This window comes from Platalea leucorodia, assembly GCF_965183815.1.
Source record: "Platalea leucorodia genome assembly, chromosome: 1".
Lineage (NCBI taxonomy): Eukaryota > Metazoa > Chordata > Aves > Pelecaniformes > Threskiornithidae > Platalea > Platalea leucorodia.
Window position 1 is genome coordinate 15,864,895 of NC_138823.1, and position 72,089 is coordinate 15,936,983.

Sequence of the window (72,089 nt, forward strand, 5' to 3'; positions counted from 1 at the left end):
TGGACTTGGCAGTGCTAGGTTAACGGTTGGACTTGATGATCTTAAAGGTCTTTTCCAATCTAAACAATCCTATGATTCTATGATTCTGGTTACATTTAATTTACCAGGATGGCTGTAAGCTCTATATGCCCACTCTTATTTTGGGTTCTGCACAAGGGAGTTCTTAAAGCTAAGTGTTGTGGTGTTTACTTGTAGTTGCATGAGTCTTGGACTTAATTGCCAAGCACATGAGTATCAGTGAAAGCTTGACGCCCTTGACGATGTGTCTGGACCTTGGATTTTAGATTACACAGGTCTTAAGTACCTAAGGAGCAAAACAGTTACTTAGCACTTGCAGAAATAAATACAACATCATAGCATTTGTTGAAAAAGGGCTGATGAAGATTTAGCAAACATCAATGTTGTGTGCCTTGGTACTTTCTAAAGTTGCACTTGGCATCATGCTTACACCTTGAAAACCTGTCTTTGATTCCCAGTAGGGTCAGATTTGGAATGGGTTTTGGTATCTAAAAAGACATCAGGTCCACCCTGAGGGCATTCCCAGGATCCCCCAGCTCAGGCACTGGGCAACCTGCAGTCTCCACCAGTCAGACCATTTGTCAGCCATGGTATGGCCCAGCCAGTGTTTCCAGGGAGCGGCAGCAAAGCCCAGGGGACTGGCCATGCTCCCCACAGCCAGAGCATCGATGGCCTGAGCACCACTGAGGAGAAAAGAAGACACAGATTACCAAAACAAGCAGCAACTGACATCTTTCCAAGGTGTGCTATGTGTGGCAGAGAGACACCGCTCCTATTTCTGTCTCTGATCGAGCCACGTGGACGGTCTTTTTTGCGTCCTTCCAGCAGCAGGTTTGGGCACAGGCTCCTCAGTTGGGGAGGGGGGTGCTGATCTCCAGCCCCCAGCAGTGCTCCCCTTGCCTGACCTGCCCTATCTGCCACCCTTCAGCTTTTTAATCACAGGCACTCTGCTTGCCCCAGACAAGCCAGCTGTGACTGCGTGCCCCTTGTGCACATACAGTTACATGTTTTCCTTGCTTTCCTTACACCAGGATACTACAGTGCACAATATAATGGGATAATGTGCTAAAATGAGATGCCAGGGCTGTCTCTTCAGAGGGCTAGGCTGCCAAACATTACACCCACTGGATGTTAAATGAAGGCGATGACTAAGTGTTCACACAGTGGCTTGCTTTTGCTGAAGAGTTTGGCAGACTGACGTAAATTGAAAGTCTGCTGCGGGCAGATTTCCTCCTACTATTTTTGATTTCATGCAAATAAGAATTGCAGGACGCCAGGCAATTTCTACCTGTGACTGACATATTTAGTGTTGACAGTTCCACACTGTTTTTATATCTAAAAGCGTGGATTTAATAATACATGTGGGGCAGCTGCAGATCGCAATATCTCATCCCAGAGCCATCTCCAGTTCCCCTCCCTACTCCCAGCAGGCTGTATCCAGCCCTGCGGCACGGCTTGCTTTGACACACGCATGTCTATAAAGTGTTGCAGTCTGCTGCCGAGCTGCCAAAGAAAACACAATGGTGCAATATTTTCTGCTAACAAGCCTTCATCCTGTGTGTTTCACTCCCCGGTTCTGCTAGATAAAAGTTTCCCGTTAAAGGATTAAGGGGTAGCTTAGTCAAGCAAGCATTTCTTTTCTTCCAGCTGATCCAGGCAAGGAAGCATCTACTGCTCAAAAGCATTTAAGCTAATCTAAAGGAGTCTGGGAGGGAGGCTCAGCAAGGTGAAGGGCTGCTGGCAGAAGAGCAGGGGCATCAGCTTTCGGGGTGATGGGGAGGCCGTAGGAAGCAGCTGCACACGGGCGGCAGCAAGCCCCACGAGAGCAGAAACCAGGACATGTGTCTGAAGGGTCTGAAGCACCAGGTGCAAGTGTGGCTTCATCCCCTCAGCTCTGGGTCACGCGTCGGTGCCACAAAAAGTGCTGGGAAGGGACTGCAATAACGTCTTGGATATGAAGAGCCCCACCACCCGCGAGCAGCGTGGCTCCCTCCCGAGGCCAGGAGGCCATGCCTGGGGATGGGGGCTGGCTGCGCCTGCCTTTGGTAAAGCTCACTCTTGGGTAAGTAGCCTGCAAGGCTCTTTCCACTTGTCCCTGCCAGCCCAGAAACCTTCCTCCGTGTATTTTAGTACACTGCCCAGCCACGGTGAAATGTGATGGCTTCATAATCTCTTTTCCCCCACAACAACCAGACATGAAACCAAAATCGACACCAGAATAAAATGTTTCAAATCTCACAGCTACCTCATTCAGACCACGACTTTGCACCCCAGCAACTACCTGTTCGGAGGCACGCGGCCTCCCCTTGCAGGTATTCTGCAGTAGATGTCTGTCTTTCCCCGTCATGTTTTAAACAAGGCTTAGGCTGTGCCTACCTGCCTACAGGCGTTTGCAACAGGGAACACGCAACCTGGCCAGTGGCACAGTGTGGATTATAGCCCGACAGCTCAGGGCTCATTCTCCAGAGGCAACTGGCAATCCATACTTCTAGCATACAGCCTCAGTCTCCACCAGGCTCCCCATGGAGGACCTAGTGCATAATAATTTTTGGTATTTTTTTCCTTCCAAAGTGTTTAAATGATGTGCGACTTTTCCACAGTGGTGTTCTGGTATGGTGTGGTCTGTGGGTTGAGGAGGAGAAGGGAAGCTTTGTGGCTTTCTGGAATAATGGTAACTAATGCATGCTGAACAGATCCAAACCTGGGGGAATCTTGTCCATACTGCCTGTGGAAAACAGTCTCTGAATGAACTATCCTTAGACAGTAATTTAGTAGTTCACAGAGATCTGTGAGAAGCTAACTGGAAAGGGACCTGTGGGCCAGGATCCCTAGCAGAAGGTGGCATCCTGGGTACCTAACCTCCTACTCCGTAATTCGTACAGGCTCTTGGGATTTCTCATCCCTCCAGGAGTGTGGAAGCAGGTGCCAAACCAGGCTGAAGGTGTCACTTTTCATTGATGTACTTCAGAAATAGTCTTGGCATTAACCTCAAGGCTAGAACAATGTCCCATGATGCTGTATTCACATCAATATGCTCACAAGACTACCCTTTCCCATGAGCTATCCAGCTCCACTGGGAGAGAACAAGTAGAACAAAAGTGAGAAAACTCGTGAGTCAAGATAAAGACTGTTTAACAGGTGAGGGAAAGAGAAAAAAAACAAGTGGGACAAAGGAGATCACTCACCCTCTCCCAGAGGCAGAGCAGCCAAACAATGGCCACCTTGGAAGCCAAAACTCCACTGTCTTCTTTCTCTACCCCAGTTTTTATTCCTGAGCATGGCATTTGTTATACGATATGGAATATCCCTTTGGCCAGGGTCAACTGTGGCTCCCAGGTCCACTAGAAAGCTGAGTCTGCTTCATACAAACCCAGCCGTCTTCGAGCACTGAAGTTCAGCTAATCGATGCAGGATTTCAGTGATCAGCACTGGTGTGCAAAAGACAAGTGCAAACCAATTAATGGCCAAACCACCTATGCCTGGCAGCTGGCTAAAATGTCTTTTTCTGGTTTCATAGTTCATAGCATAGTTCTTACACGTTCGAGCTGTTCAACCTAAAACAGTGACTCAGGGCTATGATACTGGGGCCAAAGACCTCTGTAAGTGTTTGTGTTTACAGTCCAGCTTCTATTTACATTCTTCCCTTCAGCAGCTAACATCAAAGTGGGAAAGAGAAGTGGGTGGCCCGTCCCGAGGCTGGTACTAATTATGGCAATTAGGAAGCTTCATAAGAATATACCCAACATTCAAACAGAGCATTCAGTGTTTTGTAGCTTTACTAAGGAACTGTAAGTGTTAATTTAACTTAAAATGCTTGAACTGTCTTTTATCACAACTAACCAGTTTGTTTAGGACTTTATGGATTTCCAAGAGCTCATGAACAAAAAAAGCTGCAGTGGATCCATCATGCTCATTATTTCTTCTGCTCCACCAATTCTAAGTTTCTTCAAGAAATCAGAACATCATTTGAGCCCAACTGCATGCACCACACCAGTGAGAAAACACAGCTGCATCCTGCCACCGCCCCTCTGCCTGTTTGTGCGGAGTGTCTCCTTTATTGGCATTCAAAGCATTGACAGGAATCAGCCCACCTTGCCTCAGCTGTGCCCACTAGTTCATAAACTTCATTGTTTAGTATCTCTTCCAGTGCCTGCTGCTTATTTTCCATGCTCCTTGCATCCATGTATAGCCATTTCAGTACATTAATATTCTTCATCTTCTCTTGCTGAGCTACTCCAGCTTCAGTCTTATTTGTAGGCTGGCAGTACATGTCAGATTACTTGAGTTAGGTGAAAATTTCTCCTCTTTCCTTCACGCTGAGTTTTACAGCTGTCCAATAAACTTGCCTGGTTTTGAAATGGGGAGTTTGGTACCCTGTTTTGGCAGAGTAACATTAACCACGAATTGCTTACATCTAAAAATAATACATGATAATTTTGTTCTCTCTCAGAAGCTGGCACACTGCGTTCTCTAAAGGGAGATGAATGAATATGTGAAAACATTTTTGGAACAGTTGCTTGTCTATAACCAGTCGATATGAAATCAAGATAGAACTTATACTTTATCTCTCCATAAAGGTTTATTCAGCTACATTTCAAACATCATTCAGAGTGAACCCTCTGGAAGCCCAAGAAATAAGGATTTGGTCTTTCTAGAGCTTTCTATCCATAGGGAGACAACAGGTCTGAATATTCATCGCCTGGACAGCAAGCACAGATTGCCACTTTTGCTGAATTTCTTCTTGAAATCAGGGAATCGTGACCATCTTTCATTTTGCTTTCTAATTCTTGAGAAACTTCTGGGCATAGCAACACTTAGTGATTCCCTACAAGGAGTCCTACGTGTTAATTAAATCTCCTGAGACTCATCTCTTCCAGTCTGAGACAAGAGCCAGACATTTGCCAAATGACATCATTTCACCATGTGCAACTTCGCTAAGGTTCACCCTTGTCAGCCATGCGACAAAAATTGTGGTCATGCCCTGATCATTTCTCCTCAAGACTACTAGAGCCTCCTCTTCATTTTCATCTTTTTCCTTTGCAACCTATTTCAAATGCCTCAGTAAATCATCTGCCTCAACAGCGGCACCACTGAATTCTTCCATCATTTTCCTTTGGCCTCCTGCATTAAATTTCAGCTACTTGTGCTTCCCTTCAAGGCTCCCCAGAACACTGCTCTGACCTATAGCATCAACTGCAATTTTTCCTGCTCCTGTTTCCACTCAGGCAGTACATCACACCTCGGTGATGCCTTTATCATCTCCTCCATCCTCCATACCATCCTCAACAACTGAATGTTTCTTTTATGCAATTTAGAAAGGAATGCACCTCTGTTTTCATACATCCTTTCTCAAAGCACACCTTCCTCTGTTGATTGGTGCTCCGACAGCCCTCCCTGCTCCAGTACGACACTGCCAGTCAGACGAGGCCAAGCATTGCCAAAACTATGCAGGATATCACATTCTGGCCACTGATGAGCTCCAGGCTTGTATTTACAATTCATTGGTTAAAAACCCCCAGAGACAGCAGCATTCTTCGTGCCTTGCACAGTACCAACTACTTCTAGACATCAACAACTAACAAAACTAAGAGGTCTGCAAGTAAATCTTACTATCCTTCTTATTTTACAGATGGAGTGGTGTTACGCTTTTCAAATCGGAGACCCTTCCCAGGTACAAAAAACAGCCAGAGTGAAGATCAGGGTTTCCTGAGAACTCCTCCATCCTTAACTGGCCGGCTGAGGCTAAGCCCTGGACACTTTTGTTCTCCTGCCATAAAGTGTCTTCTCCTATTTGGTCCTAGCTGCCTTCTTCTGTATTTGGAGAAGTCCTAGAAGACAAGTGGCACTGCAGGCCCATCCTTCCAAGGAGTGGTGGAGGATCTCACCTGGCTATTGGAGTCCTGCCAGGCAAGAAGCTTCACAGATCTAGTGGCTTAGCCAAGAATGCTTATTGCCATCAGAAAAGGATGGTTTTTCCAGCTGTACAAAATGTGAATAATGGGAGCGTAGGTTTGTGATTTTATATGTGCAGCTGGTGGTTATACAGGTGTGTTTGTAGTTAGAAGAGCTACAGGACTCTGTTTCTTATGCACCATTTACAAGTGTGTGAAGCAAGCAAAAGGAAGAGGGTGTGTTGTATATTTTCTAGTATATTTTCTGGCAATTCTGCAAAGATCTGGTGAGAAGGTACTGCAGCCATGTCCCATGCCCAAGCCCGTAACGGCAAATTCATCGTCATCACAGAAGCAGCATTAGAGGACCAAATGCAATGCTAACGGATGTTCCAAAGACTGCAGGAAAAGCCCTGCTGCTGTTTGAGCTGTAACATAGATTTAAGGGCCAACACGTCTGAACCCTTGACCAGGGAAGCAGTTCACTGTAGCTGGAGACATAGTCTGATGGCAAAAATACACGGTGCACTTTGCTTCGGTGGGCCTCCTTACACAGTGCCGCCTCTCTCTTTATCCTTTGGCCTTTGCTGCTGTAGCGAGGGAGTACTTGCTTGGTCGTCATTGTGTAATATTTTTTACTCTTCCCTCTTCTGGATGCAGCTATTTGATTTGTACTCTGGAGCTGTATCTTCCCACAAGTATAAATTATGCACGTACTCTGTGTCATCTTTCAGTTTTCGTGAAATACATGTTTGCTTTCTCTCTCTGCAGTGAGGCTTCTGTGTGTGCAAAAAAAAAAGACTTGCATAAGAGCAAGCACCTTCCAGACATAACGTTGGCTCTTTTCAGGCCTGACTTATGCTGCTGCATCCCTCTTTGCCTCAAGCTGAGCCTGATGTGCTACCAAAGGTCAAAGACCTGAATCTGCGTCTTTCAAGAAAATGTTTTAATCACCAATGGGACGGGTGTTGCATCTCCTTGTGCAGTCTCTTGTGCGTTACTCAGAAAATGCCTACTAGCCCCAGCTCCCAAGAGTGAGAGGTGACGAAAGGGTCAGTACGGGAGTTTTGCCAACACTTAGATGCTATCTAGGGATCACAGCAGCTCAGTTACATCAAGGCTTAGCGAGCCTGTGATTTCCTGTAAGCAAAAAACTTCATTACAATAATATGGACATCTACAGCATGAGATGGGATTTGAACACAAGATTTGTAACAAGTATTAGTGTCACCTTAGTTGTTGGACACAGCACTCAAAGCAGCAATACAGCTCTTGGAGTACTCAGGTTCCAAGTGCCCAACACTTTAACAACAAAGTAATTGCAGATGCAAATGGCCAGAATTACCCATCTTCCATTACTGACTGTGTTAGGTACTGATGCAACACAACATCACAGTTACTGTATTTAACAAATTGGTCCCTTTACAGTTTTTCCAGTGAGATGTAGGTTAATGAACCAACTTTCTGTCATGGACCCAAGAGGCAGAAACTTCTCTGTAGCTATTAAAAAGGTTCTTGCTTAAAGGATTCATGTTTATAGAATAAAATGAAGATCAGAACATGCTCTCTAGTCAAGGAACTCTTCCTATCGCAGCTATCCTTTATAAATCATATACATGCTACCTCAGCTGTGCCCTTCTGGAAATTTTGAGGAAATTTATGGGCCTTAAAAGTCAATGTTCTTAGACACTGTTAGACTCAGAAGAGAGGCAAAATCCAGAACAGAGGAATCTTTCAATTAAATGCTTAAAATGTTCTGGTAACAAACTCCCCCACATTAAACTAGAAGGCAACTAACAGGGGCATTTCTGATGCTCTCAGATGCTTTCATGCTACACAAGCACGGATCGTCTCTAAAATGTACAAGATCCACCCTATAAAGGTCACTTTGTGCACTCTCTGTCTCTCTGAAAAAAATTTTTATAGCAATTACTTGGAAATCAAGTGCTACTGCATTTGCCATCAGCTTCAGTGGAACCAGGCTTTCATCCACTTGATATCAGCTTTAGGGTTTCTTTTCTGTTTTCCTGTTTCTGGCATGATCCAGTCCAGAGCCTAGCTGCAATCCGTCATCTGGTAGCAGATACTGCATGTATGTTAGGGGGGAGAAAAAGAAAACTAAAAAAAAACCCCGCCTGCCAAGTCCTGCAGCCTTAAACCTTTGGTGCAGTACAAGGTTTACAAGACGATTCAAAATCTGCATGTGTAGAAAATAAGGAAGATGGGCTGACTCTACACAGAAAATGGGTTTGGGACAGACAGAGATTGATGGCTTTGTGACAATGACAGTAAAGTTAATAGCTGATATAGGCAGACAACAGACTCCATTTTAAATTTAAAATTGAAGTGTGTGTTGCTGACAGCATCATACTGACCATTCATTGCTAGACCTAATTTCTCTCCGGTAATGACTCCAAGAAGCTGAATAGATAATGATGTGCACTGCAGAACATTTGGGAAATGGGATTAACTGCTTTGCATTTTTTTTTCTTGGTTTAAAAACAACTATTTAACGATTAGTAGAGGTGGCTATCCTTGAACACTCCTGAAGGGTAAAGATTAGTCACTCCTCTGGGAACATCTCTGTCACCTCTATTTCCTTTCCTCTTAGGAGACAGAAGGGGTGTAAATTGTGCTGGCAACAGACTGGGAAGTCTGACACTGTTAAAATACAAGACCTCGACAAAAACCCCGGAGATGATGTATCACCAGTCTCCTGGGCAGTTGCACTCCACGTTCACATTTGCACGCTGCAGATAATTCCTGCCTTTCAACAGCCTGAACCCAAACTTCAAATGCAAATGGTCTTGGAGCTGGAAATGGAAACCTGCATGCACTGAAAGGAGCCAGTTTTTCACATATTCTAATAAAAAGCTGACAAACAAAAATACGTGAAACAAAGGGAAAGCAAACCCTTCAGTCCTGGGGGAAGCAACTCTTTGCTCTCTATTTCTGTCATTCATCCCTCCTGTTTATCTACCCTGCTCTTCAGGGACAGAGATACCCATCGGTTTTGTACATCTCCACCCATACAGAGATCTTAATTGGCATACCAGCATAGGGTTGATCAAGAGACTTTCTTTTATTATGTGTTGCTTTTAAAAAGTACACAGACCATGATACAGGGGGCTTCTGAAATTTTACACACACAGCACGTGGAAGCAAGCGACTTCAGGAATGAATAGCTGTGCTTCAAACCTGAACGCAGCAAGCACACACGTGTGAGGGTGAATGTTGCTGGTCTTGTGCTACCAGTTTGGGCTCAGTCCTTGTAAGAAGCCCGTTTTGTTAGGTGCCATGCTAACATGTAGAAAATGGTAGCAGTACATTCCATAATCTGCTCGATAACTGTACTTCAGAGTATCAGCAGGCTGAAATTTCCACCTGTTTACCTTACTCCTGCCTGTGATGAGTTTGCACAACTGAAGGATTCACTGTTTCTCTGCTTGCTTTTTTGTTCGGCACGGAAACTAGCTGAATTGTTCGAGTCAAGTTCAAAAGCTCAAATCTGAAAGCCATCTACTCTTTGCATTAATTAATTCCAACTCCACTCTGGCTTTGTAAAGCTCATTTAAATTATAGTGGTCTCTGCAACTTCATGGAGCTGTAAAATAAATAAATCTAATTGTAATTGGCTTAACTACCGTGCATCTGCTTATTACTTTCAAAATGGTACAGTGGGGCTCATAGTTTTTATAAAATCTAAGCTACCAAATGATTATGATGAGAAACTGGGACTGTGGCAATAGTAATTAAACACATGTAAAAAAACATTTTCTTCTCTGTGAGAAAAGTGCAGTGCCTACGTTCTATTTCCTTACAGATTCTGTCTTCTGTGATCGCTGGAGGGCATTTTAGATGTGGTTGCTCAGACTATTCAAGACCTTTAAAAAAAGTTCTCGTTTCCTAGAAAGTAATTAAAACCTCCCACACCGAACAAAAATATATGTAACATATGCAAATGCTATAAAAGTAGCACGTGGTTTACATAACAATTTATAATGCTACTTGATATTTGAGGCAAAATACATGTTTTACACACTTAGATCACCCCTCTGTGTCTGTGTGGGAACAAACTTGCTCCCCCAGTGCAGACTGTGACACAAGCTCAGACTGCAAGGCACGCGAGCACTACAGTTGGTTTTAATATCAGCTGGGGAAGGGTGGATAGATAGCATCACGTTTCCCACTAGTAAAAGGCTTCCTAAGTCCTACGAGTCAACAGACAGTCATCAGGTATCAGCTACTACCTCAGCTTTGCAGCAAGATCGCAGAGCAGCTCTTCACTAGGAAGTGAACCAAAACTAAGGGTGGGAGGCTGGGGGTGTGGGGTGGGGAGGTAGGGAGGGAGAAACAAGGTCCTGCTTCATTTCCTTGTCTGCTCCCATTCCTCTAAGAGAAATTCCACAAAGGCATGTTAACCTGAAGAGGAATTTCAGCAGCAAATCATCACAAAGAAGCCACGAAAGCCTGTTTAATACTTGCAGGTGGCATCTAGTCCAGGTGCTCTCAGGAGCTCATCATCTGACAGACAGTCATCCGATAAACAGATGCTTTACAACTGTAAAACCTGAAGGTGGAAAAACCAGTAACGTCACTTTAGTCCACCTCTTGCTCTACCGATGCAAGATAAGATTTTTTTGCCTCTTCCCAATGCATTTGTCTAGTCTTTTTGTGCTTTTGTGCTTTCTGCATTTTAATATTTCAAAGTAACCCAAGAGACACCTTCTAAACTCCTAGGGAAATTAATATTTCCTATCTTAGCATGAAGAGGTTTCCACTACCCACCCCTCCTCGTTGGTGTTTGCCGAAAGTTCTTGCTTACCTTCTTTCACCGTTCTGTACTACAGCCACTCCAAATCACTCTAATTACCTTCCCTTTGCATCTACCCAAGAATTTCTACATTTGAGCCTCGTCTTTGCTTTCACATGTTATTTTAATGATTATTCATATGGTAGCACATCAGTATTCTTCTCTTTCACTGTGTTAGTAACATGCTGACCCCGAAACTAATGCAGTATTTCACACAGAATTACTGTATCAGAATTACTGGTGTGAGAGCAAGAGCTCTTACGCTTACACTCCCTACTATGCAATAGTTGGTCGTGCGCGCCAAAACTGCAGTGTTTTTTTTCCTCTTGCTGCAACCCAATTATCTCTTTAACGCAGGTTTAAAATGTGTTTTCCCAAATCCTCTTTCCTTGCCTCTATTTTATAGCCAGTTCATGCTCACCTAAGTTTTGACTGTTGACTTTATATTTTCCCCTTATTTTTTGAGAGTCTTCCCACTTCAACAATGTATTTCAGTAATGGACTGTCTTCATGACCCTCTTCCCCCCTCTCCAGGACTGTAAATACCACTAAAACCTCTACATGGCTATAAAAACAAGTGCATTGCTATCCATTGCTACTCGGACAACTTTAAAAATCACATATCTTTCTTCGTATTTAGGCAAATCTGAATTTATTTTTCAAGCAAAATTTCATGAGAAAGCACACGCAGACCTAGGAAAGGATTTTATCACAGATGTGTATGTAATTCATTCCTTTCAGCCACTCATTTTCAATTCTATTCCAGAGCATTACTCTCTAGCTTTATAGTAGGGGCTGTCAGCTGAGAGGGGAAAGTGAGAGCATGAGGGGCCAAAGCAGGCCTAGCACATCAGGCCTCCTATGGGATTTGGGCAGAAAAATCACAGTTTGTACAACCTCAGCAGTGATTATCAGATATCATCAGCTGCTGGGAACATGCACAGAAGCAGAACTCCAAGCAATCAGGTAGCTTGCAAGTTGAACACGAAGGCATACAACGATCCGAGACGCTCCCAGAGTTTCGTGCACACAAGAAAACGTGTCTCTGCTTATTTGCCTCAAATATGCCTATGGTCTTTACTGGACCTAGTCCAGCAAGAAGTGCTGTAAAGCTTGTATTCTGCTTCTGACTACATTCACATCGATACAAACACTTTGTTGTTTCCAGCTTTTAGTAGTGTTATTTGTTGCGTTGTTTTGTAACAGATGCCAGAATGTGTCCCTTATGCAACGTGAGTAAGAAAAATCCTTAAAATTTACACAGAAGTTAGATTTAACAAGACAAAAGTTTCACTATATGGAATTTATTTACTTCTTACATCACATTTTCTTAAATAAAAATTGGCATTGGTACATATTTTTTGTCACTTTCATTAATATCCTGCAATACATATTAGCCAGCTTGTTATTTTTACGTATAAAAATGGAGTAACCTTCCAACTCACCAAAAAACCTTCTCTTTTAAACCATGGATGCTCTACCATATCAGTCTTCATCACTATTAAATAAGGAGAGTGAGCAAACTACTCACTTTCTCCTCCAAATATTTTTTTCTGCACTGAAATTCCTTTATAACTCCCCATTCCCATTGTTAGCACGAAGTAATTAAACTAATCCATCCTCTGTAAACCTCAGTTGACTCACAGCGTCCTTGGGTGTCATTGCTTCTTTTTTTTTGACATTCTTTCTTAACTTCAGATCTTCAAATCTACAGCTTACTTTTCCACAGCAGTTGTCAGTCATCCTTCAGCCGTAGTCTTTTTGGCTTGTGCAGCCATCTTGCACACTGATGAAATCTTGGTTCCTATGAGACCAGAGTCCTTGTCCTACTCCGCATAAATACATTCTTTACAGTGATTAATTTAAGTAGCACTTGTGCACAAGTTCCAATTTCTCTGTCAGTAAGAAATACTATAATCAGAGCAGGTTTTTGTCTACAGGACAACAAAAACGGTCATGGTTTATTAGAGCACTCTGGATGTGGCCTTGCTGCCTCTATGGAAGACAAGAGGAAAGGTAAACTCCTTGCATCTTTCCTGAACGTGGCATAAATCTGCTCCGCACTCTTCTCTTTTTATGTAAGAAAAGCCTTGGACCTTTGCATACTGCCTAGCGGGCACCTTCTGTGTTGTGACACTGAACCAAAAATTCAATATCTGTTATATTGTCTGCAAAGGTGTTGGATTAACGGTTTCATTTTGAGAGTGTGTGTTAACTTGGGGTACTCCCACAAACATGCTACAAAGTATTCAGTATCCTAGCTCCGCTGCCCCAAGTCCTCTCTGGGCAAAACAGAGCCCTAAGAACCCCAACCCCCTCAAATATTTTTATATTCCAGAAATTGAACCATCCTAGGTTCTGGTATCTGCTCCTGGGACTGTCTGTATGTTTATCCAGCTTCTGCCTAATCAGAAATACAGAAATAGTCAATGATACATAAACAAAACATTGAAACATCTGCGTTGGTATTGCTTTGCTGGTATTTGTAAATACTTCACTTGGTGCCAATTCATTAACCAGCAGTTAAAGTTCAGTTAGCACTAACTTAAATATTAAATTTCAGCACATGTTGATGCCCAGTAATTCCTTTAAAAGTGTTTCACAGCTGAGGAATTGCCACTTTTTAAAAACTGTCATCTTCTTGGCCAAATCCTATACTTATTCATGGATGTGGTAGCATATGAATTATGTTCACTACCCTTACTTTCATCTGTGTAAGTCAAAGTGTATGGTTTTGGTCCAACACCTTGCAAAGTTCCTGTTTTGACAGTATTTACTGTGATAATTTACAATTCTGTCCATTTCTGCACTTTGCAATTTAGCTACTGCACTATCTCTTCTGGTAGTGGTTTAAAGTGTTTTCTCCTCTCTCCCAGATGAAAAATTGTAGTATAAACCTTGGCTACTGCTAGCAGCTGCACAGAGTAAGCTGAATATTGTATTGGCCAGACACCTACTTGCATATTGCATCTACTTGCAATACTTGCACTCTTTTTCACATTTTAGGTTACTTCTGCACAGTTTATACGCAATAAAAAAGTCAACAAACTTTAAAGACGTTTAGTAAGAATACATAGATGCTACGCAGGCAGTAAAGTCTAGACTAATCTCCATTTTCCATAATTTTCCAAAAATAGAACAAAATACTAAGTACTGAGACTTTTACACTCACAATTAAGATCTTGGTGCCATTTCAAAATCCACTTCAAATACTTCTACGCTGGATGCACGCTTATAGACACCCTAAACAGAAAGCTGCCACTACACCTTGCAAATACAAAAATGCGCCTGCATTTTAAACAAACAACAAAACAAAATCTCTACTTGCAGTCTTCATCTCCTTTTCAAAAGCTTTCTCTGTAAAATAGTTACGTCTCTCACAGCTGCAGAAATCAACCATTATTTCTGACCAACAAGTCTGCCACAGTGGTCAATCTAAATGGGAAACGAACAGCTCTGCTGCTAGCCTTGCCACCAGGTAAGCTATCCACTCCTCCACTTGTAATATGGGAGAAAAGAGAGCAACCTTATTTGTAAGGTGTTTTGACATCTACTCACATCCAGGTATCGTCATAGTTACCTATCACTTTCAACACTGGGTAAACTAATCAAAATGAACATTTTCTAGCTCTGTTTATTTGCAATTATAAGACTGGGCATCCATTCATCTGTTAAGATTTAAAGCCTTCAAAAGGAGAAATAAAAGACAACTATATTGTACCCAATTTCAGGGAAAAGTCATATATTGTCAACCAGGTGTGATCAGATCTATTACATGCCAGTGATTTTTACCTCAAGGAGTAGACAAATGGGTTGAAATTATTAAAAAACAAAATAAAAAAGACTGATAGAACAACAAACCAGTATAACATTTTTAAAACCATATATCTTAAATCAATAAGCATTCAGTATCAAAACCCCATATTGCAAAAAGGATATATTTTAAAAGGATGCCATTTAACCGGACTCTTCAAAAGGTTCTGAGCAAATCTTTCACACAAAACTATTAAGGAATCTGACCGCGCATGGAATGAGAGTTAAAAGTAATACACAAGAAGCAAATCATTAGGATGGTCGGTTTTCAACTTGACAAATATTAACAGTAGAGTGCCCTATGGATTTGTACTGAAACTGTGTTATTTTACATATTCCTTCATCTGGAAAAAGAGGCACGTAGTCCACTGGCAGCATCTGTGGATAACACAAATTATTAAGACTATTTTCAGGGCTAATGAAAATTGTGAGGAATACCAGAGGCAGAACAACCAAAGATGAAGGTTGATGATTAACTCAAAATAATGAGCTGCTCATATACTCCAAAGTTTACTAGGACTGGCAGTCATAGGAAAAAGATTAATGAAGCCTTTATTCAGTACATTCTGGTAAACAAAACCAAAGTATTCCAAGCATACATAATGCTACAGGAATACTACACCATACGATAGCCGGAGCAGTAACCAAGAAATTATAACTGATAGTTACAAAAGAAGTTAATGTTGAGGCTATATGTATGTAGTCTTCACTTAGAAAGACTTAATTATATCCATAAGGATATAGGGGTAATTTTATGTAGCTTTTGAATTTTGCTCCTGTTTATCTAATATAACATATATCCAGTGATAGGATATGGAACAACATGAACTTATATGGCATAGCAGCCTGTAGAATATGTTCCCACAATGGCGAAACATATTGCGTTGTAATATCTGATCGCTTACTTCGGTCCTGTGGCTTACCAGAGCGACTTTTCTGTATTGCAACTTTTCCTGTCTGTAGAGGTGGTTTGCACTGCAGAATGGCATGCAGACACATGTTTTTAAAACGATGTTAATTGTATTGTAAAAAAATCCCAAACCACTTCATTTATAAACGCCCCTGTTTGCATAGCAATGCAAATTATTACTGTATGTTACTTAGGCTGTATTATATTCAGCCTAAGTGAATCACCCAGGTAAAACCTGTAGGATGAATCTTTTATAAAAACAAAGCCAATACCATTTAAGTTATTACAAAACCCCAACATTTTAATCTTGAAGACTTTTCAAACATTACTGCAATATGGTTGTGGGAAAACATGTTACTTCTTAGAAAGAAATTAAGTATATCCAGACAAATTTGTGTCTTTTCGAATTACAAAGTTTGATTTTCCTTGTTCAGTTCCGCATTGCCAACATGGCATTTATGTCCCAAATAAGATTCCGTAACTGATCCATGATCTGCTTCAGCTGCTGATTCTTCTGTTTCAGTTTCTGTGGGAAGAATTTATTAGAAGTTTTTTTGTGATCAGTTCAAACAGCACACTCAGAAATTCAACAAAAGTTAGTGTTATGAAATGCTATATGGATCTTTTTCCGAGTTATCTGGGAGCAGTATTAGTGGCATAATACATCCTCTTTAAACCACACTCTAAAAATCCAAGAAAGCCTCAAAAGTTAAGGACCATCGCTAGAGGGGGAATGCTGTTTCTTTTCACAGCAGTCTTTTTATCAAAACACTTGAGGATTTATCAAAACTAGAAGCTTGTGGGGATCTGTCCTCTCTTTCCAAAGTCCAAAAGATAACACTTGAAATAGGAAGAAAAAAATCAGGGATCAGGTAAATTTATGTGAATATATGTTGTATAACTTGGGTGCACAGAAAAATGAGAGGTTAACAGTAGAAGTTTGAATAAAACACAAAGTACAGGTGAAGCCAATCAAGCTTTTCCAGCCCTTCTGCCTATGTAGGTCAACCCTGATGTGCTCAGGGGTCCTGTCTTGAAACGGATATTCCCAAGCATGCTGAATTCTTTAAAATTATGTATTTGTTTTTGTGAACTGCAGAAGCATTTGAAGGAACAGAAGAACAGCAAACTCACTTTTATTTGGGTGCATAACCAGAACTTAAAAATGATGTCTTTACAGAATAAAGATCAGTGCATTAAACCATTGAACAATCTCCCTAACCTTTCATGTTTCACAATAATACACATTTGTTTTCTGATTTGTTTATTGTCCTGCTCAAATCAAAGCTGTCAAGAAGTAAGTTACTGTGTATTATTAACAACAACCTATGTCCTTCATTTCATTCTGATTTGATAAGATGCCAGCCTTCACACATTAGAGATCAAACTACTGATTCATTAGGGAAGTCCAGAGTTCCAAGTAAAGTGAAAGCACAGGAAAGACGTGCTACCATCAAAAGAGGACAAACTATTCAACATGTTTCAGGTTTGACGTAACTTTGTTATTTGCAATACATTAAAAGGGTGACTCAGATCAGTAATACAACCAAAGTAACTGGAACAGTGATAAAAGGAAGCAACAAAACAAGCAATATCCTGAAAATCAGTCTCCTGAATCTTGATGTGGACAACACACCAAGATTTTTAAGTTGCCCAGCTGGTCAGCTGGGGAAGAAGTCCAGAGAAAAAAAAGGAAGTCTATTCACTTCAGACCTGTAAAAATGGTCTGAAGTAATATGGTAATTAGGCTAGATTACATGGGGAACATAGTACTTTGAGTAAGGGAAATATTCCTGAACACAGACTTTGGTGGACACATTCCCTGGAAGCAGAGACAACACTCAATTCCAGACTCCTGAGAAGGCTGCAAAACCAGATGTAGGTCAGTTCATGCACACCAACTTGGAATTTCTAATCAAGCATTTGACAGACTAAGAAGTATTTTAAAGATAACTATGTGCATTTATCTAATGCTTCTTTCTTTTCCATTTGCTAATCCAAGACTTCAAAATATACAGCAGAGATTCAGCTCCTAAAGACAAGAGAGCTGAGAAGCATGTAGTTACCACAGCATCCAAATGATAGAATTGCAAGTGTCTCCCTACAAAAGCTCATAATGTAAGATCTCGATGCTTGAGAAAGCACAAGAGGGATGAGATAAACAAGCATGTTCATACCTGTGGCATTTTTAAACATACTTCTGTTTGCCATCCTAAACATTCATTCTTAAGAAATCAATGAATGTTACATCAAAACTTAGTAGTTTAATGCAAGTTGTCACTCACTGATACTGAGGGCATGCCATTTCACGATTTTTCAAAGCTTTCATCAATAGAAATGAAGGCTGAACAGTCAGTGACGGTTATTCAAGTCACAGATAGAAAGAAGAACCATTAATCTCTGACGTGCATGTTGTGTTACCTCCCCATCCATGTCTAATTGTACTGTTAAATACTATCACGTAGGTATGCTTACATGAACTTTACGTAAGTTATGCCCAAAAGACTCATTCTGTAAGATTGTTTACATTTCTCATGCAAGTGTTATGAAACTGTAAATTGCTTGATCTGTACTTGATGCTAGACAAGGGAACCTTCAGACTGGATTTCATTTGTTTTCAAAGCATCTGTAAAGACACAAGTATACAACTGTTACTTTATCTGAAGATAATTTTAGAACCTTGTCTTTAGCGAAGAGCTATTTTCTTAGCTCTTCTAGTCCACTTTTTCTAGAGACAGAAAAAACATCTAAGATAAAGAACCATCTCTGAATTGCTAGGCTGAAAAAAAGAATAGAGAGAGGGGAAAAAATCCACTTCAGAGAGCATGATCTCCTAATTGCAATGCACATAGTGATCTTTGTTACCGATCTTTGACAGGCAGTGGTCCACACCACAAAGTACTCCATAATTAATATGTTCTGCACCACTGGCAGTGCTGGCCTCTGCTTAAGACCTTGCTGAGCCAGTATGAACATCTCAAGTCAGGTCTAAACTTGGAAAGATAGGTGAAATGGCCTTCTTGGGAAACCAGCAAGTTCTGTAAGCAGCTTCTGTAGCAATGACAATTTCTGTTTGAACAGATTGCTTCCAAGTTGTCTCCCACTCTTTCCTCTTTCTACTGAAATGACTTCGTTGAACTCTGGACTGCTTCTCAGGATTAACAGTTGTATGAAACAAGAAAAGGTACTTCATCCTACATATATGATACAGCTTCTGACTTTCTCTGTTTTAAGATAGTACAGGAAAATTACCTTATATGAGGCAGTTTATAACGAGTTTAAGAGATCTAAATTCACCTTACATCTGACAGGCATGTTTCTCTTAGTCCCTCTCTGTCAGAAAAGTGATCTGACTCAAAACCGATCCTAAGGGGTCTTCTTTGGCGATATTAATTTTCAACGTGATTAACTATCCATTTTGACTGACCCTGCAAGTACTATGGCCAGCATGATGGAGTTGGCAAGGACTGCACCTTCCAGTAACCAACGAGACCTTAGCAGGCTTAGGTCAGGTAGGACATTTATGAAAACATGTACAGAAGCACAAAACCCACCTAAATGAAACACAGTAGGAGAACGCACCTCCAGAAAATAGCTGTCTTTCGAGGAACGTGCCATAAAGAACTTGACATGTTTCATACAGATTTGGGTTCAGTAGGACACAGTAATTTCAACTTTTACCAAAATAAATTTTTGCCTTAAACTCATTTTTGGTTCACTTTCATTTCATTTGAAATCAGCGCTGTCTAGACCAATCCACAACTTTCTATCAGAGATGTATCAGAACTTTCCTTTGCACACTGTTCCTGTCTCTCTCCTATCTGAAGCTCACCTACCTTCCACATTTTGAAACCTAAACATCACTATGAGTCATTATTCTGCACTCAATCCATTTGTTAAAAGTCCCTTTTTCAAGGCAAAGATAATAGTGTAAACACTGTGGAACAGTAAGATTATATTCCAACTGATGCCTGTAAAAACATCAAAAGTACTTGCCTATGTTGTACAGACACTTCTGCTTAAGGAAAAAAAAAACCAAAACCCTTCTCTTTTTTTTTTTTTCCCCTCTTTCCTTCAGTTTTATAGTCAAAAGACTTACAATGTTATATGCACACAGTCGGAAAAAAAATATAGAAAAAATGCCTCAACACTTCGCTCAAACTCTGTTAAAGCTGCCAGGTGATGTTCTGACTTATGGCTGCTCAATTGATACCAAGGCCCACTTTCCACTATAATAAATTCACGTATCCATCTATTTATAATATTTTTTCAAATGGATAGAAAGTATCCATCACTAATACACTAACTGCTGTGCAATTAAACATTAACCCACTTATTGTTCAATAACTACAGCTTTTCCTGATGTCATTCACAGGCATAACTGTTCTATCCTTAATGGAAATGAGAGACTGGGTTTTCTGCCTCCCTCCTCACCTGATAGCTGAAAGGAAAACTGCTGCTTCTGCATGCACAACTCTTTGTTCCTGAAACAAGCAGAGGCACCAGTAACAGCCTGTGCTCCACTGCATGCTCAATACTTTTCACATATTGAACCAGACAGCAATTGCATGTATCTAGTGCGCTGTTGTTCAAAGAGGAATAAGTGTGTTCATTAAAATAGATGGATGTTTGCTTCATACCAATCATTTATCACTCAACAATGAAGTCTGAGGTCTTATTTACTGAGTACCCTCTAAGCTATGTAGCTTGTAATGGAATTATCTGTTCCCCAAGGTGTTTCTCTGCCACGCTGCTCAAGTGTTACATCCCCATTCTTAACATGAAAATCATAGAATCATAGAATCGTTTAGGTTGGAAAAGACCCTTAAGATCATCAAGTCCAACCGTTAACCTAGCACTGCCAAGTCCACCACCAAACCATGGCCCTAAGCACCACATCTACGCATCTTGTAAACAGCTCCAGGGATGGGGACTCAACCACTTCCCTGGGCAGCCTGTTCCAGTACCTGACTACCCTTTCGGTGAAGAAGTTTTTCCTAATACCCAACCTAAACCTCCCCTGGCACAGCTTGAGGCTGTTTCCTCTCGTCCTATCGCTTGTTACTTGGGAGAAGAGACCGACCCCCACCTCGCTACAACCTCCTTTCAGGTAGTTGTAGAGAGCGATAAGGTCTCCCCTCAGCCTCCTTTTCTCCACACTAAACAAGCCCAGCTCCCTCAGCCGCTCCCCATAAGACTTGTGCTCCAGACCCTTCACCAGCTTCGTTGCCCTTCTCTGGACACGCTCCAGCACCTCCATGTCCTTCTTGTAGTGAGGGGCCCAAAAACTGAACACAGGATTCGAGGTGCGGCCTCACCAGTGCTGAGGACAGGGGCGCTATCACCTCCCTGGTCCTGCTGGCCACACTATTCCTGATCCAAGCCAGGATGCCATTGGCCTTCTTTGCCACCTGGGCACACTGCTGGCTTATATTCAGCTGGCTGTCAACCAACAGCCCCAGGTCCTTTTCGGCCAGGCAGCTCTCCAGCCACTCCTCCCCAAGCCTGTAGCCTTGCATGGGGTTGTTGTGACTCAAGTGCAGGACCCGGCACTGAGCCTTGTTGAATCTCATGAAGTTGGCCCCGGCCCATCGGTCCAGCCTGTCCAGGTCCCTCTGCAGGGCCTTCCTACCCTCCAGCAGATTGACGCTTCCACCCAACTTGGTGTCATCTGCAAACTTACTGAGGGTGCACTCAATCCCCTCATCCAGATCATCAATGAAGATGTTGAACAGGACCGGCCCCAGTACTGAGCCCTGGGGAACACCACTCGTGACCGGCTGCCAACTGGATTTGGCTCCATTTACCACCACTCTCTGGGCTTGGCCGTCCAGCCAGTTTTTAACCCAGCGCAGAGCGCACTTATCCAAGCCGTGAATCATCACACAGATGCATGATCCTCAGTTACAGATGGCAAACTAAGTCACAGGAGCACTATGGATAAAACTGGAGTGCCTACTAACTCTGTCCAGAGACTTCTAAGATTCAAGTCCATCACTTAACTTCGTATTTTAACAGCTTCCCACATATTCAAAGGACAGCTAGCACCAACCATAAGGGGAAGAATGAACAACTACCACAGACATTTTGTGGCAGAGACAAGGATAAAAATCCAGTTCTCAAGAGCAGCCTTCAGTTACTTACTCACTACTCACGTTAAATCCTTACTTCTCATTCCGAAATTCCCTGTTTATTCAATATTCTCATGCAAGTTACACAATACATAAACCAGGATTCTTTTAATCTTATTTATCACAATATTGATTCAATCTAAACAGTGCCTAGTCTGCAACAAAAGCAGAATAGCTCAAGGACTCATCCAGAAAAGAAGGCGGGGGGGAAGAGGGGGCGCAGAGAGGAACCAAATGTGATAAGGTAATAAAGGTTGTATAATATGCATTTATACAAGGACAAAAGGGGACAATTGGGATTGTACAGACAGCTTTAAGCTTGGCGTTTCCTAACTTTTCTCAACTTTGTAAGCATGATATTGTTTTGATATACAAAGTCACATGAAAAACTTTGCATGCAACATTTTATATGAAACTGAAAAGGAAATACTTCATTATATGGAATAAAATGCATCTGGATGCTGAGAGAGCTGGCTGATGACACTACAAGACCACTCTACATAATTTTCTGTTGGAGATGGGGGGAGGCTCCTGATGAAAAAGGAAACATCTCAACTCATCTTCAAGGAGGGGGATCCAGAAAACTACAGAAACTACAGGCTGGTCAGCCTAACCCCTGACCCCAGAAAGACTATGCAGCAAATCCTTCTGGAAGTCATGTGCAGACACAGGAATGATAAGGTGACTGGGAACAGTCATCTGGGATTTACCAAAGATGTGTTGTGCCTGACCAACATGATAGCCTTCTATTGAGAAATGACCAGCTGTGTGGCCAAGGGGAGAGCAGGGGATTTTCTTTACTTTCATATTAGTCAGGCTTTTGACACAGCCTCTCATAGTATCCTTGTAGCCAAACTGGAGAGATGTGGTTTGGATAGGTGGATTATAGGGTTGATGGAAAACTGGCTAGACTATTGGATTCTAAATGTTGCGATCATCAGTATTAAGACCAAATGGCAGCTGGTCACTCTTGATGCTTCTCAGGATTGATACTAAGGTCAATATTCTTATATTCTTAATATCCTCATTAATGACTTATCCACACTTAATGACTTAATCACCATATCAAAGTATCAAATTTGGGGACAATCCCAAATTGGGGGAAGTGATCAATATACTTAGTGGTAGGATGTCCAATTCAGAGGGACCTCAACAGGTGGGAAAGGCATGCGAACATCTATCTCAGGAACTTCAATTAAAGCAACATCCTACATCTGAAAATAGAGTAAAACTCATACAACAGCACAGGCAGAGGGCTGACTGAACAGAGAACAGATTTGCAGAAAAGGACCTGAGATTCTTTTTGAAACTTTCTGACAAGTTGAACATGAGTCAGCAGTGGATCTTTTTCCAACAATGAAGACTAACTGCACACTGCGCTATATTAGCGAGAGCGCATCTATCAGGTCAAGTGAAATTGTTATTCTCCTCTATTGGCTCTGGAGAACAATTGTCCAATTTGGGGCTCAATACAAAACACTAACATATTGAAGAACGTCTAGTGGAAGGCCACCAAGATGATTAAAGCTATATTTGTTCAGTCTCAAGCAGAGAAGGCTAAGGCAGGATCACGATGCTGTCTTCAGCTACCTAATGAAGATCATAGAAAAGACAAAGCTGGACTCTTCTTGAATGTACACAGCAAAAGGACAAGGGGAAGTGGACATGAGTTACAACAAAGAAAATTCCATTGTAACATTAGGAAAGCTTTCAGAGTTAAAGTCAACACTTAAGAAGGGCCCAGAAAGGGTAGAATTTCCAACCTTACAGATATTCAAAATGCTACGGGATATGAGCCTGAGCAACTGGGTCTAACTTTGCTGGCTGACCCTGCTTTGAGCTGGGGGTTGAATCAGATAATCTCCAGACCTCCCACTGAGCCTAAATTCCTCTTTGATTCTATCATTGCAGAGAGCCAGTTTGAGTACCCAAAACAGGATGGAACTGCCCTCAGTGCAGATTAATCTGCTGAGAAGGTGTCCAAATAAACAATTCTTCCCCTCTTGTTACAGTGTTCCTTGGTGCACATTCATATTCTGGGTGAAAAGGGACTCTACAAATACAGAACAAATTAAAAATACATGCAAATAGCGTGAAAGACAGTTTAAAAGGAATGCAGGTTTTCAGCATAGTCAAAAGTAGTTTTCAGGTAAAGTTCTCCGAAGAGAAAGATTAATTGCACATTGCTGTCATTTTAAGGAGTACTTCCCTAAACAACATCAGCTGCAGTGCACAATGGTTTTGTTATCAAAAACGCCCAGAGCTAAAATTGTAACAGCTTAACTTACAAGCCTGTCATATAGATTGTCTTTTCCTGTCTTAGCAAGATCACTGTTAACCAGTTAGCAAAGATTAATTAAGAATATAAACCATGATTGTTTTCTAAAGGGTCACCTGGAATGTCCTAATGCTATTTCACATCATTTCATTTTCACCCAAATGTACTGAGACTACTAATCATGCAATGGTTTTCCTAAGTGCTTCATTTGAAACCAGACCTACAGTATCTAAAAAAACAAAGCTGTACTTGCTCCACTTCTAAAAACAAGCAGTAAAGAAAACTGCTGATAAGGCAGCAACACAGATTAAAGTGTTCTCAGTCTGTGATTTGATATTTTCTGTTGTAAGTCATGTCAAATGTACTACAAGACCGTGGACCCAAGGTGAGCCTGACATCTTGAAAATATTACAGATGATGCTATACTTAGAAGGTAAAAAACCTGTAGATAGAACATTAAAGACTCAAAAAATATGAAGACAAGCAAGGAAATTTTAGTAACAGCTTGCAATTGTTGCAAATAGTAATTACGTTCAGTGAAAACTGGATCAAGATTTGTATTAGTAGATCAACGCAAATACTAAACTGATTCTGGAACAGTAAATTATTTATCCCAGAAAAGAATCAACCACCTCAGCAATTTACAACCCCAGAAAGCAAATACAGATAAAAGGAACAAGTAACATTTTGGGGAACTACAGGAAAGAATTGTTTAGTAAAAAAGGTAGATGTAGTCAGTGCTCAATAAATGGGTTCTTTGGTTGTTTTATAATAATGGTGCACTCTTCTTAGTGCTGGCAAAAAAACCTTTTATTTTTAAGCTTGATAGGTTTTATTTAAACCTACAGTTGCTAAATATTACTGAATCGATAGGACAGAAATTCACTACCTTGTAAACTGATCTGTATTTTAAATTAATGGACAAGTATTTCTTAGCCAAGGTGAGTGCATTAAACTTTCTGACCTAAAAGATAAGTCTAATATAGCAGAATAAATAAATAAATAAGACCAAAAGATGTCACTATACAGTAAACCAACATCAAAAGCTACTGCAGTATTTCGGAACTGTGCCACATCAACAGGTTCTCCTGCCCCATGAGTGAGATGGTGAGTATAGGAAGTACGCAGTGCTCCTCTCCTCCTCCACTGAGGATGCTCCCTTCCCAGACAACTGCGGTAGCAAAGCAGAGCTGCTATGTTTCAAGTCAGTGGTTCCTGGAAGGAGGGACGTGCTCCACGCTGCAGGGCAGTTAGTGTCTTTCAGATACATCCAGAGCCATTAAAGAGATCAGACTGGCTGGGATATCACAGCAAGAAGGGGTTAAGAGACCAGTGAAAGGTCTAAGAATTCAAATGTCTCAATAGTGTCAAAGTATTGGGTTATTGCAATAATGCTTTTTTTTGGCACCAGTAACATGCAAGACTGAAAAAATACTGCTTATCACAGCAAAAAGGACTAGGTGAGAGCAGGCCAACCAGCTGACGGAAGAAAAGATAGTGCGTCAAGAGTATAAAAAGCTTTTTCATCTGTCATGTTGGTTTCCCTGTCACAGCATTTTCATCAACATTTTGTATGACTGAAATTTTGCTAAAATAAATTAAGCAAAATTGAGTTGAAGATGGACATTACATACTGCAGAGGACTGAAAAGCTGTCAGGAGTGCCAGCTAAGAATCAGAGAGGGCTATCTGAGCCCAGCAGCCAGTGTCAGAAGTTAGACCAATTAACCAGATTCTAGTGATTTTTCTTTGCAAAAATAAGAATTTATTTCTAGTCATAAAAAACCCTAAAGCATTTCCTGTTCTGTAATGTATTAAAATTAGAACTCTGAAACTGGTAGCGGATATGCTTATACAGCTGGAGAGAGACAAAATAAAAACTTCAGTGCACTTTCAAAACCAAGAAGTTTAAATTTCTTTTGAAGCAGTTAGTAAATATTTGTCCACAAAAATACTAGAGAAAGTTCAACTATCCTGAGGATTTACTGTGGAAAATTTGGAAACTAGGTCTAGGCATTTAAGTGTAAATACAGGATTTCAGACCAGATTTAGACCATGTCTGTGTACATTCTTAACTACCAATTTGCTACCAATGGTCCTGTAACACCATCAATCTTTTTAAGGTTTAGAACTCATCATAAACATTTATGAAATTCTTTTCACAAGATCACACCAAGGAGGTTTAAAAACATATTAGCATACAAGTACAACAACAAGGGCAAAAATATGTCATAAAACTATCTAAAACACAGCAAATATGGACAGTTAAGCTTATTAACACTTAAAGATTGCAAATAAATGTGCATAAATTCACAGTACAACATTACATACAATATAATATATACAACCCTGCTACATCAGCACTGAACAGAAAGAATACAACAGGACAGCTGACAACTGCTTTTCTCTAAATTCACATAGTCCCCATTTTCTCCTGCACAATATGCATGCATTTTTCTACATAAATGAGTTATGGAAAATTCGGTATATCTCTAATTGTTGAATACAAATTAAAATATCAGAAATATTTTAAAAGCTGAAAATCCACCAATTATTCTCTCCATAAAGAAATATTTTACTCATTTATTTCCTTTGTTTGGTTATTTTTGTACATTATGCCTCCTTTTTACCAAGCATTTACAGATATTACAGCTACAGAAATATTTAATTAATCCTATCTTTGTACTTTACAGATTGGAGAAACAATGTTCAAAATTGTGGTCTGGTAAAACTACATATTTTTAATCTCAATATTGTATTAGCATTTACTACAGCATATTTATTTTTAGATTTGAATCCATCTTCAGTAATTGTACTCAATGGCATATTGCCACTCAAACTGAAAATTTGACAGCATCTTTATCATACACTACATTTTTTCTGAATGTGTCAAGATTCAATAAATGCTACATTTAACAAAAGGAACGGTCTTCCTCAAACTGTCAAAATACAGAAAGTAGCCATGAAAATCCTTTACCAACTCACATCACTGTGATAATAGTTACACATCTGATATTCAATATCCATTTTTTTTTTTAATGCCTAAGGTAAGTTTTGAAGAGAAGTAAGTTCAACAGGCACCCTACCTAAATCTGTACTGCCGATATCTAAGTGGGTTAAGCATAAACATAACACACCGTATTCAGAAGAATATATATCGGTTTAAAAAGAGGCACAAGTTAAAATTGTCAGGAAACCTAAACTCTACAGCAAGAGGTACAGCTCAAAAAAAAAAAAAAAAAAAAATGCTTAAAAGGTAATTCTGAAATAGTTACATGCAAGAAGTATTTATTACCAAGTTTGATAGCGGTCATCACACATGCTGCATTTAGTACAGCAATCTAGTTATTCAAGCTTTGTAATGACAAAGTGACATTAATTTCAACTTTGTTACCTTATTTACTTCCATGATTTCCCTTCTCTCTTCACTAGCAAAACGAAGCTGACTTGCAGCACCACGATCATCGTGCTTTGAGCCATCTTCTTCAACATATGGAATAAGTTGCTGTGAAGACAAGAAACATTAGCTAAAAATAAAAAAAAAAAATAATAAAAAAAAAAAAAGGAAAAAAGAGGAAGTGGAGGCAGGCTTACTTCATCACCTCAAACCCAAAGGCCTTGGAATGACCTCAGTCAGTTCTCCAGGAAAACAATGTGCTCCAAAAAGACACAATCTCACATATTACCACGCCTAGACCTAAGCAATTTCACAATTGCAGGCAGAACTCAGTGTTTACATTTTAAGATGTTTATCACAGGTCATCCTTGTATTGACAATCAACTCTGTAGATTGTCATTTTAAAATTTACTGTTCCACACTACGAAATACGACAAACATGAAGTTATCATTATCATGAAGTATTTCAGTGATATACTAAACATAATTATGACTGGCTTTACATAGCTACTTGATTAATACCCTAATTATGACTTGCTATTTTAGTGGGCCTCTGTTCGGCTATTCTTAAGACCAGGCCCACGGTTACCTAATAGGAGTTTTTCCATAAGAATTTCCCACTGTGATCTCCTCAGGCACATAGTGTACTCTTTTCTGTAAGCTTCTACAAAGCCAAAAATCTTTGATAAAGAATTTCTAAATGAATATTAATGCATGTTCCCCTCCTAAAAAAAACAAATTAAAAAGAATCGGTAAATATAATAGATAAAAAACAAATACATGCTTCTGTGTCAGAACACTCCCAAGTTACTAACATCTTATTCAAAAATAATTATAAGCTGTAACATTTTATACATAACATACATCCACAAAGTCTACAGTCTCTTGTTCATTTTTCTGTCCTGAACTGAGAAAAGCTAAAGTTGATAGCAAAATTATATCCTTGTTCACATACACATTACAGACAAATGAAAGACTAGTAATTGATGCAAATGAGCAAGAAGACATTAGTTTAAAAGTCTGGGAGCAAGTTGCTCATCGCATGCATATTAACTTAGGTTGGGTGCAATATTACCATAGAATCACAAAATCATTTAGGTTGGAAAAGACCCTTAAGATCATCAAGTCCAACCGTTAACCTAGCACTGCCAAGTCCACCACCAAACCATGGCCCTAAGCACCACATCTACGCATCTTGTAAACAGCTCCAGGGATGGGGACTCAACCACTTCCCTGGGCAGCCTGTTCCAGTACCTGACTACCCTTTCGGTGAAGAAGTTTTTCCTAATACCCAACCTAAACCTCCCCTGGCACAGCTTGAGGCTGTTTCCTCTCGTCCTATCGCTTGTTACTTGGGAGAAGAGACCGACCCCCACCTCGCTACAACCTCCTTTCAGGTAGTTGTAGAGAGCGATAAGGTCTCCCCTCAGCCTCCTTTTCTCCACACTAAACAAGCCCAGCTCCCTCAGCCGCTCCCCATAAGTCTTGTGCTCCAGACCCTTCACCAGCTTCGTTGCCCTTCTCTGGACACGCTCCAGCACCTCCATGTCCTTCTTGTAGTGAGGGGCCCAAAAACTGAACACAGGATTCGAGGTGCGGCCTCACCAGTGCCGAGTACAGGGGGACGATCACTTCCCTGGTCCTGCTGGCCACACTATTGCTGATAGAAAGCATTCAGCAGCATCCTTCAGTATTCTGATGGAAAACTTACTTTGATTTAACCCACTGAATATTTAATTTCCTTCTATACAAAAATTTTTGTAGGCCATTCTTAATAAGCTTAGCAAAATGGACAAAAACTACCACACTAAACTCTGCCATGAAAACACAGTAAAGGTTAACAACTTACTACATTTGCATACCATAAAGAAGCAGCAGTGCGGCTGCTAAATACTCTTGGAAAAAACTCCTCTCTCTGGTGGAAAAATAATGTACCACTCAAAATAGAACATTTCCTTTGAAAACCTCCCATCTTTCAGAAAAGTTAGTAGAAAAAAACAAAACAAAACAAAACCAAATCAAAAAAGCAAAGAACTACACCTAACACACAAATGAAGCAGGAAATGTAATCAATTAGAGAACTTTGTAGCCAGATCTGCTTCACAATTATCTCATGCCTTGCTATGTTGGTTACAGAAAGTTGATAAGAATACCTATTACATTGGTAGTACATATTAACAAAAAAATATAAAAACATTCACATCAATAATAATAGAATGAGGAATATTTGTAGGTACTGACTTCTCTTGACTGTTTAAAAAAAGAGATTTGTTGATATTCTTTAAAAATATGGTTAGAATGTCAGTCATGAAATACTATGATTGAGACTATTATTGAAAAGCTGAAATAAAAATTTAAGAAAACTGATCCAGGAGGAATGGTGTGCCACTCTTATTCACCCTAACTAATAAAACATGAGGAGGCAGGCATCCTATTAACTTCAGAGCAGAAAAGACTAAGTAGATAAAAGAAAAAAGAATTCCAACTATCAATACAAAACTCTGCTGTGCATAAGACATCAGTGAGACCTTGCATTAAAAAAGCCTAAAGGAACTACTCATTTTCCCTATGGAGATTCTTTTTCATCCCGGTAACAGCAAAAAATTGTGAAAAGGAAAGGAAGAAAAAAAAAAAAAAAAAAAAAAGACCAACCCCACCTAATCCCAACTGCATGTGAAAACAAGACACATCAAAAGCTTTTAAAGGGGACACAAGTATTGAGCTATTGCACGTAAGTCAACAAACCATGAAAAAAGTTTTATTCTTTTAATTGGGAAGTTATCTTACTCCCTTGCTTCCTCTAAGGTTTCCAAATACCTTTCTCTGAAACACATGGCAGTGACTGCTGACAGAAGTTGATTAGTAGTTTAGAATGGACTGTACAGAATGGACTCCTTCATTTCTTTATTCCTATTCAGTGAAGAGATTCAAATATAAAATATAATGCTTAAATGATTAAACCTCAATGGACAATCAGAAGTCCATTAATAGAGTTGCCTCAGAATCCAGAGGTCAGTAATTAAAGAACTTCACAGTTCTGGTTAATATAGAGCTGTAGTAACTCAAATCATAACACAGAACACTCTTTAAGAGTATTATTATAAATTAGGAACAACTTAACTTATGAGGGGGAAAAAAACAAAGTTTTAGTTTTACTAGGAATAGCATTTTTATTAGGAAAAACTTTGGCTAATCCTACTTCCTGGAAGCCTTAGGCTGTTCACTTTTCCATCACCACTGCACATTCAGATGTGGTTCATATTGGTTCAGCAGGTTAACAGTAGGTGAGTGAGGGAACTATGGAGGCACAGACTGATGGCCAGAGCAGGGGAATAATGCGTATTACTCAGGGAGCCGTGCTGGCAGGCGAGAGATTAAAGCAGACTTTTTTGCACTACAACAACCTCTTTAAAAAAAACTTGCCCTGACTCTTCTGACCCTTTTTTTTCCTATTGGAAACAAACTGGTGAATGTACCAAGAAGCCTGAGGAAAAAGGCAAACATTTTAAATGAAGTTTGATTTCAAAATTGGATCCCTCCCAACTGGTAAGAATTGTTGATATTAACGTGAAAGTTTCACAATCTTTCAACCGGCTCCAAATCATAAACAGAATTCAGTCCACTGAACAACTCCAGTCACATTTAAAACTTGTTATGAGTCTCCTGCAACTCAGAAGAATGGATATGCTAAGCAGAGAGTGGTTATCCTGATTTGTAATTTATATATGAAGGAAGATACTTACTTCTATGGGAACAGGATCGAGCCCAGCACAGTTTTCATTGCATTTGTCGTAGACTAGTCTCAGTTTTCTGAACAGGATTGATAGTTGACGGAGATGTTCCTGCAGCTTTCCCAGTCTGTCTTGATATGTTCCAGTATGATAAGTAACACCATTCGGTAACTTGAGAGAACCAAAACCCCAAAACGTTAAAAATATTATGTTAAAGTTTCTGTTACATGAAATAAATAAACTAAACTAAATCAGAGGGGTTTTCGTACATTTTAAAATAAGACAATCACACTACCCCCACAGAAAGCACTGAAATTTCTATTTTCTTTATCACCAAAACTCTGCATTTTATCTGCTCATCTGATGTGCCAAATCACTGCTGTCAAACAGCTTCATGTACTCTACACTTTGGTCACTTTCAATCCCTCTGTAACTCTTTTCAGTAAACATCTTCAAAATGCTTAAGCATGACACTGCTGCTATCTGTTATAAGTATTACACTTTGAGACTTTGTGTCTCAACCCCACGTCACAATTCAGAGACATAATCAAAGTGAATTCAAAGTTAGCAAACGCTAAGTACATATACCTATACCTAAGACAATTACAGAAGAAAACTGCCAGAGCAATGAAAATACAGAGGGAACAGGAGTGAATTGGGTGAGGAATTGGCTGACGGGCTGCACCCAAAGGGTGGTGGTAAATGGCTCTTTTTCAAACTGCCAACCCGTCACAAGTGGGGTCCCCCAGGGATCGATATTGGGCCCAGCACTATTCAATATCTTCATAAGTGATCTGGATAATGGGATCAAGTGTAGCCTGATGAAGTTCACAGATGACACCAAACTGAGTGGGGAAGTAGACATTCTGGAAGGGAGAGCCACCCTGCAGGAAGATCTGGATAGGCTGGAAGAGTGGGCTAACAAGAACCTTAGGAAGTTTAACAAAGACAAGTGTAAGGTCTTGCACCTGGGAAAACATAACCCAGGAGTGCAGCTCAGACTGGGATCCACCTGGCTGGAGAGCAGCTCTGTGGAAAGGGACCTGGGGGTCCTGGTGGGCAGGAAGCTCAGCATGAGTGAACGGTGTGCTGCTGCGGCCAAGAAGGCCAACAGGATGCTGGGTTGCATCAAAAAGGGCATCACCAGCAGAGATAAAGAAGTCATTATCCCTCTCTACTCGGCGCTTGTCAGGCCAGCCCTGGAATACTGTGTACAGTTCTGGTCCCTGTTACACAAAAAAGATGGGGACAGGCTGGAGGGGGTCCAGAGAAGGGCCACCAAGATGATCAAGGGTCTGGGAAGCCTGCCGTATGAGGATAGGCTGAGAGAGCTGGGCTTGTTCAGCCTTGAGAAGAGGAGGCTTAGAGGTGATCTCATCACCATGTACCAGTGCTTAAAGTGGAACTACAAAGAAGATGGAGACTCCCTTTTTACAAGGAGTCGCATGGTGAGGACAAGGGCTAACGGGTACAAGTTACTCCCAGGGAGATTCCAATTGGACACAAGAGGTAAATTTTTCACAATGAGAACAGTCAACCATTGGAATAATCTCCCCAGGGAAGTGGTTGACTCCACTACGCTGAACATGTTTAAGACTCAGCTGGACATGGTGCTAGGCCATCTCGTCTAGATTGTGCTAGAAAGGTTGGACCAGATGATCCTTGAGGTCCCTTCCAACTTGGGATTCTATGGTTCTATGATTATTTATCTTCTGCTCTCAGCAGAGAAACACAACAAATATTTGTATGTTTTCTCAGTAAGTAGCCACGAATAAGCATTATGTCCCCTTTAATAACAAAAAGAAATGTCAAAAAGTTGTACGTGGAAAATATTACAGAAAAAGATCAATGAAAATTCCTCTAAAATTACTCCCCAGATGTTAATAAAAACAGAGAAACATAACCAGCACACAAACAGACTTCACTATTCATAAAGAAAACCACAGATATTAATTGCATTTAGAGTGTATTTATTGTGGGAGCAATAACAACTCAGCATTTCTGAATTTTCTCCATCTTCACTTAATGTACAGGAGTAAGCAAATACATTAAGAGAAGTAGTCACTCCTCCAATCAAGCCGCCCTTTTCAAAGGAGTTTGATCGAGTTATGTATTTACATGTCCTAAGCTATCCCCTGTGCTTACATATACTGGCAGCTGGTGGGAAAAACATGGGAAGCTGAGGACCATAAAAAGTTATTTCTCACCTGCATGTTCCTCAGTAACTGGAAGATTTCCATGGTTCGAAATACAATGTCCTGCACAGTCTCTTGGCCAATTCGACAGAGAGAAGCTGTATTTACCTCCCTAGCTGCTTGAGCTTGTGTCCCTGAGAAAGCACCAGGAGGCATGCCTGCCCCAGCGAGAGGGGGAGTTGACATCTCTTGACGTTAACCGGTCCCGCTGAGTCAAGCTGCACAAAGAAGTTAAGATGGAATGATTACGTACTGGTTTGACTCTCTCATAATAAACAAACTCCTGTATGGCGGCTACACCACCCTTTTTCCCAATACGTGGTCCTATTCAAGATAAAACTGGTCAACTGGCAAAAGATGGCTCAGTGCTGCGCCCTTTGGCTTTGGGTACTGCCCCAGCTTCTGGAAGTGGGGGCGCCCCCCACACATCTCTCCTCAGAGCGGGCCCCAGGCGCCCCCGCCTCGATCTGTCGCAAGGGGACACCGAGGGGCCTTCTGCCCAGCCCCAGCACGGCAAAACGGCAGCCCTCCCGCGGGGCTCCGCGCCGGGCACCTGCCCCACCGGCACCTGCCCCGCTGCCCCTCCCTCCGCGGCAGGCAACGGCCCCAGGCACCGCTTACCCACCCCGCGGCCACGGGCGGTGCCCCGGGACCCCGCGGACCCACCCCGCGCTCCCGCCCGGGTCCCGGCCCCGCTGCGGGGCTGCAGGCCCCTCCCGGAGGAGCAGGCCCGCCGGTGCCTCCCCGGCTAGCCCGGCCGCCCGGTTGGTAGCGGGAGCGCGGCGGCGCGGCGCTGCGGGCAGGGGAGGCAGCGAGCCCCTTCCCCGCGGCGGGCCAGGCCCCGGCGGCGGCCGCGACTCACGGGGGACCGGGGCGCCGCGTTGCCCTGGAAACGCGCGGGCGGAAGCACTCGGGGGCGCGGGCGACCCGAGGCGGAAGTGGCGTCACGGCAGCCGCCGGGGCGGGGCGGGGCGGGGGGCGGGAGGGGCGGCGGGCATCGCCGGGCCGGGCCGGGCCGGGCGCGGAGGGCGGGCGGCGCCGTGCCCGCTGCGCGGTGCCCGTTCTGCCGGCTCCCCCGGCGAGCCCCGCCTCGGCCTGCAGCCCTCGCAGGCTTGGCACCGGCCCTCCTCCCGCCGCGCACCGGCTCTCCGTTGAAGGCCTTATTGGGGAGCCGGGTCGTTTTCCTGGCTCGCTGAATCAAGTGAGGGTGTACGGGCAAGTCAGCATCGAGGGGTGCCAGCCCGCAGCCCTGCATACGGGTTCTTGAGGTGGAAAAGTTAGGTCAAAACCTTGGCAGGTTCACACAAGTCCTGTTGGAGCGGGTCCGGAGGGGGCCACGGAAGTGGTCAGCGGGATGGAACAGCTCTGCTGCGAGGAAAGGCTGAGGGAGCTGTGGGTGTTCAGCCTGGAGAAGAGAAGGCTGTGGGGAGACCTTATTGCGGCCTTTCAGTACTTAAAGGCGACTTACAAGAAAGATGGGGACAGACTTTTTAGCAGGGCCAATAGCGATAGGACAAGGGGCAATGGTTTTAAACTAAAAGGGGGTAGATTCAGACTAGATATAAGGAAGAAATTTTTTACAATGAGGGTGGTGAAACACTGGAACGGGTTGCCCAGAGAGGTAGTTGATGCCCCATCCTTGGAAACATTCAAGGCCAGGCTGGATGGGGCTCTGAGCAACCTGATTGAGTTGAAGATGTCCCTGCCCATGGCAGGGGGGATGGACGAGATGGCCTTTAAAGGTCCCTTCCATCCCAAAGCATTCTGTGATTCTATGAAGTCACACCTCCCCTCTAATGAAGGCGAGGATTTGGACATGCCATTTTCGGCAGATCATGCTGGTAAATTGCTGAATACCTGTTTTGCAAGGTAGGTGTGTATATGTGGGTATGCGCATGCACACCTGTATTCATTTTATACCTTTATAGGTCTACTACTACTACTTGCACAGATACATTTTTACTGGTATAGAAAAGCCTTACACTTTGGCCTTCCCGTATCACAGTATTTGCATGGGTGTAAGACACTCCTGTGTTTTCTCCCCTGTGTGCTTGTACTACGCTAATACAATTGAATTGGTGCAGTTTCGAAGTACAGACAAGGCCTCCTGTGTGAGGAAGAAGAAACACCCTCAAAAAGAAACCAGGGCTGATAGATATGAATTGTCTGTACAGTAGTTAGTGCTTACTGTCTGTCTGTATAAAGAAAAATATCTTCATAGGCAAAAATCAGTAAGTACCAAAGTTTCTCTTTTTCCAGTTGATGTCATACTTAGGACTCTATACTTGAGTGATTTTGACAATAACTACCTGAAAATGCAGAAGAGGGCATTTATATTCCTATGGCTTCTTATGAATTCTTAGGAAGTACAGTCTTAAAGTAGTTATGCTATATTAAAAATGATGTTATGAATGATCTTTTGCACAAAATGCATTGCATTTGTAATGCTGTAAAAATAAATCAGAAGTATGACGCATGATATACAGCCTTTATTAAAGAAAGAAGAAAGCAGTCAAGGAACATTCAGGGACAGAACCATACAAACTTGCTGTCAGAGGCATTTTGCTGCAGAAAACATTTTTTACCTCAGAAACAGATTAATGAGGGGAAACACCACCCCCTTCCCTAAATTGAAGCTTTTTGCTGCCTGGCTAAATTCTCTCTAGCACACTGCTTTAGCCAAGGCGCAATGTAAATCATTACAAAGTATTTTAACAAAGATCTTAGCACAAAAGATACAAAAGTGGTTTCTTGGATAGAAGAAAATTGTTCATAAAAATAAGAGGGGGATATTTTCAGACAGCCAAAGAACATCCCACGGTGTCTGGCTAGACAACGCTTGGGAAGAGCAGCCCCCAGAGAATTTCTAAGGGCTTGTGTGAGGGCTTGCATCTCAGTTCACTGTACTTTAAGGAAATGATGCAAGAATTGTTCAAAAGTCGAGCACAAAGGATAATGTTTCCCTCTTCTGATTGCATGCCCAAGAGCTCTGTTCACACTGCTTGACTTGCTGCCCCAAACCCGATGGCATGAGAGTAATGAGCGATTCAGACCACCTACTATTAGGTCTGTCAGACACAGACTCCGTATACAGTCATATCCCAAAGTATATGACTGCCACGTACAGTAGGCAGTGGAAATGCAGAGCCAAGTCTGCATGCGAAGGGTGCTGAAGAACGTTGCTAGGAGGCCTAATGTTCTTCATTGCCAATCTGTGGAACCATCTAAATCTGTTTTTTCGCTCCTTGACAAAGGAATCTCCTCCTTTTAGATAAGGAATATTTTGTTGCTTGAATGAGAAAAAGATGAATATATATTTTACTTTTTAAAAGCAATCCATTAAGCAGCCATTGTCTGTCTTCAGTTTGGGCCAAGTGCTTTCATCTGGAAGGTGTCCAAATCAGACAGTTCATCTTTCACATCCATTTCAATTTCTGTGGCATCAGTTCAACCAGTGTCTTAGGATTCTGCAGCCTTTGTTGTTGGGTTGTAGAGAAGCTACCAAAAAAGTGACAAAGAGCATATGTCTATGCATAATATTCTAGTCCAATCAACTTTAACCCAAATTTGAAATTAGGACTCTTTAAAGAGTAACTACTTAGTGATTATCATTTTCACAATAATAATGGCTTTATGATTTTTTTATATTTTAAGAGGTTCCCACTCAAACACGCCGAGCAACATAAAAGGTGGTGTGGCTATGTTCTATCAGGAAAGCAAAAATCCTCGGTAGTGAGGCAAGAGGATAGTTGTTGCTTTTGTTTAACAATTTTCTGTAAATCGGTCAATATACTTGCAAGGGAAAAATGCATCATTCTGTTTAAAAATAAACAGAACTGGAATTCCTGGATCATCCTCAGTTTTCCTTGAATAAAGAAGAGCATACTCCCGCCCAGCTCTCCTCACGCTATTCCTTAGCAACAGTGCTTTGGTATTGCTCCGAGGGTGACAGATGGGCTTAGGGGAAATGTGTTAACCAGGAAAGGACTTTCATTCTCAGTCCTGTCCCATTCAGTGATTACGTGTGGATTCAAGGAGAAATAATGGGACTTTGTGGAACCTTTGCCAACAATAAACAGACAAGGCACAATTTTCCTGTTACCAAGCTGTGATAGATAAACAGCACAGCACATAACTTTTTTAGTATGTGGCCAACACAGACAGTTAAGCTGGATGGAGTTTAATTCAGCAGAGGTTACATTTACAGGCCAGAGGAAGCAGTTAAGGAGTGTGGTTAGGTGACGCGGATTGTGGGGTTTTTGTGTGGTGTGGGGTTTTTTGCGACAGTGTTTTCCCCATCCAGACAGGTATTTTCATGAACTATGAAGGCAGCCATTTAGAGGGAAGCAGGATCATCCATGGTAGTGCTAGATAAGATGGGATAAATTAGATAGGATTGGAGCCCAAAGCGTCAGAGCAAAGGGCAGTACTCCATGCCTTTGCTCCGTAGAGGATGGATACAGCTGTTTTCTGGACCAAGGGGGAGCTGGGGTTGAGCAACTACAACCTCTCTGCCATTACGTGATTCTGTTGCACAGCCCTTTGGTGCTGCACGTGGTAGAAGGACAGCAAGAGAGCAAGATGGAAGGGATTCAGCCTCCCTGCTTGCTTCTCCTTCATCCTCTATATGTCCATAAGCAAACTTGTCTATACTTGCTATGTGTTATTGGCCCCTTCTGCTGGGGCACAGAGAAGCAGGGTAAGTAAGTGTCATGGCTGCTGGGTTTCATACAGGTAGTAACCAACTTCAGTGGTTCACTATAGCCCTGCCTCTGCCTGATCACAGAGTGGTCAGAAAAAAAATCTGTAAAACTCTAATTTCAGAATGGCTGCCTGTGGTGGGGGGGCTGCCAGGCGCCCACCAAGCCACTCCACCCAGCCGCTCCCTTACTCCCCCTCCTCAGCAGGACAGCAGGAGAAAATAAGATGAAAAGCTCATGGGTTGAGATAAAGGCAGTTTAATGCAAGAAAGCGAAGGCTGCATGTGGAAGCACAGTCCTGCCGCAGACTGATCCAAATGGCACTGGAACAGGTGTCCTCTTACACTACAGATACTGGCGGGAGCTGCGTTGCCTCTGTAACTCAGAGTCACATCCATTTCCCATAATATGAAAACAAGCATTAACAGATGGTAGGGAAGTCAGGCGAAGTGTGATAGTTCAGTGTACATTTTGGGGGCTTAAAGCATGATGTAGCTTTTTGGTTCTCACTTTGCAGTGCATCCTACACACCCATTTCTTGATCTTGACAGGTATGTTATATCATCAATTCTCTACTTCTCTAAAGTTTGCTTCTTCACCCTCGGCTCAGAAATGTTGTCCTTGGCCCATTTCGTGTTCCTTTAAACACCAAAGAACTAGTTTCGCGTTCACTGCTTTCTGGCATGAAGATTGTTGAAACATCCTTCCCCACGTTATACATGATGGGCTGCTACACCCAGCAGTTGGTACTCTCTCTGTAGCTGTGACAGAAGAAAAAGAAAGAAATAACAGGACGTCCCCAGACTTCTTCCAGGGTACCCCATTGCAGAAGTCTCATCCTTATAACCTTTCTGCTTTTGCAGTGGTTCAGCTACTTGTCTCCAAAGAGACATCTGGGAGTCCCAACATAATCTCAATATTGTGACTTTAGACCCAAGCCCACAAGCAGGCATAGTGTGTCTCCTTTTGGTCTCTTGCTACCCAGCACATCTCTTGCAGCCTCCCGCTGTATTGGTGCTCCAAACGCTGACACTGAAAATTATTCAAACACAACAGTACCAAGTTTTTCTTCTTGCCCCAAAATAGCTGTGGGCAGTCTGTGACTTCTTGTACTGGACATTCAACTATTTCCCCTGGTGCTATTTTTCCTGAGCAAATGGTATCTTGTGGGACTAGCTGTTTGGACAAGGAGGCATTCCAAATTGCAGTTTATCTAAACTGTGTGTCTTCATCAGCCAGATGTGCATTAATGATGCCTGTGGATAAATTTTCAGCATGCTTGTCTGATGGCTTCTCCTGGGGCTTGCACAAAAATGGCTGGGAAATGGAACATTTGCAAAGAAGCGGATGCTGGCAAAAGAAAGCATTGCAATGAGATGTAAAATATGTGCACTGTAATTTATACAGGCAACTAGCTTCTGGAAAACTTGACCTCTGGCCAGTAGAGGACAGAAACATTTCCAAAGAGACCACCGAAGCAGCAACGGGTACCCAGTGGGACAGAGATGGAGGGACTAATTATATTTTTGCAGCTGTTACACCAATGCTGGAAGTATATTGGTGACAAATGACTTTGTGGTGGACAGCACAGTAGTTAATACTGGAGAAACGCTAGTCTGCCCTGTGGTTTGACTGCTTATGTACCATTAGCATTGTAAGCAGGAGTGCAAGGGTGGGTTTTCCCTTCAGGGGTCACTGCTGGTATGCAGTTTCCCACTGTCACTCCACAGTTGGAGGCACAGTTCTCATTAAGGTGTTGACAGATGATATTCCTGTGACTCACTCCATAGTAGGAGAGAGATCCTGTGCTCTTTTCTTTCCCCAAACATGTCCTAGTTGTGTGAGGGGATCCATGCTGTGCTCTGTAGTATGTGGCTTTTTGTCCTAGACCTTGAAAGGCACAGCAGCCTGGGGTTTCTCTCTTCATCTGCCTCTATTAATGTTTTACTTCTCTCTCTGACTATGAACCCCTAGTAGCAGGTGAAAACTTTCTCTTTGACTTTACAGGAACAAGCCCACCCCACTGTCATCTGGGGGGCACTGGCCACTGCCTACAGGTATTCTGGCTGCAAAGAATATCTGTATTCTTGAAGTATTGTAAACCTCATCATTGTTTCTTCTATCTGCGGCAAGAGATGTTTTCTTTCACCTTAACTTCATTCTTATGAGCAAAATTAATTGTGATTTATTCAGTGTCAATCAATTTAGATTCTCTAGTCTCCTTTCTTATTTGCAGGTTCCACAACCCTTCCTGCATGTTAATCAGATATTGCATGCAAACACGGATGGCATGTAAAACGGGTATTAACAAGGTGGTAAGATCAGCCCTTCTGGTGCTAGAAATCTGGTCCTGGGAGGTTTTTTTGCATTCTGGTCAGTAGCTCCCCTACGCATGTAACCATTCATTGACTCATTTTGTCTCCTTCACTCCCTCATTTGGACATTCATTCACATAATCTGTTCATCCCAAAGTGCATTTTGCTTGACTTGTTTTCTTATTGGTCGCTTTAGAATGATTTAAACAAAACTGGACATACATTATTTAATAACGTCAGATATGTTATGGTAGCAGCAGAAGACTCCAGGCAAGAGTATAACCTCATTCTGCTGTGCGAATACAGAGAAAAACAGGCCTTGCCCTGGGTGGTTTACAATTCAGAGATTGTATGTTTCACAGGCAAGAAGAAGATAGATTAAAAAGGGACCTAATAGTTTCTGGATAAGGAGGTTCGAGTGTCCTAATTTACCATGAAAGTCATCAGCAGTATAGATGGCAATGCAGGAAAAGTTATAAGGGCATGAAAGATATATAGTGTAGATCCTGTCCACAAAAGCCATCATCTCTCGATGCAAGTCAAATGCCACTTGTGTCTTCCCAATGATATAAGACTATGTGAACTACGGAATGGAATAATAGCTAGGAAAAAAGCATAGCTGGAGGCAGATGTTTGAACACAAATCATCCCTATACGCTGATGCATTATTGCGGGGTTCCTGGATTGACTCATTGACATTATTTATGCAAAACTTCTGGCCACATTCCCTCTGTGCAATATTACAAGCAATACATTACAGAATGGAAGATGTCCTCTATTTCCCCAGAGTTTTCTATCCTGTTCCTGTATAACCTTCTAGATGTATACCACCATTACTAGAAGCAGTATATTTCTCATTATAACCTGCAATCTCTGTACAACATCTGGCCATTTTTACTGACCACATTCCCAGCTGGTGCAGGCTTGGAGGTTGGCAAAACTCATCATCTTGCCTGATCTGTACTAATTGCACACTAGATTTTAGGCTTTTTTTTCTTGAACATTGTGTATCCTAATTTTGTTATGGAGTGTTGGAAAGTGTTTTGTAACTTGTAGGGTATGCTGTGTGTGAAACAGATGTTCAGTAGACTCTGTATGGCTGCAACTATACTAATAAATTAAATGTTCATCAGGGTGTTCTCTGGGTGCAAGGCCAGTTGGCGTGGAACAGCCCATATGCATATTATTGGACTCTTTTAAACTTCAAAAAAGGGTAGCAACGCACATGCTGCCTACTGGAAATGATTGCTGTCTCATGTTAACTCCCTGACTCTTGGTGGCAGAGTGCTCGCTGACCAGGGTAGTCTACTCGTCTTTTTGCAATGCAGTCCTACCAGCGAGTACACCCGTAATAACTGCATTTTTTTTCTTTGTTCTTATGACCAGTATCTTTGAAATGCAAAATGGGATGGAAGAAAAGAGAGCTACTAAAGAAGAAACCTCATAATCTTGTAATCCATGTCGTTTTTAAGAGGATAATGGAATATGGTGGCGTTGTTTGGTTTTTTAATTGTTACAGGGGCTTTTTTAACATGAAATGTGGCATGAGCAAGTGCTGTCTCCATGAGCTGTGTGAAGTGAGTGAGAAATCTGGTGTTATTTCAGTTTCACAAGTTTGTCAGTATCTGGAACAAGGCTTTTCCTGGAATGAAAATGATAATTAGTGATCTGAGATCTAAGCGTGTTCTGAGGTTACAACTCAAAAAGGCTTATTAGCAGAGTGAGCATACTGTCAGATGCAGTGTGACAGCATGAGGGTCTTCGAACATGGTAATGCTTGGAGAATTCGGAGAATTCCTGCTTTGGATGGGAACAGCATACTTCCAGTCATCTGTGAGCAGAGACTCGACCACAGCTAGCAGCAATGCTTTTACTGAAAATAATGACAACAGAAGGAAGACAGGAGCGTCAGCCCCGCAGAGCTGAAATATCAGTCTCTGCCACTGTATCAGGCTGTTACAGATGAGAAGTACAGTGATGTTCCTTTGAAAGGGGCTGCCACGGACTTGCTGTTGATGGTGCTTTAACAGGGACAGCAGAGGAGTTGAGACAACCCTCAGAAAACTCTCGTGGCTGCTTCTGTCTTCACAGATATGCAAAGAGCAAGGATGCAGGCAGACAAATTGTAAGGCTAGAGAGGCAGAATACTTTAAAATTACATGGTACCGTAGCAAAGGATTCTGAGATAATCCAAATGTTTTAAACCAGTGCAATGAATTCTCAAAGAAAAGGAAAAACAGAAAGGCACAAGTCCTCATTCATGTAAAGCCCTGCTACCAAGTTCTTCAAGCGGATCTTCAGCATCTCTGCAGAAGTAGCTGAAATCTTGCTGCGTTAGCGGGTGACATGGTCCTGGTTTTGTTTGCACTGGCAGTGCTGACAAATCACCTTGGCTCCATCACTGAATACTGTGACTGTTGCAGCGGGGTGTTACCGTGGTGTACCTCCATCCTCCAGTTCAAAGCAACCATCATGGGGCCCTTCAGCTGCAATTGCCTGCTTCCTGTAATGCAGGAAGGTTTGATCTGGATTTTAAAAGACCCCATTAAAAAAAAAAAAAATTAAAAGGCCATAAATTTAGGTCTTAAAAAACCAGACTTTATGCTAAAGGTCAATGAAGATGTTTCCACCACGTATTTTCAATATTCAGAGAGAACAGCAAGTGTGGTGATACCAAACAGAATTGGTGAAAAAACATATTCTCCTTATTCCCACCTCCTTCCACCTCATCTCCAGCGACTCCAAAAAAGTGAAGAAAATTATTTTTGTTTGTTTTTCATTGATTTTTTACATGTGAAATGTGTGTGTGTGGGAGGTGTCTTTTTGAAAGTGCTCATCTTTTGATATATGATGTGAGGAGTAGCTACAGATGTTTTCAATTAACTGAATAGAAGCTTTTCGTTAAATGAAAGTTTTTGATGGAAAATTTCTGGCCAGCACTATCTGAATGACATATCACATAGCTTTGTGATAATAAGAGAAAAAAAATGAAGTGCAACAGACCAGAAAGTGGCAGTGTGAAAAGGAGAAGCCGACTAATTAGTTTGATTGCTCAAGCAAAAAAACCACAACAAAGTAAGATAACCAAACCCCTTAAAGCTTACTATTTATTGTTCAACTAGACATTTGAAAACTCTTCCATTTTAATAAGGGTATTGTTGGCACACGTGACAAGTATTGTAGCTTTGAGGGTGAGAAGTGGGACTTTTAAAAAATGTTATTTTAACCATTACTGACCCTTTAAAAGATGACTTTTTAAAAAGCATTAGCAAATACCATCCATGTAGTTATCAACAGGAGGAAGACTCAGATATGAAAACGGGTCTGCTCTCTTGGTATGATGCTGGTAACAATAATAATCCATGCATCACTGCAAAACAGAAAAGATGAAAGAAATCTACACCTAGAAGAGCAGAAGATATTCTGCAAGGAACAGTACTTTATTGTAGACTTCTTTTTCTATTTTTAATTTCTAGATGTATTATCCTTAGCTCTCATTGCTTGAGTTGAGGATCTTCAGGTCCATATGTCTTTATTTGTCACGTGCAGGTGCCAAATTATTGTATAGAAAAAAGGCATATATAAGTAATACAGAAGAGGATTATATTTTTTTAATTCAGAAAAATCTGTGAAATCCTTTTTGCAGCCTTTACAGAGTGAAAGTCTGGGTCTAGAAAGAGTGCTTACAGATAAAATCTGTGCCCTGTTGCTACTTCGGCAGCTGAGATTAAATGAATTTTTAGTTTCATTTAGAAAGATTATAATTTACCAGCATGTGTTCCACACACTATAGGAAGGTCCTTCCTTTGGACCAGTAAATACACCTCTTTCAAATATTCCTTTTTGTTCTGTCAGCCTATGCACATCTTCCCATCAGAGATGCAACACTGCCATCCCATCTTTCTTCTTAATCTTAATATTTAATGATAGAAATGTATTTAGGGATGCTGCTTCCATTAGTGCCAGAAGTGACAGAGCAAACATACAGTATTAAGAGGGCGTGGGAAGAGGTCCTTCAGCAGCTGATATCTGCTGAGTAATAGCTGCAGGCATGAGGAGAATTAAAAGCTTCTCCTCAAGCATGAAAAGAATAAAACTACAGTGCAAAGGTCAAGTCAGTGTTTCATCATTTGTCATTTAAGTTGAAGTTGTTTTTCAAATCCATATCCTTTGATAGCATGAAATGTGAAGTTTTCTATGTAGGTGACTTATCTTTCGTCTATATGGCACTATATGACAGCAGTGGCAGCATCCAGTGATTCATGTCTTCAGGGAAGTGGGTAACAGGAGGGAAAAAATGTATATTGGGGTTGATGGAAATTGCCATGGTTCCACTGACGTCAAAGAGCCAGCTATCAAGTGGCAGGGCAAATTTGCGTGAGTTGAGGATCTGTGCCATCCTGTATTTTATTAACTGACAACCCTGACTGAAAACTAATGAGGGAGAAACTTAAAAAAAATTGATTCATACAAGTTCAAAATATGAACTGTAGAATTTAAGTCGTGGTTTGGGAGACTTCAGAATGTGGGACTGATGAACTTGGTCCAGCTCACAGTAAATAAAGGGCCATTTCTAAGATGCGTATCTTTGCTGGGATAACTTTGAAACCCAGACTGAGATCACATTCTTCCCGTATTATCTAACTAACGCAAATTTAGTGGGAGAATTGTGGCTTCTTTACAGGACACCTAACCACTGGTGGGATCCTAATAAAGTATGACAGAGAAAAGTCTTTCTCTAATTTTCATTTCTTTTATTTTTAGAATTTTTTTTTATGATTAAAATTCTTCAGAATTAATTAACCCCATAGTTCAGCCTTCCATGACCAATAGAGTTTAAAAGTTGTAATGTATCAGCTAAATTAATTAACACCAGCCCCAGTAATATATTTCAGATGTTAATCACTTCAAATCCACAGGCTAAATGGGAAAAAATGATGTTAGGGACAGGACTACAGCTACTGAAGTAAAGGAAAAGGCTGCATTGCATCATTAATGGCCTAAACATCAGGTTTGAAATAACAGTGCTTCTCAGACTCCTAATCCCGGAGGGACCAACAATCTTTCATGCTACTAGAGTAAATAACTAGGAGTCAGTAGTTCGCTATGCCTTGGTCTTTAGCATTAGAATTTAAGTATCAAGATCTTGTGTTTTGTATGAACAGGACAGATCTTATGGGAAGAGCACGGTTTAGTTCATCCAATTTGCTGTCGTTTTCACCAGTTTTTTATCTACATATCCTTCACTCCACTTTTGATTTTTCAGTGGTGCAGTAAGTTTACAACAGGAAGGACATGGGAACTCTAAGCACGAAGCAGGAATGCAAGCTAAGGGCAGTGCTGGCAGCTGTTTTACTGAAAATACTGAAATAATGCTGCATACGAACAGAGGTTAATTAATCTGTTAAACTGCTTTAGAGAACATGTTGATATTTTTGTACCATGCATATACAAAATTGTTTATATTGAGTAATAGGTGATGCTGTTGCATCACTCCAGCTGTGCATCCGCAGCATGTTTTTGTTTTTTGAGGGAACTCCAAACTCAGTTCCCGTCAACATGCGAATGTTTTTGCAATCTCTTAATATGGACATAAATGACGGATACAAACACATATGCAGTCCCCAATACCCAGGACTGCACCTGAATCTCCTGGCTTGGCACCTTTCCCCACTGCTTAGGGCCACGTTAAGGTCAGTGGAAAGCAGCAGCAGTCTTACTTGTGCACATGGTCTGAGGGACAGAGTCAGGTTCTTACTGGGATGCTTTTGGCAGATCCTTCTCCTGACCTCAGCAGTTATTAGTGTCGCTTCTCTTCTTTGTTTGTATCCAGTCTCTCTATGTAATCTACTTAAAAAGGTTCAGTGACCATTTCCATGCTAACGATTCATAAGTCTACCTTTAATGAATCCCTCATCCCAGCTGGTTTTATTGGCTCTGATCCAGGGAAGTACTTAACCATGTGCTTAGCTTTGAGTTTATTGACATTCCAAACTTAGGCCAACATCACACTTTGGAGAGCTGTCAAAATAATAACTAATTTTATTATTGAAATTGCTGTGCTTTGTGCTGTAAGGTTGACACAAAAATCGGATTAGCATTGACCCTTCTAAATAAGGGATGTTAGAAAGTCATTCAGCACACAAGTGATTTCTGAAAAAATTGAAGAAACGGACAACATAAATAAATTTAAAATGAGTTATATGCAGCTCAATGTCACATCTTAATAATTTGTCCAATACACAAATCTGCATTTAGGAGAGTGCATTTATAAAAACATATGAACCATATAAGCTGATATTACGTATTCTGTATTGCATATTAAATGTGTATGTGTGTGCATCTGTATCTGTTTGGATGTAACTGTGTATCCATATGAAATGTATACATCTACCCAGTCATCTTTGAGTTGTAAACCATCATATTAAAGATGTAGATGAAGAAAATAATTCAGTCTGACCCCTCATGCATTTTAACTGCTTGACTAAAATTCTGAGAATTGTCTGAACAAGACTGTTTGCCCATCTGTCTTCACACTAGGAGAAGGATAGCAGCTCGTGTCGTGTCTAGTCTGTTGGTTATTTAGTAAATGTCAGCAATATAATTGGTCTATAGGAATTGTGCTACTGCTGGTAGTGTTCTGTGCGCAGATACGTATGCCACGAGAAGATGCCAGTGTGTACTGGTGTGTTTATAATGGGGAGAACATTTTCAGAATGAACTTAACTGAAGTGTTCCTTAGCTAAAGGAGAAAGGAAAAGTAGAAAATAACTTCAGACAAAATGTTCCTTAGGCACAGATAGGATCCTTATTTGACCATATAAGGCAAGACCTAAACTTGAACACAGCCTTCATATGAGCGTGCGAGCCAGGAACAGATTGGCTTCCTGGCGAAAAGTGAGTGAGTTGCTTCAGCAGCCTCTCCTCATTATGTTGTTCCTGATGCTGTAAACTTTGTTATAGTGATAATTGCTGCTTCTAGATTCATAAGTCTTCTCAACATTGGGTCAAGAGCAGAGATCAGCTCAGGCCAGACTGCCTGGGGCTGCTGATCCTTGCAACATCAACAAGTCATAAGATCTGAACTGGAGTAATCTTCTTCCTTACCACCTGATTTAAAGGGTAAACCAAAAGCTAGTGGGGAATTCTAAGCTATGGTGGATAAATCCAAACCATTTTGGATCTGTTCTTAGGAACTAACACTTGGCTAACTTAATAGTGTGTTATATGGGTATTTCTGAATTCTGGATATTCACAACCAGATACCGGGTGTGGATGTAAATTTCATATTTAACCTCAATTTTCATATTTGTTGGAATCAAAAAGCTCAGTTCCAGGTGCCTCTCAGCATTCAGAGCTTTGTGGCTTTCTTCTGCTCAAAGTCTTAATATGTCGAGATGAGGAAGTATGAGGTTGGAAGGCGCAAGTGATCAGAGTGACAGCTGAACATAGCAGGCCAAACAATTGCATGTATTTGAATGCTGAATCTATACTGTGATACTAACAAATTCAGCAAATATGAAATATTTCATAGAATCATAGAATGGTTTTGGTTGGAAGGGACCTTAAATATCATCTAGTTCCAACGCCCCCTGCCATGGGCAGGGACACCTTCCAGTAGACCAGGTTGCTCAAAGCCCCATCCAACCTGGCCTTGAACATTTCCAGGGAGGGGGCATCCACAACTTCTCTGGGCAGAATATAAAAAAGCTGAATATAGGCCAAATTGAAAGGATATTGAAAATCATTCTCAAGTAATCTTCCTACTGGCTAACAGAAGAAAGCTGGATGGATATGGTCAACTGCTGGCAGAGCTCTGCACCTGCCCTTGGAGGATGGCACTGTCCTCCTCTGGCCTGATGTTTAACAGGAGCTAGAGTGGTGCTGCAACCTTTCCTGCAGTGGAGGCACGCATAATCTCTTTTTTTATCTAACTGGGCACTCTTCAAACACAGAATATGAGTGTTATAACATTTTATATCCTGAACAGAGATGGCTGGTAACAGATGGAAGAAGGGCATGGTTTTTAGTACCATATTAGAGAGCTGGGATGGAGGGTAGGTAATGATAGGATTTCCTTGTAAATATTCATCATCTGAAAGCTGTGGTGTGGAGACTAACCCTGTTGTCCAGACTTTCCCATTAGTCAAAGGAGAATGAAAGACACCTGCAGAGAATGATGTCCCCAGGACCGCTGATGGTGCTTCTCTCTTGACTGTAGAGAACAGCTTAGACTGGACAGCTGAGTCAGGGAAGGCAAGCCCCATTCCCAGTGACAGTGGCAAACCTCCTGGAGAAGTCTGTGGCATAGTTAAAAATTGGAAGCAGGTGTCCAGAATCCAGTGTCTTGAGTGGAATGCTGTTCTTTATTTTTAAGGATGAATGTTTGATGACAAAGAAGGATGGAAGAAAGGAAACTTCCTGCTGAGGCAAAACTGAGGTCATCAGTGTAGATCGGGAGCTTATTCCTGAGAAATCATATCCATTTCAGAGATTTGAAATTAATCTGAAGGCTGTATGGAAAGTGCAGAAGTGCAAATGTGGCTGTGAGGCAGACAAAGTGTGATTAGTTAGCAGACAAGCAGGTTCTAATTGCAGTAGAGAGCTGAATGTGACAAAACAGACTGTCCCCCTCATCTTGCAAAGATGGCCTACTGTGCTGTGTGACAATGACAGATAAGGGAGTGTCATTTAAAATAATATAAATTGAGAAGGAGTTGCTTTATGCTTGTGACTGATGAAGCCACCCAGAAAGTAAGACCTCCTCCAAGGGGGATTAGTGATTTAAACACAAGACTTGGTGTCCTCCAAAGGATTGCAAAGGTGAAAGGCCGTCATACCAAAGGAAAAATGGCACTTTGCTCCTTAGTGTCTGTTCTCAGGATGAATTGCAGGCAAGGGAAAGGAGAGTGAAGGTGTCAAAAAATAAAATGTCAGTAAAAGAGTAAGAAAAGGAAAAGAATTGTAAAACCATTTTAAGTTCATTTGTGATAAAATAGAACCTATTTACAGAAATGGCTACAGCGACCTTCTTTCGTCTGAAAAACCTTCTACTCCTGCATCAGCTGAATTTAACAGGATTCATATCTGAGTAAGATTTGATTTTTATACAGGGACATTTTATTTCATTTCATTTTATTTGTTTTCTGGCACTGCCTGCCCTGCCATGTACTTACATTTAATTTTGTTTTCTGTGGAACAGTTTTTTTCACTACTTGTACTGTAGATGCTTCCCTTTACAAAACAGCTGACGGTCCCTATGTGCAGTATGGATACGTGCATGAGTACTCTGGTTCAGTCCAGTGAGGGTCCTGAAATACGGCATTCCCTTTACAGTGTGTCACTGGCAGCTCTTTTAAACTCTGCTGCTCGTCACTGGAATGGGGACTTCACTTTGAGCTGCCCACTGTGGTCTTCACAGCCTTTGTAGGTCCTTCACTTTTCTTGCACCATAAGAAGAGGAGAGTGTGTAGGTAACTCTACGTGACTGATATGAAAGCTAGTATTTTCTGAGAGGTGATCAAGGCGACAGTGGAAGTCACACTAGAGAGTCCACGTGTGTACAAAGAGAAAGCAATATGCCAACAAAATTGCCTCAACACAGCCATCTAGCATAGATGAGACACAGAGACTAGTGACCTGAATTACCTCACTCAGTCTGGGGACATGAGGATTTTGTTTTTATCAGTGCCATCACCTGTTCCTTGTCCAGCCTTTGTTTCACTTCCCCCATCTCATCCCATAAAATGCTTATCTGTCTCAAGGATATCTTAAGGGGACTAATGATGTGGTTTGATTCACTTATAATATACCCGGCCTCGAGTCTCTTTCAGGAGGTGCCAAGTGCTTCTTTCTAAATGTACCAGCTTTTTGTATGCCAGTGGTCAGAGATCCTCAAATCCAGTAATTCTAAAAGCTGAGCCACCTCTGAGAGTTCTGGCCTTAGTCTGACAGGTTTGGAAGTTTGAAACAGGATCTCTGAGTTTACTTCATCTGGTGCTAAACAAAGGACACAGTTCATGTTGTTTAACGTGTTTGCATTATTTAACAGATGCAGCTGGCAAAAGCCCGCACACCCCTTGCATCTGCTGCCCCTTCCCTCTCCCGGCGGTGCGCTTTCAGTCCCGGTCAGGTAAGGGATTCAGTTTCCATTCCCATGCTCCCTGTATTGACAGATTATTTCAGATGAAAGAGACAAAGCAAAAGGAATAGGAATTCAGACAAGCAGCTTGGAACGACAGGAGATGCATATTGCCAAATGCCCGATCTATCACCATCAGCATCACTGAATCCAACATCTTTCTGCACTTTTGAATCATCACGGGCTTTATACATCCCCCACCTCCCCCAGTTTCTAAATCTCTTTGTCGGCCTGTATCATTTTTCTTTCTAGTGGATATTATTTCCTTGGGTTTTTCTTTGCTTCCACACATATTTTTATGCTAGTCAGAAAAGATGTTTTGTCACCTGCAGCTAAGCTTCCAACTGAAACTGGCTGGCGTGTGCACATTAGGCCAGGAATCTGCAAGCTTCACTGGCTGCTAATAAAGTGGCAGATTGATGTTAAGATTGTCTGACTTTTAAGTCCCTATATATAGAGTCAGCCTTGTTAGCCTTATTATTTATTTATATAGTACTAAAGGTATATGTGGCACTTTACTAACAAATGAGGAGATGAAGTCCCTCCGCTGAGCCACTTATGGTCTAGTTTAGATTGCTATGATCTATAAAAGATTAGTGGACACATGCAGGAGTAGGGGCAAATAACACTGAAGAGGAACTGAGTCATCTAAGGCTCCGTGAAAGCAGCAGAGATTTAGCACTGATGGCTTTAAGGACATCCTTCATGGTGACTGTGGGTAAAGTCTTCGGACTGCAGCTCCAGAGAGCTGGATTTAACAGCTGAGTCTTTCAGCAGATCTCCCGTTCAAGCCTTAACAGTGCATAGTGTGATCTGCTGTTGTGCTTCAAAATAAGGTCTTCACTATGTGCTTAGTTTTAACTTTTGGCATCTTGGCTTCAGTAGACCTGTGCCAGCTTACATCAGCTCAGGATCTGTCCCTAAAAATAGAAAACCACAAACTACCTACCTTAGCTGAGTTCTGAAAAGACATCTGCAAACATTTGTGCTGTTTTGTCTGATGTCACTAGGGTTTATTTGTAATTTATCTGGCAGTAGAAGGTGGAATATGCCTCGCACACCATTTCCAGCAGAGGTATGTTGGAAAATAAATCGGTGTTAACACACTTCCTTTTTTTCAGCCTTAATGTCCATTTTCTTCTGCTATTGTACAAGACACACAAACAATTTCAATGCTTTATTTTTTTTCTCTTGACTTGTTGACAAAGCAATGAGCCAGCTCTAACACTGATCTCTGAGGTATGCAGGCATTCTTTTCAGCAGACGAAGGATTTGTTTATGACAACCTGTTATTCTTATCCCATTGTTCCACTTTCTGCCTTATCTGTTGGTGCTTCTTTCTTCACATTAGACATTCCTTGCTGGTGGGCTGTGTTATCAAGTGCTCTAGGACATCTTAGCTAAGGGATGCATCTCTCTTGAGTCGCATGTCAGAGGGATCTTCAAAGAAGTCTTAACAAAGGATGCATTTGAAGGCAAGAGAAGTCTGGCTATTTTAACTATTCTTCCTTTTGATCTCTGAAAGTAGATTGTGAATGTGACTGCTCTGTATTTTCCTGTCGGGTCCCTTGACTCTTTCTCTAAAAGGTTATGTTAGTTACTTTCTAGTCCGAAGGGACTCTTTCCTGTACTAAATGCGTTTCTGAAAATGTCAGCTGAAACTGCTCCGCCTTCTATTCTTGTTTGTTTTTAATATTCTCAGTTTCTTATTGCCTGAATCTTAGAGCACCATCTATTTTCAGATCTTTCAAACTTTTCAGCAAAGTTTGGTGCTATTGAATGTCTTGTTTGTCCTTATCACTTTGCTGTCTGACAACAAAAGTGATTCACCTTTTGCGTTTCAGGACGCGGCTTATCGCTTTATTACTACTGTTATTGTCTACTCCTCTGCAGCCTCCCCTGCCCTTGTGCAACAAACAGGTTTGAAAATCTGTTTGCCAAGCTTTACTTCTCTTACTGATTCTTTGCTTTAATTTTCACTACTTTAATTAAAGAGCAGCAACAACCCATTGCTTTAACTCTGTTTCAAGGTAAACTGAAATAGAACTTATTGTTTAAGACTCATAAGCAGAATCAGCTTCCTTTCAGTTTTAGTGGGTTTTGTCTATAAACTGTCTGCTGTTGTTGAATTAGCATAGCTAGAGCTGTACAGGAATGGAATTACTGCAGATTTTAATTTTTCTTTGAAAATCTGAACAACAATGTCAAATTAAGAAAAATTTCCATGAATAAAAATATTTCATTCTTGGTCAGATGACACTTTTTTTTTCCACTAAAATTAGAAATTTAATGTCAGCTTTTACTTTCTAAATTCTCCAGAATTTGAAGATAAAATGCATTTAAAGATCGGAGCAATTTGAAAAGTAAAACTAAGGCATTTGTTGCTCCAAACAGGAAAAGTTCAATTTTTACATTGTATCCAGGCTTCTCTTTTTTCTTAATTGCACCATCTGGTCTAATAAAATATGTTACATCTCCTTGCAAACTGATTCAGTGATGGATATGGATAACTTTTACATATTTAAAAGTCCTAACTGGTATGCTGCTTGTAAAATTGTTATAGTTTTATCTGTGTGATAATCGGAATGACTAGTGTTAAGAAAGGTGAGAAAGAGAGATGGATTTCTTAAGAGATGCAGGAGTGTTAGTGAGGGAGGCTGTACCAGAATGTGGGAACTTCAGAATTAAGACTAAAATGGCTGTAGGGGTACATGCAAATGTGTTTGCTTCTCTAAAATCTAAATACTAGTGTGGATTTCTTGTCAAGTCTTTTTATTAACCGTTTTCAAGATGGCTGGTTATAGCATCTGATGGGACAATCTCTTGATGGTCGTAATCTGCCACTTTGCTGTAGTCAAGTGCTTCCCTGGGACTGCTCGATTCCATTTCTTCCCGCTTCAGACATCAGAGACAACATACCAGCAATCTACATGGGTGGCGTGGTTAATCCATCCAGGAGAGAACCGAGAGAGATGGGAGGAATTTTAATGAAACATTTATTATTCATAATAAAAGTAAATGCCGTTCATTTTTATTACGGCTTTCCAGTCAACCTCGAGCTGATTCCTAGTCTAGTAAGCTATAATAGTGATCAGTTTACACAGGTGACACAGACACAAGAAAATCAATGTGTAAAACTGAAACGTAGTGTGAGACTTGGCACCTTCAATAGGGGACGGTTCTGGCCTCTGCTTCCTTGCATACCTATGTTTGTAGGGAAAGAAATGATGAAGAGGAAGAGAAGTTTTTCCCCTTTGCCATGGAGAATTTGATGTACTCCCGAAATGACAGCAGAGATGAAAGGTGGATAGATACAGGGGTGATTTCTAGTGCTGGGTGTAGCTCTGCATCGTGTAACCAGAGCACATAGAGCCTGGAGTGACTATTTTAATCCAAGTAGCCTTGGGCTTACAACTTGTAAATCAGAGTCTCTACCCGTGTCATGTACTTTGCTGTGGATTAGTTAATATCTTGAAGGCATTTTGAAGTACCAGCATTCCCAATGCCTTAAATTAGGCATCATTTTGCTATTTGCAGCTTCATATTGTATCATTTTGTCTCATTCCTATTTAGTCATTTTTAAAGAGAAGACAGTCCCAAACAGAAATCCCCCGCAGCGGGTTCATTCCCGGGGGTGTGCGGCAGCAGTTGCACGGACCACGGAGCCGCCGGCACAGAGAAGGGGCATCACAGGAACGGGCGGTTTTTGTGTGAGGAAGACCCACGCGCACTGGAAGGTCACTGTGCTAAAAGAAAGAAGACTCTCCGCTGAAAGCAAATTTAGGCTCTTATTTAACAAAAGTCACAAACAGCGTGAAAAAGCTAGTGAGGACCTCAATTTGAAAGGCTGTACCAAGTTTCAAGAGGATGTACACCCCTCCCCCTTTTAAATAATGCCAAAAATAAGGGCTTTACTCTTCTCTCAGTTAATCCTGAATTTCTATCCGATCCAGAAACACCATGTTCATCTAGTAAAATAAAAATACTTTTACCTCATCAGTCTCAGAAAATTATCTTACTATTTCCATGTTTGTTATTGTATGAAATGTGTTCACATATGTGGTACGTAGAAATGTTAGAATACATTGTTCATGAAATACGATTCTTTTCTTTTTTAGTTCAAGTGTGAGTTTTATCCTTATGGCCCACAGTGTGGGAAACTGTTACACACATATACAACAAAGTCTGTTTCCAAGCTTGAAGGGCTTGAAGAAACAAACTAAGCCAACCAGGCAAACACGTGTTTTCAAGTATTAAAAAGAAATGTCTCCAAAGGAAAAGATAGAAATACTTTACAGAAGGAAGGAGATGCTTCATTATGCCTGATCTCTCTTTTGAATGTCAAATCTAAGGGTGTGAATGGGATGCAGTCGAAAGGGGTGACTGCCGGTAGTATTAATATACCTGAGTTAGCTTTCAATTAGCGTGTCTGGATCTGAAGATCTACAGTTACCAAGTGTTTATTGAGAATTTTATCTGACTTTATGCAGCCTGTACCATTGGGCAAGATGCTGTTTGAGTACCTGAGTACAATCATAATTTATCTCACGTAGTCGTAGAAAGCAGCACTAGAAGGGACCCTGACAAGTCCTCTAGTTCTTCCTCTGCTGCTCTTCATCCTAAACCAGTTCCTGAAAACCAGTGTAATGTCTCCAGAGCCACCCTGTGCAATCATTTCCAGTGCTTTATTCTCTTTGTTACAGCATTTTATCTATTGTCTAACCTAAATATCCCTTATGTCAATTTAAGCCCATTACTTTTTGTCCTATTCACAGTGAATGCAAAGGGCAGCGCATCCTCATTTTTCTTTGTAGTAATTCCTTACATACCTGAAAACTGTGTGTCTCTTTTCTCTCTTCTAGTCTAGAGAAGATGAGCCTCTAACAGTAACACAAAGAGAAAAAATAATAGTAATAATACCTATCAAGTCCTATTCACTGATAACGTCTTTCCAAGTTACCTACTTTGTGTATCTTATGCCCTCACCATGAGATAAATATAGAGAAGTCATCTGAATTAAGGTACGGGCTCCTACCTGATCACCTTTCCAGAATAAAAATGTTGTTTGCAGCCTGGCCAGGATCGCCGGCAGCCCCCGCCGCGGTGTCCCCAGCAGCCAGCCCTCCCCGCGGGCGGTGGGGCGGTGCGGGCGGTGGGGAGGTGCGGGCAGTGCGGGCTGTGGGGCGGTGGGGCGGTGGGGAGGTGCGGGCGGTGGGGCGGTGCGGGCTGTGGGGCGGTGGGGAGGTGGGGAGGTGCGGGCGGTGCGGGCTGTGGGGCGGTGGGGAGGTGGGGAGGTGCGGGAGGTGCGGGCTGTGGGGCGGTGGGGCGGTGGGGAGGTGCGGGCGGTGCGGGCGGTGGGGTGGTGGGGCGGTGGGGAGGTGCGGGCGGTGGGGCGGTGCGGGCTGTGGGGCGGTGGGGCGGTGCGGGCGGTGCGGGCTGTGGGGCGGTGCGGGCTGTGGGGCGGTGGGGAGGTGCGGGAGGTGCGGGAGGTGCGGGTGGTGCGGGCGGTGGGGTGGTGGGGCGGTGGGGAGGTGCGGGCGGTGGGGCGGTGCGGGCTGTGGGGCGGTGGGGAGGTGCGGGAGGTGCGGGCGGTGCGGGCGGTGGGGCGGTGCGGGCTGTGGGGCGGTGGGGAGGTGCGGGCGGTGCGGGCGGTGGGGCGGTGCGGGCTGTGGGGCGGTGGGGCGGTGCGGGCGGTGCGGGCTGTGGGGAGGTGCGGGAGGTGGGGAGGTGCGGGCGGTGGGGCGGTGGGGAGGTGCGGGAGGTGGGGCGGTGGGGAGGTGCGGGCGGTGCGGGCTGTGGGGCGGTGGGGAGGTGCGGGAGGTGCGGGCGGTGCGGCGGTGCGGGGCAGAAGCGTGAGCCGGCAGTGCCACCTGCTGCTGAGCCCTGCCACGGGAGCGGGGAGAGGGTGGGATGGCCCCTGCTGCACGTCGCCACACAGCCTATGAACAGCCTCCGCAAAATCAATTCACTGAAACAGCATCTAAGGAAAAGCTCCTTGCTGTGAAGAAGTCCAAACCCTTTGAGTTTAATTTCTTTTTTTCGGTAGCAGCAGCTACCTCTTCTTCACGACCCAAACTAAGGAAGGCTTTTCAGAGCTAAACATTTTCCTAACTAATTTGAAGTCACTATGAGACGCAGACATGCAAGCCTTGAAGCCAAGAAAATCTCCAGGTGTAATCTCTGCCTTCCACTCTCTGATGTCGAGATCTTATTTTAAACAAAGTTGACTTGACACCAATTAAGCAAGCAAAGGGCTGAGGAAAATAAGAATTATTCTGAACTTTGCAATCTGTCTCATGTAGAGCAGAAAACTTCTAAGAGGTTTGATTTGGCTTGGAAAACTACAGAACATCCATGTTTTCCAGCTTCACCTGGTGGGTCGTGGGTAAGTCAGGCTCAATACCCGGTATTCAGGTTCCGGTCACAGTTTCTAAAAGAGAATAAATTGCAGTTGCTATTGACAACAGTCCAACAGGGGAATAATAAACATAACTAGAACCAGCCAATAATTTCTAACAGAAAACACTGATTTGAGGAAATAAAAATGCTAATTATCAGTTGCTCAATTTTTTAATGAAAAAATATTGAAACATCATGTTCTGGCAGAGGCAAAATATTTTGTATCAAGCTCATCAAAATGCTTACTTTATATATGGCTATATATTAGAAAAAGTTAAGAAAAAGGAGAGAAAACTTCTTCAACAGTATTGAAATAATTGACTGAAAAATCTTCTTAGTAATTTTCTTTCTATATTTCTAAAACTTGCATGGCTGTACTGGCATTTCCTTGCAGTGAGAGCAAGAAATGTATTCCAAGTTTTTTAATATTTTCAACTACCTATGGAAAATGCAGATTCTATACGGCAGAAAACTGGGGAAGTGGGAATGGTAATTACTGAAGTTAACATGGAGAACTGGGAATAGAATTGCAGAAAGCAAAAAGACAGAAGGGAAGACCACAAGAAATTAAAATGCTGGGTCAGAGAGATAAATAATTGAACTAGCAAAGGAGGAAAGAAGGAACGAGATCATCTTTAAAAGGCCATGGACATTACTATTGTATTATGTAGTAACTCAATTCTGTTAATGCACTACAGTATATGAATTTTACATTAGATTTACCCAAGTATGCCTCTTTTTTTCTTTTTTTTTAACAAACTCATCCTGCACAGCAGCGATCAATTGCATTTTTGCTATGTATATGTATATGTATTTTTGCTAGGTGTATGGAGCAACAGGCTGGGAGGCGAGGTGGGCCTTAAAGAGCCTAAAATAGCTCGTATCCAGCTATTCATGTACATGCACATAGCCCCTAGAAACTGCACAGTACCCCTTGCCTTAGCACTGACTGATCACCTAGAGCATCCCTGACACAGTGAGGTTAGCATACAAAAATCTAGGGAACAACAAGCTTTTAGTCATGAGCAAGAAAGTACCAAATTAGCTGCAAGAGGAGAATTACCTGGAACATCAGCTTAAACTTGATGTGCCAGATCATTGTGGCTGCTGTGCTTGCCGTTTACTTTAGCAACTATGAAGAATGAGCAACAGCTGGACATGCCTTCATAGAAGAAACTGATGTTGCTCATCCTGCTGTCAGTAATTAAAGAAGATTCATTAGTAGATACTGCCATAGAAAGTGATTTTTGTTATGAAGTGTGCAGAGATGCACCTGTGTGAAGGGGTTCCATGAAGATAAATGGAACTAGTGGATGTTTGATTGGCTTTGGGTAAGATAGATTTTGTCATGTATTGAAATAACTTTTGACATTTTAGAAGTATCAGAAAGTAAATTGTCTGAAGATAAAGTTATGAAGTAACCCATGAGTTTAAGACATGACACATTTGACAAAGGATGATCCATTACTGTCACCTGGAACCGTACCGATTATTCAGATTGTCTGACTTGAGGTAGGTGCAGTAGGTAGCAAGCTGGTGTCTCTAGCTCTTTCACCCATATAGAATCATAGAATATCTCAAGTTGAAAGGGACCTATAAGTATCATCAAGTCCAACTCCCTGCTCCTTGCAGGACTACCTAAAACTAAACTGTATGACTAAGAGCGTCATCGAGATGCTCCTTGAACTCTGGCAGGCTTAGTGCCATGACCACTTCCCTGGGGAGCCTGTTCCAGTGACCAACCACCCTCTCAGTGAAGAATCTTTTCTTAATGTCCAATCTGAATTTCCCCTGATGAAGCTTCATTCCATTTCCTTGTGTCCTATCACTGGGCACTAGAGAGAGGAGATCTGCACCCCCGCCTCGTCTGCCCCCCTTGAGGAAGTTGTAGGCTGTGATGAGGGCACCCCTCAGCCTTCTCTTCTCCAAGCTGAACAAACCAAATGACCTCAGCCCCTCCTTGTAAGTCTTGCACTTGAGGCCTTTCACCATCTTGGTCACTCTCCTCTGGACATACTCTAATAGTTTGATGTCCTTATATTGAGGCACCCCAAACTGCACACAGGACTCAAGGGGGTGCCGCACCAGTGCAGCGTAGAGTGGGGCAATCACCTCCCTCAAATGGCTAGCTATGCTGTGCTTGATGCACCCCAGGACACAGTTGGTCCTTTTGGCTGCCAGGGCACACGTTGACTCATACTCAACTTGCCATCAACCCAAACCCCCAGATCTCTTTCCATGGGGCTGCTCTCCAGCCTTTTGTCCCCCAATTTGTATGTATAACCAGGATAACCCCATCCCAGGTGGAGAATCTGGCACTTGCTCTTGTTAAATTTCATGCTGTTGGTGATTGCCCAGCTCTCCAGTCTATCCAGATGTCTCTGTAAGGCCTCTCTACCCTCGAGGAAGTCCAGAGCTCCTCCTAGTTTAGTATCATTGGCAACCTTACTTAATGTACGTTGGATTCCTGCATCCAGATCATTTATAAAAACATAAAAGAACACTGGCCCTAAAATTAAGCCCTGGAGAACAATGCTGGTGACAGGCCACCAGCCTGATGTAACCCCATTTACTATAACCCTTTGAGCCCAACCTGTCAGCCAATTGCTCACCTGATGTATTATGGACATGTCTAGCTGTGTGATGGACAGTTTATCCAGAAGGATACTGTGAAAGACAGTATAAAAACTTCGCTAAAATCAAAAAATATCACATCGACTGGCTTCCCTTGGTCAACTAGATGGGTGACCTTGTCATAAAAGAAAATTAAGTTAGTTAAGCAGGACTTTCCCCTCGTGAACCCATGCTGGCTATGACTAATGACTGTGTTGTCTCTCAAGTGTTTTTCAATAACTCCCAGAATAACCTTCTCCATAATTTTACCAGGCACTGAAGTGAGACTGACAGGCCTGTAATTACCAGGGTCTTCCTTCTTACCCTTCTTGAAAACTGGTACAAAATTTGCCAGCTTCCAGTCGACTGGGACCTCTCCAGGCTCCCAAGACCATTGAAAAATAATGGAGAGAGGTCCCGCGATGACATTAGCCAGCTCCTTCAGTACCCTGGGATGAATCCCAATTGGGCCCCATAGATTTATGCGCATCCAGATGGAGCAGCAAGTCTTGAACAAGTTCAGAGTTGGCTGGGAGTTTATCATCCCCTCAGTCACAGTCTTCCAACACAGGGCTCCGGGAGTCCCAGGGCCCATCATCGGTGTTGAAGACAGAGGTGAAGGCGGCATTAATATCATGTGGGAAGTTCTTAACACTCAATTAATCTTGAGGTATTTGCTTAAGTCTGCTTTGTCTTACCTACATTAGGTATCTAAAACATACGTAGCTATGCTATGCTACTCATCTAGCTTCCCTCTGTAGCGAGAGAGGCACTTGTAGAGACAAATAAGAGCATCTCTGGTGGGTTTCTGCTGAATCCCTCAGGAGAAGCCCATCTCCATTAGCTACATGAGAACACTGGAAACTAGTCCTCCAGTTGCCATTGGCACCTACAATTAGGCAGTGAGAATGCTTAGCTGTGCTTTTATGACATTATTTCTATTACAGAAACCATTAGACAACAATTTTTAAATTTTATATGCAAATGGCTGGGACATCTCAGATAGGAACTGTCAGGGATATCCAGCTCAGTTGGCCTCCAAACAATAACTACATCAAACCCCTCCAACGAGCACCCCTATGTCTACTCCTCTTCTGTGAAAATCCCCTGACACTAATGATGCCACCTCAGAGCTGCTTCTTTCTCCAGCGTCCAAGACTTTCCACTTCCTCAGGTTAACCTCCTCCTAAAATGCCAAGCCCACAGTGTATCTCCAAAATTAATCTCTCATTTCCATTGTAAACCCTATCCTAGCTGCTGATCCTTAGTCATCTCTTCCTTTTCAAGTATTTTCTGCGATATCTCATTACCAAAGCTTTTTCTCATGCAAAGGTGCCTTGCCCAAGGACTGTAGTACAAAGGACAGTACCTGCTTAGTTATCAGCTAGCTTCTCTTCCTCAGTAGCCTTAAATCTCTGTTTCTCTATTTTAATGCCTGTGGCAAAACCAGAGATGGGATGGAAAAAAAAAAAGGACTTACCACAGGGCAGGGGCTGTTTTCAGTTGAACTCTTCCTTATATACCATCACTCCAAGTGCACCCATTCCTACCCAAGGATACAGGGAATGAAGCACCCTCAGCCCTGTGTGTCTTCATTCCTCGGTTCTTACTGCACCGTGCCATTGCCGGCAATGTCACTAGTTATTCTAGTTCTGAAGACAAACATCAAAGCACTTTCCTTGTATGAATAATTGCAGCAAACAGATTTCTTTCACTTTCCTCCCCCTCTTGCTGCCTTCTTGCCCTTGGTATCTCATTCAGTATTCAGCTTTCTGCTTTTGGCAGCTGGCACCCCCCGAGTCCCAGTGGCTGAGAGGGTGAAACCTGCAGGACTGGAAGGAAGATGTGCTTTTAATTGATCCCTGAAGCAACATGCAGGAATCCAGAGGAGGATATTCTGGTGATTACACAGATTAAATATTTGATACGCGGGGTAGGTTTTGGAGGATTGTTTGGTTTTGTTTGTTTTAAATGATAAGCAGACAAGTCTGCAAAGTGAAGTTTGGCTTTGAGGGGTGACTCTGAGCTGTTATCCCATATTCCGTTTTTGTGTCTCTGTGGGTTTTCTTATTGAGTTTGCACCTGCTTACAAGTGTTTTTCCGCCCTCAGTGTTACATCTGAAATCTGAGTATCTGAAATCTGGGGCTTTTCTGCTTCCTCAGCAACAAAGCTTATAGGATTCAGTGATTTATAACTTGGTTTCTGTTTGTTGGACATGTAAGTACTGTTGCGGAAGCATCACAGCTAGTTTTGTCCCATACTGCAGGGTTAATAGAAGCCATCAGCTGGAAAGTCTTTTCCTTTCTTAGATATGTCCTTGAGTATACACACAGAGCTGATATCTGAATAAATGTGCTTGCCCAGGTTTTTAATTTTGTGCTTCATTTTTATGGGTCTTCTTTTTTCTTGCCCTCCCGGTTTTACTACATTAACTTTGAAAGTGTTTTTCCTGATGTGAGGATGGTCAAGCTGTGTGTTTCTAATGACCTTAATATTAAAGAAAAGATGCCACTGACTCTATGACATAAAGATGTCAAATAGATATTAAATGTAGTCATACTAAGTAACATTTTATTGTCTGCGTTATTCAACTGGAACAGAAAGTTAGTTGCTGCTTTGTAATTAATCAAAATACTTTGAATAAGCTCTCAGGTCTTTTAAAAGTCCTAACAGATCACATGTGAGTCCAAGAATTAAAAAAGCAACAAAATGTGATGGCAATAAGTCTTAGGCAACATGCTGCACAGTAAGAGTGAGAGTAAGCACTCCTGGAAACTCCTGGAAAAATTATTTAATTTAAGATTAAATAATATTTATTCTGAAATGACAGATTACGTGTATCCCACACACAGCGTATCTCATGTTGTTTCAAAGAAATTATTCTTTAAAAAAGTGAAAAATAATTTCTGAAGTATTTAGTATTTTCCCTTTCATCTTCCCTGTGTTCCACACACCTTCCCGCTCTCTTGGAGAGTCTGAGAGCACAGTTTGCAGAATGCCGTGGAGATTAAGCCAAGGCAGCAGCAAAATTATATTGACAACAGTCTGAGGAGTCCCTGAAATATTAGTAATGAACTAAAAACAGTCATAATGAAAGAAAAAACATTTATGAAATCTGAAGATTCTTTACATCATTTTTGATGAAACAAGGATTTTCATTTCATATCGAAAAAAGGAGAGAGGAATGAATTTGGGGTCTAAATGCCTTTTACCCCATTTGACTCAGAAATGGGAATAAAAATTTAAATATTATTTTTACTAAATAAATAATAGTAATATTTTATAATTATTTTATTATTGCAATTTATAATTTAATATTAATTTAATTTATATTACTTTATATTTTCATGCCAATATTGTCCCAAATAAAAGATATTTTAGAAAAAAAATATTTATTAGATGCAAATAGAGATTTCTATGTAACACTATATTGCATGTAAAACTATATAAAAATCTACTAATTGCCAGTATATATGTATATATTTTTTCATTTTTACAACAACCCTCCTGAGCAAACAAACAAAAAGACAGTGTTTTAGCAGCAACACGGAAACCTCCCTCGAAAGTCCTTCGAATGAAAAAGTAAGCCCTGTGGTGGAGGTGAGCCTTTGGTAGGCGAAGCGTTACTGCTTCACCTCATCTTCTGCACTTGCTTGTGTTTACAGATGCAGTGCTGTGAGTTGGGGTATCCAAAAGATTTCAGTTACTATGGTAATGGATCTGAGCCAGGCAGAGCAATCGCTGTCGCTCAGGGCTCCTGGTTTCCCGTTGTGGAGCCAGGAGGACGAGCCGGCGGTGGGACGCCCGTCTGGGCATCACGGCATGAAAGCGACCCCCGGCCGCCTGCCCCGAGGCAGCGTGCAGGGGTGCAGAGCTGCGCTTCCTCCCCACTGACACCCCTGGCTGCTCACGGGGGTCCAGGCAGAGTCACGGGGGTCCCGTGGCCTTCAAAATCTTGTCATGAGTATGTGACATGCAGCTGGAGGCTTTAGGTCCACGCAGAGCCCGTTCATTTGCTGTCCACCAAAGGCTCCGGACTCGTCGTCCACCACGACAGTTCCTGAAGAGTTAAACTCCACAACAGAGGTATAGAAATAGTAATTCCAATTAAGGTAATCGCCAGGGAGCAATTGAGGGAGAAATAAAAACGTGGTGTTCTCATTTCCATAAGCAAATGAAAATAATTTAGATGACTTGTATCTAGATGAAGGAGAACGCCTATGTAAAAACTAATTACCCTCCGTGCTAATTATGACAAAGAGGATAAAGGACAAACCTTTTGAAAAATATCCAAGGATATTAAATGGAGTTTTATTAATAGATGAAATAAACTGAAAATGAGAGTTATGATATATCGTGTTTGGTCCTAGATTCAATAAAAACTCTCTCTGGCTTCCGTTTCACAGCAGCCCCATAAAATCAATTTATTATATGAAGCCAGATGGGTCTTTTATTGAACCTAGACCTTATTCATTAAATAAAAGTAATTATCATCAGACTTAAAAGAAACTGCTTCATGAATCACTCACTATCCCATACATTTAAGTGATAATGAGAAAGAAAAATATATTTTTAAATCAATAGACATACAGTTCATCAAATGTAAGAGCAGGGCCTGTAATATATTTTCTGGTGTAATTTGTTCCTAAGCATGGGGTTCATTTAAATCATCATATCTGCTTTGGCTGTTGAATTTGGATCAACCAATGGCACCGGAGCATGATGCTCTTGACCTTTTTCACGTGATGGCTCCCTGGTCCTCCAGTTTCAAACACGGGAGGAAGAACTGGGTCTGAAATGAGGAATGAGAAAAACAAGCAGCAGTACCAAACACAGCTCACCTTTCTTTACGCCACTCTATTTGACATGAGCTTTGTTCTTACTCCTGTGCTGGCAGTGCTTTACCCCAGAGGCCAGCCTCCCTTGAATTTTCAAGTCCTCTCTATACCTCTAACATTGTTCCAGGCAGGACCTGGCATGAAATAAAGAGAGATGCAAAAGTAGGGACCTGGTTTATCTCAGGTGCAGTTATTCAAGGGAATGAGACCTCAGATGGAACATCAGTAGTTTCCAAGGCTTAATAGCAGAAGGATTTTAGGATGAACCTGTTGACATGTCACCGTACCTAACATAAGCTGGCATTTTGATAGTGAAAGAGAAAAGACGAGGCATGGTCGTGCCTGTATGGAGGAAACTGGTGGAAGACACAGGGAAGAGCGACCCAACAGGGCTGGGAATGCAATTAAAGCTGGACTGAATTCAGACAAGGAAGAGCTTTACAGCAGGGTTTTGTCGGTGCTGTTTGCACAGAATGTCACGCACAGATTTGTATATATGTCACCAAATGGAGTCAATAGATTTAGATTTCAGTATTTTTTAATATTTGATATTTTAAATATTATGATATTGAATTATGTCATTGTCACCACTACTGATATGAATCAATCACTTTCGTGAAAGTAGTCAATTCAAATCAATACTAGTGACAATAGTGTAATTCAATACATTAATACTTAGAAACTAGAACATAGGTCTTGAAATCCAATTCATTGTCTTCAGCTGCTGTTTCTAGTACCGTGCCTTTCTCCTGCTTCCCTCGAGAAGTTTGTATTTGGGTTATATCTGTTTAGTCACATCTTGCTGTGTATTTTATAACACACAGAGGATAAAAACTTCCCTCAGTTAAATCACAACACACTCGAGCACAGACTCTACTTTAAATGCTGACCTGAAAAGTGTACTTCCCTTTTCAGTTTTGTTTCTTTAGGTATTTTTCCCTCTGTCTTTCAGGATGATAATAATGATGATTTGTGTTGCTGCTGTCCCACTGTGTTAGCTACTCTGTGAGCACTGAACAAAAAGGTTTCTCTGCAGGACCTTTCTACTGCTTGTTTATGGCCTTTATTCCTGGGACACCAGCAGTGGGATTCATGCTTGGCAGAAGAGCTGAAGTGCTTATCTGGCCGAGGTGCAAGTTGATTTTTCCTAAAACTTTAAAGTGCTCGGTGGGGTCACACCCTGAGCACCGGGAGGTGGCCCCATACCAAAGCGAATTCTTTAAAGGCTGATGAAGTAGATGCGCTTATCCACTCACAAAGGAGTCCCTGGTATCTTCAAAAGAGGGAGATCTCACTACCACACGAAAACCAGCAAGCTCTTTCTCTGGCACTTGTGTTTCCTCCCGGACATGAGCTGCTTGGGGCTGACGTACGACGATAGCAGCTCTCGCAGAGCCGCAGGTGTGCGCTGGTGATTTGGACTCTGCCACCCCCATGCTCCTGTTCTTACTCCCATGTTTTTCTCTGAGGTCTTTCCAGCATTAGGGCACTGCTTATGCCTGATGACTATATCTGGTTTCTTGGGTGGCAGAAATAGCTAAAAGGCTCAGAGTCCTCCTTCAGGCCACCACAGAGTTCACCTGGATCACAGGTCCTGGATGGTAGGTGATTATTTGGGACATACGTAGCCTTTGGAGTTGAAGCCGATGTTCAGTATTAAGGTATATAAATCATGTACAGTTATTGAAAATTTATTGGATGGGACGTATGCAGAGTGGGTAGGAAAGCAGAACAAGCCAGCAGGAACCGGTAACACAGGGTTGTTCCTGAAATCTGCCCCTTCGGAGCCATGCTTGCGAGGAGGCATGCTGGGGTCCAGGTCCCAGAATTCCCTTCCAGCAGTGAACATGGGCTTCTCTTCTTTCAAAAGCAGAACAGAGCTCACTTTCAGAGTGCAGGTGCTGAGGGATTTTGTTCTTCAGTGCTTAGAGATGCCCCTGGGAAGATGCACAATGGGCTGACATGGCTTCCCAAGCCTGCTCCTCAGCATGCAGTTTACATTAAACCAACACTACATTACAAATTCAATCAATCTCCTCCACCCATTCTACTAAGAAAATAAATCTGCAACCATACATTGTTTGCAGGCTGATCCTGTTGTGCATTAGGTATTTGCCAAACACAGCTGTCGGCTGTGGGTGCTGAGGGGACTTGGACCCTGCTCCACATCAGGTTCAAGCAGGGCTTCAGCGGGAGCTGGAGGTTTGCAGACAGCTGCAGGCAGGTCCAGACCTTCCTGGTGAACTTTCAGGCTTTAAGTGAGTGGCAGCTGTTGAACCTGAACTTTGGGGTTGTATTTTAGGCTGAGGCAGCTGACATTTGAGTGAGTATACTGCATTGTGTTTGATGGGTGGCTGGATTTGATGGATGCACAAGAGCAACTATGAGCATATTGGCTCATGGTCCACTTGCCTTCAGACCACGCAGCTATCTCGCACATAGCCTGAACACGAGCTCTCTGACTACGCTTGACAACATCCTGCCAGATGTACTTGGCACACAAACAACATACAGGACAGCCCTTAGCTGAGAGCTAAGCTTTCCTATTTGCCATTAAAGCAGTGGAGAGTCTGGTATTAAAGGCAACCTTGAGGCAGCCTTCACATTGCAGTGCAAACATATATCCTAAATCCTGATTTGCATCCCACCTCGGGGCTTTCACACTGCCATGCTCACCTCTCCCGGTCTGTTTTTGCCTGCGTACTCTCTTTCCTCATGGAGCAGTGGGTAGTTCCTAACCAAGAGAGAAAGAAGAGACTCTGGCTTTTAAATACAGAAGCTGAGCACAGCAGGGGTGTTTAAAGCCTACAGGGCAGCATGTAGCTGAGCTAATGGGACTGTCTTCCCTCTTGTGAAATATCTGAGACTCGTATCAAGAGCTGGGGATGTTGAAAGATGTTCTAAGTATGTCTTGGGGGTCAGAGTTAGCCACGTGGGGTGGATTGCTGTGTGGTGGGGTGAGCGGAGGGATTTGTTATGTAAATGCCCATACTTTTATGTGCTTAGCGATATTTAACTGCAGTGTTCCAGCAATGCGGTTTGTGAAAGGCTTGTATTAATCACGGGATCAACCTTCATTGTAAGTCAAATTATTTTGTGGGCAATAAACATAAATATTGTTCTTTTCCAGTCTCAGAGAACATTAAAAAATATTGGTGTCTTCCGCTGGGGTTTTTAGAATGGTTTATCTTAGGTATTGATTCAGGTCTCCTATATGATCCCCCTTGCTCCAAAATGTTTTATTTCAGAGACATTATTATGAAATATAATTGTGTGATAAAATCTGCAGCCCACCAAAGCTATGATCCACGAGACACCTCTTTCCCATTTCGAACCTATTCTTAGTGCTAGTTTAGTCACACGTGATATCAATCGTAGCCTTGTCATCCTTTAATCAGAGGTTTGATACCTGATTAGGGGTGTTTGGGATATAGAAGGGAAAAAATCCCTCCCGGTAGAGGGGATTTTCAGAAGGGCAGGAAAGCCTCTAGATGGCAGAAGTGCACTACAGAAAACTCCAAACCTTAATTAAGCAACAAGCTGCACAAGGGTTGTGTGCCAGCTGTGGGGAAAAGGTGCACTGATTATTGACTGGTCCACTGACCTCTTCCTCCTCCTCCAGCTTTAATTGCTGCTGCAGATGATCTGTGCTTTACAGCCACACAGACATGATGCCAAACTGGGTCTGAACAAGTTTGCTCATGGATGTAGTTTTTGCTTTTCTGCAAAATGACACTGCGGCTGTTTTTTTAAAGGTGAAGTGAAAGGCTTCTGGCAGCTGGCAGTATCTGGAATTTGGGTTGGCTTCTGTTAGCAGTTAATGCCACCCCTGAAACTTCACAAGGAGCTGCATCCCTTATGAGGCTTTGTGACTATCCCTTGGGAGGTGATCAGCAGCCTGCAGTCCTTTCAAAAATAAAAACCGCATCTTCTATGTAGGTGGGCAGTACACAATTTAAGGTCTTTTTGACCTTAGAAATAGTGCAGAAAAGTTTCAAGTACCCTTATCTGTCCGATAGAGCTGTCAGCAACTCCTGTCGTAATCAGTTACACAAGAAGAATCCAGTCAATTTTGGCACTGAAGCACAGAGAAGAAAATCCTTCTGTAAATCTGAGGTTTAAGCAGTATTAATGGCTGACACATCAGTAACTTCTGTGCCTGTGGATACTGTTACAGCTTGGTCAGGACCCCTCTGCACAGTCACCTTGAGAGAAAACACAACTGCTTAGGCTTGCATGGTGCCACAGTAACTCAATCTAGAAAAAAGTCCAATTTCTACCTCTGCAGTCTTACACCTTGGTTTGGGTAGGAAATTATTTAAGATTTCAGAGTTTTCTGTTTCAAAGGAAGGCCTTTTGATGTTGGCTTTTGGTTGCTGATTAAAAGCAATTAGATGATACTCAAAATACTTGGATGGCTCTTCAGTCCGCCATATGGCAGGCGCGTCCTAACCTCAAGGCAGCTGCAGGGATAAAACACAGTCTTTCTTGAGATTTCACTTAGTATTAAATACATAAACCGAGGGGGGAGGCTTGAACCTTTTTTTCCCATACCTAGTGGCAGCACATGCAACACATTCAAAAAGTCAGATTGAGACCCAGCCCCACAGTTGTATGGGAGTGTGGGACACTCATGAAAGTGGAAGATCCTGGTGTTAGTCCCTGGGCCAAAGCAGGAGCTGCTGCCTAAGGCAATGTCTGGCCAATTTTGATTTGGTACTGACACATACTCCTGCCTCAGGCCCTGAAGTGAGTGCCCCAGCCTGCGGGAGCCCCACAGCCATCACATATGCCTCCAGACATTTGTGATAGGCATGAGTCATCTGGGCTTCAATTTGTCTGCAACAGGGTGGCAAGAAAACAAGCATAGGAGTATCTTTGTTGCTTTCAGACCATTTGCTTTTGACAATACTTACAAATGATGGGCTTTTTATGACAGATTTTGCCCACCAGATCTTCCTTTCTTCCATGGACCCTAGCCATGGGCCAGAAACCAGGCAACAGTCAATAATATTGACTGTAGATCACAGCCTCCGTGGTGTCTCAATGAAAATCTTTTAGTGAACTATCAAGTGGTGTTTAGCTGTATAAAAAGCAACATAAGTTGTCCCAGGAAATTCTGGAGTCATGTTGTTTGTTGTGGCAAAAAACTGAGTTAGTCATTTCACAGAGAGACGCCAGCTCCAATACAGGTGGTTCTTGGGCAGTCTCATGCAGTCAGTGGGACTGAAGCCAGTGGGACCTCCTGTACACCATCTTCATAACCATGCTGGTAAACTTTTATGAGTTTGTCTGTATTTTTCCAGAAATGCTAACCGATTGTTTATTGGCCTTCTCTTTTTAAGGTGACATTTGTACTTCAAGCAGCAGATTTCACATTTTAAGCAAAGGACCTCAGTAGTTGACTTGGAGACTCCCAAAAGTATTGTAACAAGATGTGTGACTACAGTAAGGAAAGATATACTCAATATAGCTGGCTAGGCAGCAGTGAAGATGTGGCAGCACAATTTTCAGGGTAGTCTAGTGACTCAAGCTCCCCCATGGGCCTTGTCTAGCCCACACAGCAGTCTGGGTGACCACAACTTCACTGCTGTTATTAGCATCACTGTTACTATTATCTACTGTCACTATTTCTGCCTGCTTCTGCAGCTTTTGTAGCATTTGTCCTTGTTCTCAAGATACCAATGCTAATAACAGGAGACAGAACTGTTTATCTATAGCATCTCATATTTTTTCATCCATACTAAGCACTAAATCAATGCATTATCATGAGGTTTGAAGGCTGCTAGCCAATTCTTCAAGTAAGAAATAGAATCAAGATCTTTGCCATATTTGATCAAAAAAAGATCCTTATGTATTTTTAAACTGATCCAGACTTCAGGCCTGATTTGTCTAGAACTTGGGTAATCACAAGGTGTCTCCCCAGTTTCAGACAGACTTGTCTTCACTGTTGTGTATCCGTGCTCTTTTCTCCAGCCTTGCATTCCAGAAACAATTGCATTTCAGGGAAAAGCAAGCTTTTTTTCAGCTCCGCTGCATGGGGCACAAATATTTTAGTTCCTTCAACAGATTCTTCATGTTTTACTTAAATTCTCGTAATGCTAAAGGTAGACCCAGGAGTTTGTACTTTGTGTCGTACTTTTACTGGGGAAAGTTTTGCATTGCAGACAGCTTGGCCAATGTTTAATAAAATGCCTAGTGCTCTGTAGTGATAAAAATGAAATCCTCAATCCCATTCACATTTAAAGGACACTTCAATAGCTGTTACTTGAGGCTTGAATTAAGCTGAGAGTTTGTGAAAAGAAACACATGCTGTATTTTTGGCAGCATTTGATAGTTTTAGAGTACTCTTCCCTCTGAGAGCCTGTCAAAGCACATAACAACCTCAGCGAGCAAAACCCTTCAGGGACTGGAGGGACTGTTACCTCCCATTCACGGGCTGTGAAAGGGAGCCACGGTACTCACAGTGAGAGCAAAACTGGGAATGGAAACACAGGCGGGATGGCCACTTTGATCTGCTCCTCTGCTCTGAGGGCACCTCTGCCACCTGATGCCTTTAGCCCCCATGACTCCTCAAGCTCACTCCTGTTAGGATTACAGTCTTCTAATTCTACACTTAAATATGTTCATTGTCTTGTTCTTGCATTGTCTTTGTTTGCTAACTTCAGCAACTCTTCCCTGGTTGAGCCTCCCAAGGTGCCCAGGCAAAGCTTGCTTCTCTAAGATTTCATTTTCAACAGGATGAGAGGAAATGGCCTCAAGTTGTGCCAGGGGAGATTTAGATTAGATATCAGGAAAACTTTCTTTACGGCGAGAGTGGATAGGCATTGGAACAGACTGCCCAGGAAAGTGGTACAATCACAGTCCCTGGAAGTGTTCAAAAAAGGTGTGGATGTGGTGCTTAGGGACATGGTTTAGAGGTGGACCTAGCAGTTAGGTTAACAGGTTGGACTCGATGATCTCAGAGGTCTCTTGCAACCTTAATGATTCTATGATTCTATGATTTTGCGGATTTGAACAAACCTCCATTACTGTAATTTCCACACAACCAGCCTTCCTTCTGAATCAGCACATCCCAGCATGTTAGGGGTTGGTGTGGGGGAGTCTGAGGCTGGAGATATAGCCACAAAAGTCTTTGGAAGCTGCAGTCAGGTTCTGTATTTTCTGATAGGTGTCCTGGGGCTTGCGTGGAGCCACAGAATGGCAGTTTTGCTAGTTTAATGGCCTCTATAGAACCCTAGCCTGGGAAAAAAATCAATCTGAATAAGGTTGCATTGTATTTCCAGAATTTCATTTCAGAGACCAGAGACCAGTCTGAGTTTCCTATTTTCTTACTGAGATCCTGCTGAGGAATTAGCTCTGGGTATCGGCAGATTGTTTCTGTGACCACGACCTGCAGTGCTGCTGCCTGTCGTAGCAGCAGAAGGATGACGGCTCTCCTGGAGATAGAGCAATGCTATGGTACTGAGCCCTAAAAGTACATGCACATGCATAAACAGAGACATCTCCTCACCCCACCCCAAATCTAACCAAAAAAAAGGGATGCATAAAGTAAACAATTTATTTACACATGGATGGATTAATGCTTTCTACTGTCTTAAAATTAAACCTTTTATTAATTCACAGGTAAGCAAACATATCTCAGGAGAGATATCAATCCACTGGTGTGTTGTATTAGTAGAGAGATATTTAGACAGAGGGAAAGATAGATATCTTACACTATAAAAGCTACATTACCTTACTTAAGGGTGCAAATCTAAGTATTTCACAAATATGATAAAGTTATCTTTGGTCTCCTTGTGCATATAACTTATTATATATTATTTCCTATAAAATTATGTAGTATATACAGATGATACCATTCTAAAGCCTATTGTCATGTACTGGTTTTCTGCAAGCCCTAGTC

The 72,089-nt window shown here is 42.0% G+C and overlaps 1 protein-coding gene across 3 annotated transcripts; it reads right to left on the reverse strand.

Annotated features, from left to right (window-relative positions):
• Positions 1-12,084: 12,084 nt before the first annotated feature.
• On the reverse strand, positions 12,085-34,120 carry MED30 (mediator complex subunit 30). 3 transcript variants are annotated; one of them, XM_082315207.1, is made up of 5 exons: positions 34,039-34,120; positions 33,189-33,394; positions 30,994-31,152; positions 27,248-27,358; positions 12,085-15,971 (listed from the first exon to the last, which is right to left on the reverse strand). In XM_082315207.1, exons 2-5 carry the CDS (start codon positions 33,360-33,362, stop codon positions 15,876-15,878), a joined length of 540 nt encoding a protein of 179 aa, XP_082171333.1. In that variant the 5' UTR covers positions 33,363-33,394; positions 34,039-34,120; the 3' UTR covers positions 12,085-15,875. The 3 variants fall into 3 exon arrangements, with proteins under 3 accessions (XP_082171333.1, XP_082171334.1, XP_082171335.1); XM_082315208.1 differs by lacking the exon at positions 34,039-34,120 and adding an exon at positions 33,802-33,925; XM_082315209.1 differs by lacking the exon at positions 34,039-34,120 and adding an exon at positions 33,798-33,925.
• Positions 34,121-72,089: the final 37,969 nt, after the last annotated feature.

Coding starts and splice junctions, on each gene's coding strand:
- MED30 (XM_082315207.1), bottom strand. CDS start 33,362: ATGTCAACTCCCCCTCTCGCTGGGGCAGGCATGCCTCCTGGTGCTTTC. Junction 31,153..33,188: donor AGTTACTGAGGAACATGCAG/GTGAGAAATAAC, acceptor GGTTCTCTCAAG/TTACCGAATGGTGTTACTTA. Junction 15,972..27,247: donor AAATCATGGAAGTAAATAAG/GTAACAAAGTTG, acceptor TTCTTCCCACAG/AAACTGAAACAGAAGAATCA.